The sequence below is a fragment of the Muntiacus reevesi genome, chromosome 1, assembly GCF_963930625.1.
Source record: "Muntiacus reevesi chromosome 1, mMunRee1.1, whole genome shotgun sequence".
Taxonomy (NCBI): domain Eukaryota; kingdom Metazoa; phylum Chordata; class Mammalia; order Artiodactyla; family Cervidae; genus Muntiacus; species Muntiacus reevesi.
In genome coordinates, this window is record NC_089249.1 from 95,090,171 (window position 1) to 95,162,259 (window position 72,089).

The 72,089-nt window shown below is 40.3% G+C and overlaps 2 protein-coding genes across 10 annotated transcripts; one reads left to right on the forward strand and one right to left on the reverse strand.

Annotated features, from left to right (window-relative positions):
* The first annotated feature begins 8,321 nt into the window (after positions 1-8,321).
* Positions 8,322-35,696, forward strand: SLC16A4 (solute carrier family 16 member 4). 9 transcript variants are annotated; one of them, XM_065907074.1, is made up of 12 exons: positions 8,479-8,490; positions 10,551-10,663; positions 11,750-11,851; positions 17,839-17,979; positions 18,894-19,026; positions 19,662-19,805; positions 19,972-20,133; positions 21,489-22,004; positions 22,203-22,250; positions 24,643-24,854; positions 25,923-26,016; positions 34,739-35,696. In XM_065907074.1, the coding sequence occupies exons 5-12, from the start codon at positions 18,909-18,911 to the stop codon at positions 34,897-34,899; spliced, it is 1,455 nt and encodes a 484-aa protein (XP_065763146.1). In that variant the 5' UTR covers positions 8,479-8,490; positions 10,551-10,663; positions 11,750-11,851; positions 17,839-17,979; positions 18,894-18,908; the 3' UTR covers positions 34,900-35,696. The 9 variants fall into 9 exon arrangements, with proteins under 9 accessions (XP_065763130.1, XP_065763139.1, XP_065763189.1 ...); XM_065907085.1 differs by lacking the exon at positions 17,839-17,979; XM_065907058.1 differs by lacking the exons at positions 11,750-11,851; positions 17,839-17,979 and having other exon boundaries at positions 8,322-8,490.
* A 12,953-nt stretch (positions 35,697-48,649) lies between these two features.
* Positions 48,650-56,091, reverse strand: RBM15 (RNA binding motif protein 15). Its single transcript, XM_065907140.1, has 2 exons — positions 53,035-56,091; positions 48,650-49,012 (listed from the first exon to the last, which is right to left on the reverse strand). Exons 1-2 carry the CDS (start codon positions 55,898-55,900, stop codon positions 48,990-48,992), a joined length of 2,889 nt encoding a protein of 962 aa, XP_065763212.1. The 5' UTR covers positions 55,901-56,091; the 3' UTR covers positions 48,650-48,989.
* Positions 56,092-72,089: the final 15,998 nt, after the last annotated feature.

A 72,089-nucleotide genomic window follows, 5' to 3' on the forward strand; every position in this document is an offset into this window, starting at 1 on the left:
GCTTCTGGTAGCACTTTAATCAAAAAGTATTATAGAATTAGTTTTAAAAGCCTGAGAAGCCCCTTACTTTTTAAAAACATGCATAAATATGTGCAAATTTTCCAGATAAAACAAGAAAAACACACATTGACCTAAAACACACTCTGGTTTAAAACCTGGAATGTTGGTGCTGGGGAGATGAAAGGCAATTTCCTATTTACATTTTTTTTTTTCTTTTTGATGTGGAGGGTGGAGTAGAAGAAGGAAATGGGATAAGAAAACTGAATTATCCCAGCTATTTTATAGGAGACTCAGCCTTAAGCCTTTCCAAAATGCAATGGGGAAAAAAAACAGTTGCATTAAAATTATAAGTATATACCTTTCATAGGAGGTGTTTGGAGTTAAGGTAATCAAGTATAGAAAAGTAATTAAAACAGGGCTTGGAACTTCAAAGTACTAACCAGAATCTTCAGTCATTACACAGAAGCACACATAAATAGGCTGCAGATTGCCATTTGTAGCCCAGAAACTATATCTCTCTGGAGAAAGAAATGTCAACAGACCAGTATTCTTGCCTGGGAAATTCCATGGACAGAGGACCTAGTGGGCTACAGTCTGTAGAGTCACAAAGAGTCAGACACAACTGAGCGACTGAGCATACATCACCACTGGACTTTACAGGTTCCTCAAACTCCGTAGGTCCAAAACAGAACTCAACTCTCCCCAAACCTGTTTCTTTGTTTTGTATCTGTCCCAGCTCGAGACCTTGGAATTATCCTAGACTTCTTTCTCATTCCCTGCATCCTGGCAGTCTTCAAAATCTGTTTCTCTTAAAGAACTCATGGGCCTGTAACATTCTTTATCTTTCTGGCTTACTTCACTCTGTATAATGGGCTCCAGTTTCATCCATCTCATTAGAACTGATTCAAATGAATTCTTTTTAACAGCTGAGTAATATTCCATGGTGTATCTGATTCATATCAATGTATGACAAAACCCACTGAAAAATTTAAAAAAAAAAAAAAAGAGTATTGGGAAAAAAAAAAAAACAAAACTCATGGGCCTTGTTTCATTCTCCTGCGTGATTTTCTTCAAAAATACCATGTTGTTGACTTAATTTCCAGGCTTAAATGTATTATTTGTAGAGGCAGTATTTTCTTTAGACATTCTTTAGGGATTTTTTAGGTATTCTTTAGACAATGCAAACATACAAGGAAGGTAGTCATTCATCCCACCAGCAAGTGATAGTTTATATTATTTTACTGTATTACTTGTATTTCAAAAAACAACAACTTACATGCTTGGGAACAAATGTATGCTTGCTATATCTTGTTTTGCTTTGTCACTTAAGTAGGAGCATGTTTCTTGTTGTTAACAATTCTCAGGAAGCATGGTCATACTCTTGAGAGTCCCTTGGACTGCAAGATCAAATCAGTCAATCCTACAGGAAATCAACCCTGAATCTTCATTAGAAGGACTGACGCTGAAGCTGAAGCTCCAATACTTTGGCTACCTGATGTGAAGAACCGACTCATTGGAAAAGATCCTGATGCTGGGAAAATTTGAAGGTAGGAGAAGGGGACGACAGAGGATGAGATGGTTGGATGGCATCACTGACTCAATGGACATGAGCTTGAGCAAACTCTAGGAGATGGTGATGGACAGGGAAGCCTGGCAGGCTGCATTTCATGGGGTCACAAAGAGTTGGACACAACTGAGCAACTGAACAATAACAAACTGTCATACTCTATATGTTGCTCTTAAGTTCTTGCCAAATAACTCTGATAATTATCTTTGTAAAAGAAAAAAAAGAAAGAAAGAAACTATTCCCAACTCTGGGGCCCCACCCCTGCCTTGAGCATAGAGTTAAAAAATAAATTGAAGCATATTTAAAATGATAAGAGTTTTTTTGAGCAAAAAAATATTTGAAGCGTTTGAAGCGGGCACTGACAAACCTGAAGAGGTGAGGAGTAGTCTGTCATCAGAAGTTTAGGGAGAGGCTTTTATAGAGAAAATGCAGAAGCAAAGCAAGGCAATTATTGATTGACTACAGCTTAAAGCCTAGTTCAGTTCAGTTCAGCTCAGTCACTTAGTTGTGTCCAGCTGTTTGTGACCCCATGGACTGCAGCACACCAGGCTTCCCTGTCCATTACCAACTCCCAGAGTTTGTTCAAATTCAAGTCCATTGAATCAGTGATGCCATTCAACATCTCATCCTCTGTTGTTCCCTTCTCCTCCTGCCCTCAATCTTTCCCAGCATCAGGGTCTTTTCTAATGAGTCAGGTCTTCTCATCAGGTGGCCAAAGTATCAGAGTTTCAGCTGTGTGTGGTTGCTTGTCTCTAGGCTTTAGTTTCAGAATCTTTAAGCATTTACAGGCTTAGGTTTTGGTTTGTTTATGTAGGCCGCCCAGCACTAGAGCCACCTTAGGTTTCTAGTGGCCTCCTTCTGCTTTAGCCAAGTGATTTATCAACTTCTTGTATTCGCTACAGTACCAGAGGTGTTGATCCAGGTACAGCAGGAGGTGTTTCCCATGGCACAGACTCTTCCTGGTTTAGCCAACAAGTAATTTAAAGCAATTCTACTGTCTCAAATCATCTTACCAAAAGCCGAGGGACTTTCGTTGTGTAGGTATTGCTTTAGTAAGATTCAGTGATAGTTGCCAGAGGAGCATTGTCTTCCCATGCATTAATAGAAAGAAAGAAAGTAGTGAAAAGGCAAAATGAATAATGGTTTCAAGTAGGAAATGAAGATCTTGATCCATGATCTTGGGAGAGCTGTCCACCTCAGGATGCTGTCTGCTTCTGGGGAGGAACTTCCGTAAGCCAATTTTAATTTTAGGTCTCCAGTTAGTGCACAGTTCTTGGAGTCTGGAGGAGCCCTTTTTAAGTGGGAGATATAGACCCAAGGTTTAAGACTCTGAAGTTTTACTGCTGACTTGGTGTGGTCCCTTCTAAGGAGGTCCAAGGGCAATCTTTGATCTTAGTGATTTCAAATCAGAAGGGTGGGAGAAAATTGGAAATCTTTGTTTGGAGAATAACCAGATATTTGAGAAAACTAAAACAATTCAGGATTCAACCTAGTTTACAGGTATTTAACGGAAGTTCAAAAACAATGAATAGGACTAGCATGTGATACCCACAAGATTCTATTATACTTTTCCATTGAAATTTAATTTTTTTTTACAATTAACCCCATCATAGTAAGACTAACTTGTTTGCAAAACAAGTCTAGTCTCATTAAACTTGGCCTATTTACAGAGGTGCAGTAAGACTAGTAATTGACCATACAGTTTCTTTTAAAAATCTCTTATGCTAGAACTTTTTTTTGCTAGAACTTTTAATAAGAAATCTTAGATTGAACTTTTAAAGGCTCTCCATATTAAGAAGGCAAATCAAGAATTTGTCATTTCAGACTGTATCTGGGATATCTATAGATTTGGGTGAAATCCTCTCTTTTGGAGGTTCCCAAGATATCCTGAGGTTCCTGGGCCTGCCAGGAAGTGACCATTCTTACTTACCTGGTAAAGTTTCTAGAAACCCTGTAAACAAGATGCCAGGTCAGTTTTCCTTTAAGAGCTTTATTGCATCCATAAAGTCAACCTTAGTTCCTTAAAACTGCCTGATCATATCTGATTTTATGTATATTCTCAAATATGACACTCTAATCAAAGCCTTGGTAATATACAATGCTTCCAACTGTGTCCTGTTACAAGGACATATTCTTATTGGGCTTATGTAAATCACAGTATTGCCATGAAAATAAGAATATGTAACAAATTTGCAAATACTGGAGGGATCAGGTAGGGAAAAAAAATGAATGTTTCACTTTTGTTTACCAAGGTACACTTTACCAAATTGTCTGAAGTCCTAAGTAGTTTAAGAGAGAACAAGGTTTTGTTAAATCTGGAAAACAAAACATTAAGGAATTAGCAGTGTTTCAAAAAAAAAAAGTTGTTAAAAAATTATCATCAGTTCATTTAATCATATGTTACTAATTCTTATTGGGCTTGAATCCTGTTTTTTTCCCTTAGCTTTGAAAATTCTTACCCAGTTCACTTTTATGATCTTAAACTTATCAGAAACCTGTATTCTAGATCTTCCCATGAATCTCTAAAGACGAAGAGGGACTTCTGTGAAAGCATCAGTAAACAAGTTTCTGTAAATGACAAAAAGACTTTTAAATAAAGTCCTTCCATACCTTTCCTTATTCTCCAGACACATTTTACCTTCCTTCTTACTTTACACACACAGTTGTTTCCTTTCACCCTTGTATTTCTAAGTGATTTTTAACTACATATAATGATTAGCATTTATAAGCCTTAGAATCCTTACTTTCTAGTAGAAACTAAAAAGAAGTAACCAATTGTTGACTGTCTATTACACTAGCATTCTGTGGATTGGCACATTTATAAATACATTTCATAATTTCAAGAAATATATTTTTCCTCATAGTAAAATTTTCAATGTGACATAAAACATGTTTACCAATAAACCCAAATATCTTTGAAATAAGGGTCTGGGGCTCAGCAGTAAAGAATCCACCTACCAATGCAAGAGACACCAGTGATCTTTAGTTCCTCTGTGACAAGAAACCAAAGTGGATAAAAACTCAAAAGTAAGTAAATCTGTGTTCAATAATTAAGGTTTCAGTATTTTATTTTATTTGGAAATGATCGAGATAGTCAACGAATATCCAAAATTTAACTTAGTATATAACTTTTTCCTAGTTTCCAAATTGCCCTACACACACTTGTTTTTGTCCTTCCAATATAAATCACCTCCCTGAGATCCACATTTCAAAGAAATGGCTCTTGAGATCTAGAATACTTACATCTCCAAGCTCTAAGGCACAGAAAAAAGATATTAAGTTTCACCAAGGAGGACCCTGATTCCCTAAATCCAGATGTTTTATAACATCTGCAAGTCTTTTGAACTGAATAGGGGAAGTTTCGAAATTGGTAAAAAGGAAAGGTGGGCTTTTCATTGTTTCTAGAGCTACATTTCTGTTCTTGTCAAGACTTGATTTGTAAGACAAGTAGTCGTTCTTAATTCCTCAAAGAACTGGGTTACAAGCTAAATGATATGAAGAGGCCCAAAGGACCCACCCATCCAACTATATTATCTTCAATTTGCTTCTTCATGTCAGGGAGACTCCCAGCTAAAATGGAAATTAAAAGATTCCTCTGTTCCAGGTTTAGGACTGTGCCTCTTTTGAATGTTTTAGTAAATCCTTCCAGAGTGGCTTCAGAATGTTTTTCTTTTCCTCTGGGTACACAGTTTCCCTTCAGCTTAGGGAAGAAGGCCTAAAAAATTTTCCTATCAGACTCTGAATATCAGCTTCCAAAGTGGCCAACTTCTAACCATGGAGCTCACTAAAAAATCCTTTGAAATATCTTACTAACACATTTTAGGTGGGGCAAACAGTAAATATTCCTGGCAATACTGAACAAAACTTTCTTTTACTTTTAAACCAAAGGTATCCATATCAAATGAATCAAAACCAAAACCATGGCTTAATCATGGATGCAAGAGGCATTCCCAAAGAAGATGAAAAAGATATTACTCCCCCATCCCCAAGATCCAGAGCCACTCCCAAAGATGACCAAAGAAAGACTTAGACAATACCCATGAGAGTGGGCGATAGTGGATACTAGCTATAAACAGGGTGCCACCCACATTTCCGTCCAGCCATATTTTGGGGTCCCTCAACATGACAGCTGAGATGCCTGCACAGATACAGAACTGCCAACCTGCATCTCTGATGGGTAGAAAGCCAAGCCAAGGTCTCGACACAAAACAAGATAAACGAGAAAGAAATAGCAGTCCCTGGGTGTAAGAAATAAAAACTTAAAAGTGGGCCATTTTCAAGAATAGCTAGCTTTGAGTGGCAGCTTGCTGATGTAATAGCCAAGAGCTGGGTTACAAAACTGAAAAGTCCAGGCAAAGGGAGGGCGGGATGCCTAGTATTTTCACACTTGTTTATTCTATTGGTGAATTCAAAACATCGTGCCACCCCACGGACTTCCCTGTCCATCACCAACTCCTGGAGCTTGCTCAAACTCATGTCCACTGAGTCGGTGATGCCATTCAACCATCTCATCCTCTGTTGTCCCCTTCTACTCCTGCCCTCAATCTTTCCCAGCATCACAGTCTTTTCCAATGAGTCAGCTTTTTGCATCAGGTGGCCAAACTATTGGAGCTCCAGCTTCAGCATCGGTCCTCCAATAAATATTCAGGACTGATTTCCTTTAGGATTGACTGGTTTGTTCTCCTTGCAGTTCAAGGGACTCTCAAGAGTCTTCTCCAACACCACAGTTCAAAAGTGTTGATTCTTTGGCGCTTGGCTTTCCTTATGGTCCAGCTGTCACATCCATATATGTGAGAAGGAATAGGTGCTCAAGAAAGGAGGAAACAAGATGTCAAGGAGGGGCCAGCCCATAAAGTGGAAGGAGATAAAGCTTGGTAATGTCCGGGAAGATTGTTTACTCCATAGTACTCAGCTAATGAGGAACTGGGGGAGAGACTTGTGTGCTAGGGATAAACTGCTCATTGTAACGACTCTGGATGTGCCTACCCACCAGACACCCAATCTTGCAAGACCATCATTAAAGCTTTGCTTCCCACTCACCTTCTGTACCCAAGTCCATTCTTTGAGTTTGGGCTGGTGAGTATGTTTCTCACACTGGGGAGGGGAAGAATCACTCATCAATGCGGATGTAAATGAAAATTCACAAGCCACCATTCAAAGATCTTTTTTTTTTTCCTCCTGCTATTCTGAATCTAGAATGGAAGGAATTCTGTAAAACTGCACCATAGGTGGCAGTCCAGAATTGACTTTGGTAAGAAATCTCACCCTTTTCGGTCTTCTGCCAGTTTTCCCACGATCTTATCTGCAGTTTCTCAAGCAAGTGGGGTGTCCCAGCAGGTCTCATCCTGACCGCTAGAAACGTGGGGAACCACTGACTGAAACCACCTGCCCTGTCCTGGCACCACAGCAACCACTTGCATGAGTTAGCTTAAATAGGAAATCCAGGTAAGGAATGCAGAACAAGCTACCAACAACCAGAAATATTTGAGAAAGGTCAAAAGGTGAAAGGAGACCCCAGTCCTTATGTCCTGCCAACCTCCCAGAATCCTTCTGGCTGGAATCCATCTTGGCTGAATGATGCTAGTGCCACCAGGAAGGATCTTGAGTCAGAGGTGTTAGCCAGAGACAACCCAGGAACTAACCCCATCACCACAAAACCTGAGACTGTAAGCCCTGTGGCAAAGCAGCTCTCCTGGGTCCCCTTATCCTGCAGCTCTCTGCCGGTGCCCCTTCCCAATAAACTCTCTTGCTCTGTCAGCATGCATGTCTCCTTAGACAATTAATTTCTAAGTGTTAGACAAGAGTCCACTCTTGGGCCCTAGCAGGAGTATGCTTCCAGCAACAAAACTGTAGGGGGGAAAAAATAATTTTCCCTCTACTCTTAAAGTGCTTGGCTGAGACCCCTTTTTCTCTAGAGCACCTCATAAATGGATAAACTTATCTAGGTTAAAAGTTTTCCACTGTGGCCACTGCAGTACAAGATTATCTTTGGTAAGTTTAGCCTACTTGTTCACCCTTAAAACAAAATTTTATCCACCTGAGGTCTCACACAGGACCAGCCCAGTTTCAGTCCAACCCGACCCTGGACCCAGGGCAACTCAAGCCGGTTTCTGAATGCAGACTGGAAAAAGAAATGCTCAAATAAGGTCTGATGGTTCATAATGCAAAAGCTGCAGAGCTGGGATGGGGGAAGGGCCAACCCACACCTCCAGAGGCAATGAGAAAGCAGTGAGCCCACTGGGCTCACTGGGTATCTACCTTGGGCTCCTTGGGGTCTCCTTCCTTTGCTCCCTCTTCTGACACCAGAATTATTTATTTGAACAAAAATGGGTTCATACTGGGCAGTAACAAACTAGAAGATGTTGGGAGTGCTCCACTGACTAGAGCTCAGGGAGAGGTTTTTACAGAGAGAAGGCAGAAGCAAAGTAAGGAAGTTATTGATAGGCCATAGCTTAATTCCTGGCTGATTGTGACTGGTCATCTTTAGGTTTCTATTTTGTAGCCCTGTTTCAATTTCTGGTTTGTTTTCATAGGCTGGCTTGGCATTAGAGCCATCTCAGTGTAGTGGCCTCCTAGTTTAATTTAACAATAGTTATCCAAAGGATTTTCTACTTGGTTTACTCTGGTGCTTGCTTTCGAGATCATGGTGAACAAGTCTATCTTCTGGGTCAGGGTGGGAGGAGGGGAGGGCCTAGTATGATGTCAAATCCCAGTCTCCCCTCCTCCGCTCAGGAAGTAAAGTCCATCAGCAGGAGTGCTTAAGTTGGCTCTAGCCCTGAGCTCTAACAATGCTTGCTTGTTTTCACACAGCAGCAGAATGAAATGCTTTAGAAAAAGAGCGACATTCTGGAAAACCGTATAACTTTTCTTCCCAGATTGCTTCAAGCCTGTGGAGGATTCCCTTGCTGAACGCCACATCAAAGGTAGGATGAAAATGGGCTTGTGTGTTGGGGTTGGTTCTTTATAATGTTTTGAGTGACCAGCATCTCTCCCCGCACAGCCTGCTCACCAGACAGACTGTCGTGCCCCACACCATGCCGGCAAATTCTCCTTTCCAGGAAGAAACAGACTGCCTGTCTGTCTGCCAGTGGCAAATAAAAACTGCTACCCTCTCTCTTAGAATATTTACATTTTCCTTTTGCTATTTCTCTCTTTTTATGTATTTATTTTACTGAACCACTTGTGTGAAGGTAGAAGACATGACATTTCACTCCTGAGCACTTTAGCACACATCTCCTAAGAACAAGCACATTCTCCAATAGAATCACGAGACCACAATCACCACCAAGAGATCTAACCTGGTCTACTATACAGTCCTCATTCAAATTTCCCCAACTCAGTTGCCAAAGTCCTTTCCAACTTTTTTCAGGCCTGGAATCCACTCGGGGAAGTCATTGCACTTTGTTGTCATGTCTATTTAGTCCCTAAGAATATTTTCATTTCAGCAACTGCTGTGAAAAGGAATTTCCAAACCTGAAGTTCCCCGTCCCTTTTAAAATTTCTCTAATTTTATGAGCTTATTACCCAGAGGACCAGAGGGTGGTACACAGCTCGCCCTAGGATTTGACTTCAGACCTAGGGGGAGGACAGTGTGAGGAGTGACCACCCAGAAATCAATGAGGTCAGGCTTTGCGGTCAATTCCTTTGCAATTCCTGCCTGAAGTCAACTGGTCATCTATTACAGGCCATTCACACTGGTTGGTAGAAGAGAGATTTCTGTGGTGGCTTTGATGTCCCTCATATCACAGCCTTTTGTTACCTTTTTCTATTTTCTCCCATGGTTCTGCCTGGATCATGATTATGGAATAAACAAGGATTAAGGGAGTCTAGTTGGGCAGACTTATGTTAAGTAAGGACATACTCCAAGAAAACTGTCAGTACTCTGTGGAATTCCAGGGGAAGTCAGGCAGCAGACCTCCATAAATATTCCCCAAATGGCACAAAGCCTTGCTTGTATTTTTGAGGTTGAGATCAGAGAGCCTATAAACAGCCTTAGACATGAGAAGTGTCGACTAAAAAGATGTACAACTTGAGAGTTGCAAGTTTTATCTGGGGCAAAATGAGGACAGCAGCCTGGGAGACAGTATCTCAGCTAGCTCTGAGAGACTGCTCCAAAGAGGCAGTCAGTGAAGGTCAATATATGGTTTTGGTGAAGGGGGGAGTTCAATGCAATCAATTGCTTACTTTACAAAAAGTTTTCTGCTAGTCACAAGGAGCTGAAGTCACCAAGATGGGATTTAGTGATTTTCTAGATCTGAAGAGATGTAAGGTATGGGTTCATGAAATCAGTTCCTAAAAATATCTATCCAAAGACCTGCTCCACCAGATTCCCTGGAGCACAGAGCCTCATTCCACCTTGAATTCCTTCACGGGGTGTTGAAGACCAACTGCTGCAGTAGCACAGGGTTCAAGCTCCAGAGGCAGATGGCAAATGCCATCTGTTGCTGTTCAATCGCTGGCAAAGGCTCTTGGCAAATGCCAATTTCTAGTTGACAGGCAAGTGCCAGTTTGCTGACATGAAATCATCTATTCTTAAAGAGGTGGGCTGAAAAAAATTACAAGTGGTTTATAAATTTTTAAATTTATTTTTGGTGTGCTGCATCTTCATTGCTGCATGCGGGCTTTCTCTAACTGCTCCAAGTAGGGGGTTACTCTCCAGTTGCCCACATAAGCGTCTCCTTGCAGTGGCTTCTCTTGTTGTGGAGCATGGGCTCTACGATGGACAGACTTCAGTAGCTACTGCTTCCAGCTCTAGAGCACCAGCTCAGTAGTTGTGGTGCACGGACTTAGTTGCTCCATGACATGCGGGATCCTCCCGGAGCAGGAATCGAACCCATGTATCCTGCATTGGCAGGCAGATTCTTCACCGCTGAGTCACTAGGGAAGCCCGGTACAAGTAGTTTTATACCACAGAAAAAAATAAAGTTTAAAGTTCAGATCAGTTTGTCAACTAAGCCAACGTCTTGTCTTGGATTTGTCACAGGAATCTTCTGCATTTAAAACAAACGAAGCATCATGCTGAAGAGGAAGTTTCAACCTTACAAGAAAACCCTGGATGGAGGTTGGGGATGGATGGTCATATTTCATTTCTTCCTGGTAATTTACTTTCTCCTTCCCCACTGCCTGAAAGAAAGCTTTCTGGGGAAAGGCTCAGAGCAGCCTAACAAGATTACGCATGAAACCCTTGACATTGACATTGAATGGAAAGGGGATCCAAGTAAGGCCAGGAACTGCCAATGAACCTGCAAGTTGAAAATGTTCTCCTTGAGTGAAACCAGATGCACTGCCATCCTGTCTCCTACTCCTCCTCAATATTCCTTAAACCTACAGAATGCTCCAGCTACCATTAGCAGCTCTGCCCTGGCTGCATAGCAGTTAGGATTTGGGGACAATCACATTTAGCCATCCTAGAAATAGCAGTAGAAACTGCTAAAATGTGCTTCTGAGGGTGGGCAGGGAGGGGATTCCCCAGCTCAGTCAAGCAAACATGTAACTGCTGTAAGCAACTTCCTTCTCTCCTAGGAGGCTGGGACCTTTTTTCTGTTCTGCCTGGTGTCCACTTCCCAACCCATCCCCACCAACCATAACTTATGCCAGAGTTAGGCCCAATGTATATTTCTGACATGTCTGGAAAGGAAGACAGAGTTGTGAATACTGAAACTGGAGCCTGATTTTTTCCCTTCATTCATAAGCAGATCCAACTCCATTTTCTAATTAACTTCTTTCCCTCATCCCCCCAGAAGCTCTTGGGGTTGTTACTTGAGACTGTGGTGACCTGAATTGGCATGGTCATCCTGATGGGATTGATGAATCCCATCACTGCTGTACCTTAAACCCTGAGTGTGGCACCAGTTCCACGATTCCTCTTAAGTGTTCTCAAGTAAGTCTACTTTAAGATGTCCTCAACAAAGATTATCCTTCCTTCCTGATCCTCCTCCTCAACCCAGTCCTACAGTAAGAAGCTTCCAAGGAGGGGAGTGCAGGTCCTGGTGACTTCTAACTAACCTACAGCCCACATTATAGAAGGACCACACCTCCTCCATCATGACAGAGAATGGGAAAGGAGGGAGGCAGAGGTCCTCGGCCAGGATTTACATAATACAAAACTCCTAACCTGAGGACTATTTGTTAAACATTAGCTTCACTATTAAAGAACACGGAATCTCTTTTCCTTCCTCCCAGAAGTGTTACTAAAAAGGAAACCAAGGACACACTAAATCTGAGAGCCTTCCTGTGGCTGGGCCACCTCCTCACATCACAGGCTTTGCAGAACCGGCATTATTGGTGAGGATCTTGAGTTCTCCCACTTTTTCCTGCATTATGCTCTGAGGATAGGAAGTTATCTAATTTAGTGGCTGCTAAGAACAGTTGTCTGCTAATGAGATTAGTAAACAATCTCTCACTTTTTATGGGCTTCTCAGGTGGCTCAGTGGGTAAAGAATCTGCCTGCAATGCAGGAGACACAGGAGACATGGATTTGATCGCTGGGTTGGGAAGATCCCCTGGAGGAGGGCATGGCAATCCATTCCAGTATTCTTGCCTGGAGAATCCCAGAGACAGAGGAGCGTGGTGGGCGACAGTCTGCAGGGTCACAAAGAGTTGGACATGACTGAAGCGACTGAGCATGCACACTTTTTGGGGTGTGATGCTACTCTTATGCACACACATACAATATTTTGGGTCCTCAAAATGTTAATAATTAACTCAGGCCAATCAGCCACAGTAGTAATGTGGGTACTTGGATGATGATGCTTTCGTGCCTGTATAAGTCTGCTTTTCTAGAATAGATAAGCTCTTGAAAAGGTGAGTGAAAAACCCAGGTAACAAGATATCCTTCAGGAGCTCCCTACCTTTTTTTAAAAAAAAGGTCTCATTCCAACTTACCATACTTTATAACTGCATAATCTGCATGACTGTTTTCTGTATTCAGCCTATCTCCCTGAACTGAATGTTCTACGAGCACAGGGCCATTTGCTAGGTCTGTTTGCTCACCACTATAAGCCAAGTCCCCTAGTCAGCAGCCAAAACACAGGATGCACTCAATAAATACCTGCTGGCAGATGGGAGGATGGATGGACTGATGGACATTTATGAATAAACAAGGTAATAAATATGAAGTTGGAGAGATGGGCAGGGAGTTCAGAGGACTTTAAAAATACAAAAAAAGCAGGGGAGTAATAGAATCAGACTTGTATTTGAGGACAGTAGCTCTGGCTGCAGAGCAGATAGTGGACGGGTAATGGATAGGCCTGGAAGCAGGGAGGTCCACTGGAGGGATGCTGCAGTAATCCAGGTGAGAAAACAATACGATAGTAGCAATGGGGGTGAAGAAGAAATACAGATCTGAGCAGTATTGAAGAGATACTGTTAAGACTGTAGAGTAACTGAATGTCAGGAAGAGAGGAATCATGGAGTCCTAGGACGCTGGCTTGGACAACAAGGAGAATAATGTATGCCCTTCACTGAGTTGGACGACATGAGAAGGGGACAAAACCTAAAGAAGGCTTGAAGGGCTTAACTGTGGGCACCGAGTCTGGGGGACTTGGGACATAACCAGTCATGTATGTGTTCAGTATAGTCTATGTGCATCTGGAGCCCAGGATCTAAATACTGAGATTTGTGAGTCAGCAGCACACACAGGGGTTTGAACTATAAGTCAGTGTATTCAAGTCACCAGGGAGAGAGAGACAGAAATGGGGAAAGAACCCTGGGTAAAGTGATGCCTAGGGGATGGGCTGACGGTGGGTCAGAGGAAACTGAGAAGCAGTTAGCGGTTAGCATCACAAAAGCTACGGCAGAAATGTGCAGAAGCAGATGGTGCAGAGAGGCCAGATATGGTAGAAATGGCACGAGCTATTGGTTTAGCAACAATGAAGTCTCTGATAACATTGATAAGAGGCATGCATTGGAGTGAGATGAGAGGAAGCAGAGATAACCCAACAGACTACTCTTCAATGAAAGAAGTTTGTGAAGGTCAAGAGCTAGGGTGATACTAGAGAGAAACCTGGAGTAGAATAACTGTTTTGTTCAGTTCGGTTGTGTCCAACTCTTTGTGACCCCATGGACTGCACTATGCAAGACTTTCCTGTCCATCACCAACTCCCGGAGCTTACTTAAACTCAGGTCCATCGAGTCGGTGATGCCATCCAATCATCTCATCCTCTGTCGTCCCCTTCCCCTGCCCTCAATCTTTCCCAGCATCAGGGATTTTTCAAATGAGTCAGTTCTTCGCATCAGGTGGCCAAAGTATTGAAGCTTCCGCTTCAGCATCAGTCCTTCCAATGAATATTCAGTACTAATTTCCTTTAGAATTGACAGGTTCGATCTTGCAGTCCAAGGGACTCTCAAGAGTCCCTTGTTGGAGAAGTCCAACACCACAGTTCAAAAGCATATCAATTCTTTGGTGCTCAGCTTTCTTTATAGTCCAACTGTCACATTCATACATTACCACTGGAAAAACCATAGCTTTGACTAGTCGGACCTTTGTTGGAAAAGTAATGTCTCTGCTTTTTAATATGCTGTCTAGGTTGGTCATAGTTTTTCTTCTAAGGAGAAGTCCAAGGAGTTTAATTTCATGGCTGCAGTCACCATCTGCAGTGATTTTGGAGACCCCCCAAAATAAAGTCTCTGTTTCCATTGTTTCCCCATCTGTTTGCCATGAAGTGATGGGACCAGATCTTAGTTTTCTAAATGTTGAGCTTTAAGCAAGCTTTTTCACTTTTACTTTCATCAAGAGGTTCTTTAGTTTTTCTTCACTTTCTGCCATAAGAATGGTGTCATCTGCATATCTGAGGTTATTGATATTTCTCCCAGCAATCTTGACTCCAGTTTGTGCTTCACCCAGACCAGCATTTCTCATGATGTACTCTGCATATAAGTTAAATAAGCACGGTGACAATATATGGCCTTGACGTACTCCTTTCCCAATTTGGAACCAGTCTGTTGTTCATGTCCATTTCTAACTGTTGCTTCTTGACCTGCATACAGATTTCTCAGGAAGCAGGTCAGGTGGTTAGGTATTCCCATCTCATGAAGAGTTTTCCAGTTTGTTGTGATCCACACAAAGGCTTTGGCGTAGTCAATAAAGCAGGAGTAGATGGTTTTCTGGAACTCTCTTGCTTTTTCGATGATCCAGCAGATGTTGGCAATTGGATCTCTGGTTCCTTTTCTAAATGCAGCTTGAACATCTGGAAGTTCATGGTTCACGTACTGTTGAAGACTGACTTGGAGAATTTTGAGCATTACTTTGCTAGCCTGTGAGATGAGTGCAATTGTGTGGTAGTTTGAACAGATCCTTTCCTTGGGATTGGAACGAAAACTGAAACTGACCTTTTTCAGTCCTGTGGCCACTGCTGAGTTTTCCAGATTTGCTGGCATATTGAGTGCAGCACTTTCACAGCATCATCTTTTAGGATTTGAAATAGTTCAACTGGAATTCCATCACCTCCACTAGCTTTGTTTATAGTGATGCTTCCTAAGGTCCACTTGACTTTGCATTCCAGGATGTCTGACTCTAGGTGAGTGATCACACCATTTGTGTTTATCTGGGTCATGAAGATCCTTTTTGTATAGTTCTTCTGTGTATTCTTGCCACCTCTTCTTAATTTCTTCTATTTCTGCTTGGTCCATACCATTTCTGTCCTTTATTGTGCCCATCTTTGCATGAAATGTTCCCTTGGTATCTCTAATTTTCTTGAAGAGATCTCTGGTCTTTCCCATTCTATTTGTTTTCCTCTATTTCTTTGCACTGATCATTGAGATGTTATCTCTCCTTTCTAGTCTTTGGAACTCTGCATTCAAATGGGTGTATCTTTCCTTTTCTCCTTTGCCTTTAGCTTCCCTTCTCAGCTATTTGTAAAGCCTCCTCAGACAGCCATTTTGCCTTTTTGTTTCTTTTTCTTTGGGATGGTCTTGATCACTCCCTCTTGTACTATGTCACAAACCTCTGTCCATAGTTCTTAAGGCACTCTATCAGATCTAATCCCTTGAATCTGTTACTTCCACTGTATAGTCATAAGGGATTTGATTTAGGTCATACCTGAATGGTCTAGTGGTTTTCTCTACTTTTTTCAATTTAAGTCTGGATTTGGCAATAAGGAGTTCATGATCTGAGCCACAGTCAGCTCCCAGTCTTGTTTTTGCTGACTGTACAGAGCTTCTCCATCTTCGGCTGCAGAGAATATATCAATCTGATTTCGGTACTGACCACCTGGTGATGTCCATGTGTAGAGTCTTCTCCTGTGTTGCTGGAAGAGGGTGTTTGCTATGACCAGTGCGTTCTCTGGGCAAAACTCTATTGTTATTAAATAATAATCTCTGACAAAGCCTGATGCTCTGCATTAAAAAAGAGCCACTGTGATCCAGCCTCCTTTCCCAAGACAATATTCTTAGAATGGTCTGGTGAGCGAGTTCTTACTATGGGAGTGGGGGTGGGAGGAAGGCATGCTCTTAAAGATAAAAAGGAAATGAGAGGACTGCAGAATTTCTAAGGGCTTATATTTTGGGGGAAGACCATTTATAATGTTTGATATGGACTCTGGAACAGGACTGAAACCCATCAACCTTAGTCCAAAACCTGAAATGAAATAGTAGACCGCAGACTTCAGTTAACTAAGGGAAAATCTAGACCTTGGGATAAAGATTTTTATTATCTCTGAGTCAAACAGGAACAAAGTTGGAAGGTTACAAGTTAAGGGAGAGAGGCAGAGTAGATACAAAGGCTGTGTCCTTGGTCTTCTTGATATACACAGTGGAAGGTACAGTCCCAGTTAGTAGAGACAAGTCACATCTACTTACTGCTGCTTGCCCAGACATCAAGGAAAGACCAGAGACAAAAGGTTTTGAACTTTGGGACCAGTAGTTAGCCACATTCAGGTGGTTAAGAACCTAGAAGCCAGCATCCTATAGATGCCAACACGGAATCCATGATCACAGAAGAAGAGGAAGGGTAATTTTATAGAATGAGGACTCATTGTATTGCTCCTTGCTCATTAGAGGATGCAATCACTGCTCTGTATTTTGAACCAGAAGAAACAAGTCTGTGTCATTTAAAGCTCATGCATATTCTCTAACCTCATTTTCTGATAGAGGCACCTTTGAGGAACATTATGATTACAAAGTGCTTGATAAAATGCTTTTTCATTTTTGAATATACAGCCCTGGTGTCCATAGCACTGTTCACTCTAAATAAGTAAAGTCTTATAGTTTCTATCAAATCAGAATGGGAAAAATACATTAAAGGACTTCCTCCTCAACATCCCATCTTTTGAAGCCTTTGAGCCACCACTGATTCCTAATCCCTCACTCCACACAATAAACAATACTAATCTGAAGAGTCTATTGGTGAGGATGGAGCAGAACATCTTGGTTACTTTATTTAGCAGGTAGAAGCTGAGGAAAGGAAGTTCCTAAATGGAGGCAGGTCTCTGATTTGGGTGATCAGTAGATGGTACCAATCAAGAGAAATGAAAAGGAAAAATAGGCATGGGGTAAGAGAAAGATGAATTTAGTTCTGGGTAAGTTAACCTGAGTTAGAAAGATATTGCAGACAGTAATATGAGTCTCAAGCTCTTGGGAAAGCAGAATGGTTATACAAAATGATAAAAACATAGTTAATAGGTTATTATTTACCAGAATTTTGTCTTCCCAGCTCTATAAACTAGGTGGAACTATGAACTATGTCCTTTATCTCCACTTTACAAAAGAGGAAATGTAACTTTTGTAGTTCACCCAAGGTCACACCCCTCGTACAAAGCAGAGCCAGGATTCCAGCAGAGGCAGGCTGACTGCAGGCAGAACACGGCATTCACAACTACACCATGAGGTCCCTCATAGCTTAGTCGGTGAAGGATCTGCATGCAGTGCAGGACACCAGGGTTTGATTCCTGGGTCTGGAAGATCCCCTGGAGAAGGAAATAGCAACCCACTCCAGTACTCTTGCCTGGAAAATCCCATGGACAGTTAATCATAGTGAATAATTGTCTATGTCTAGTGAATGATTGTCTATGTCTATCTCACTATAAAGTGGGATGAGTGCAGAAACAGAGAGAAAGAATCAGTGATAAGGAACCCAGGACCTGTTGTCCTTCCACAAAGCATAGAAAGAAAGTGAAGTCGCTCAGTCATGTCTCTTTGCAACCCCATGGACTGCAGCCTACCAGGTTCCTCCATCCATGTGATTTTCCAGGCAAGAGCACTGGAGCAGGTTGCCATTTCCTTCTCCAGATCATCTTCCCAACCCAGGGACTAAATCCGGGTCTCCCACATTGTAGGCAGTCACTTTACTGTCTGAGCTACCAGGGAAGCTCTCCACAAAGCATTGCCAACTTCAAAGCAAAGGAAGTAGCCTTCAAACAACAAGGCCACTGAACAAAGGAAAAGAAAGGGGCCACTAGGAAGCCGCTGGAGACAGAGTGAGTATGTGTGGTTTCTGGGCTTTTTGACTACAGAGCCTGGCTAAGCCTCCCTTCCAGTTCCCCTCAGAACCTTGCTACTCACTGCCCCCCTTCTAATCAGAATTCCAAGAAACAAATGCAAGTACTGCACTGAAAGAAAACCTGACCTCAAAGAGGGTGCTCCCCCTAGTGGAGAGAAGGATGGTGTGGGCAAGGAGGGTAAGGTGGGACCAAAGAGTGGGGCACCTGACCCAAACCTAAGGTGACCATACATCCTCATTACCCTTGCCGTCCAGGCATATTCAGCTCAAAAGGAGAGTTAAAGCAAACTCTTAGGTTAGTTTAGCTAACTTAAAGTCTCACCGAACAATTCTTTTGGACCAACACATCTCTCTCACAGAGGTAACTAGAATTAGCTGTTTTTAACAGATGCTATTGTTAACAGAATGGTACAGTGGTTGGTCAATATATGACCTTTAAGTTCTCCTAAACCTTAATTTCCTGTATTTCTTCCTATCTATCTGGCTGTGCTGGATCTTTGTTTCGACACACAGGATCTTCATTGTAGCACAGAGGATCTTTAGTTGTGGCATGCTCTTAATTGTGGCATGTGGAATCTAGTTTTCTGACCAGGGATCAAATCTGGACCCCCTGCATTGGGAGCATGGAAGGAAGTTCCCTGAATTTCTAATACAATATTGACGCACCTATTCCATACTACATAATGAGGATTAAATGAGATGTTTTCATGTAAAGTGATTAGACACTCTAATGGGACAACTGCCCCATAAAATATAATGTTACAAAAAGGAACTGGCAAACAAGCTGGTAAAATACAGGTGAGCCAGAGAAGCACAGCTGCCAGCAGTTCTAACCTCCCCTGTAAAGGCTTACTCACCACCTGACTTGGACTCTGCTATGCTTTCATTTAGGTAAATGTATTTGTGATGGGGATGACCAAGACTTTTGCAATTTTCTTTGTGGTTTTTCAAGAAGAGTTTGAAGCCACCTCAGAGCAAACTGGTTGGATTGGATCCATCATGTCATCACTTCGTTTTTTTGCAGGTATAAAGCCAACAATAAGCTTGCTGTCCAAGGAGAAGGAACACAAAGGGCAATTTCAAGAAGATTCATCTGTCAGTCATTCCAGACAGAAGCATTACTAACTCAGGCTCATTTATCAATATGTAAAGCTGAGAAGACTAAGGACTTACAGTGTTTACCTTCACTTGACTTGGAAAAACTGGAAAAATTAGGGTTCAAACAAACGAAGTTGAAGAATCTATTTAATGTCATAGGTTCAGCAAGTCAGTCTCAACTGGGAAGTCAGACCATAAAGCTCTGACCTGATCATCTAAGCATACTCATCACAGTGTAGATAAATAACTGAACTTTGTTCTAGTCATAGGTCACTAAACACAACCTTTTCTTGCAGAGGTCTTATAATGCTTTTTCAGCAAGCTTCCATTCCAAACCTGCTTATTTACATCACCTTTTCTTCAAAACAAACAAAAATTCTTCTTCTAAAAAAGCAAAATAGTGTGGAACTAGGAATATTAAGTAAAAACCCAATACAGACACCGTTTTTAAGGATACACAAAAGTAAAGTCCTTTTATTTTCCTTCAGTTGCCGATTTAAACTACACCAGAAGAGAAGGGATGCTGGGCATATTTAACTGGTATTTGTTTCTTTTCCCAAGGTCCCCTAGTTGCTGTTATTTGTGACTTAACTGGAGAGAAAACTGCCTCCAGTCTTGGGGCTTTCCTTGTTGCTGGTGGATATCTGATCAGCAGCTGGGCTACAAGCATTCCCTTTCTTTGTGTGACTATGGGATTTTTACCTGGTGAGTCCACTGTTTAAAAAAAAAAAAAAAAAAAAATGGAACCAGAAAACTTTCCTTTTACTGTGAGTTCAAAAGGTCTACTTATCTCAGGTTCAGGAGACTATCTCATCCAGTACCAAGCCACTTAATGTGAAAGTGACTCCTAGCTATTCTGTTTTTCTTTTAGGTTTGGGCTCTGCTTTTTTGTACCAAGTCGCTGCTGTGGTCACTACCAAATACTTCAAAAAAAGATTAGCTCTTTCTACAGCTATTGCCCGTTCAGGGATGGGACTGACATTTCTGTTAGCACCCTTTACGAAAGTCCTGATAGATCTGTATGACTGGACAGGTGAGTCCTGAACCATCAATTCTGCAAGATTTAAAGTTGAGCCCTCTCCCTTTGATGACTAGAGAGGAGGTGAGCATGATTCTTCCCTGGAGAATAGACAGCAAAAGAGACTCTGAAATTATTTCTAGGCCTTGCTAGCCTACGCAGGTAACTCAGAGTTCAAGTCTGAGAGGATGGAAGGCAATTTGTGTGGCTGGGGGCTTCCCTGGCGGCTCAGATGGTAAAAGTGTCTGCCTGCAATGCAGGAGACCTGGGTTCGATCCCTGGGTCAGGAAGATCCCCTGGAGAAGGAAATGGCAACCCACTCCAGTATTCTTGCCTGGAAAAATTCATGGATGGAGGAGCCTGATGGGCTACAGTCCATGGGGTCGCAAAGAGTCAAGACACGACTGAGCAACTTTACTTTCACTTTTCACTTTGTGTGGCTGGGGGAGCACACCTTTGCAGGGATAGCAGTACTCCTGGGAAGCAAGAATCCCCTCCTCAAAGCATTCTCTTTTTAAGAAAAACATCTGCATTAAAAAAAGAAAAATAAAAGACTCCTCCATCAGATTCACTAAAAAGGATGAAATTGGGCAAAAAGAGGATTATGTTCCTTAATAATACTTATATATTGTCAACTATAAATTTTCATGAATGAATAAAAATTATTCACTCTATAATTTTTCTCATACCTGAGATAAAACAATTGGTTTAAAATAACCTCAAGTTATTGGGGGGAAAAATCTATGTATATGTAAATATACATGAATATATATATGACTATTCCTACCTACAGAGCAATTTTGTTGAACTTTCCCTTTTCCATTCCTGATTTTAAAAAGCACTAATACAGTGAACAGGACCAGCTGACAAATCCCTAAGACAAGGTAGCAAGACAGAAGAACCTACAGCCAATTCCATCTCTAGAAGCAACACACACAAGTCACAGCTTTGGTCAGGACATGCTGAAGTCAAGCAACCACTCAGTTTCAGCCTCAAATCAGGATTTAAAACACATTGTAATTTTCTAACATTTGAAATATGACTCCCCCTCCCCCACCCCTACCCCAACCAACACACCAAAGCATTTTTTTTCTTTAGTACAAATAACTCCTCCCATGCCACCTTTGGTATGGCTTTCTATCTTCAAAGGGATCCCTGTTTTCACAAGGATACAGCAGTGTGTACGGCTAACAGTTAAGTCAATGGATTTAAATACTTTCAGCTAAATTCAAAGACAAAGCAGTGCTTTCAGGAATTACTGTACTTACTGAATATTTAGTGGTGGGGCCTCTTCTCAGTCTAAGGATACAGAGTATTGTGAAATCAGAGATAATTTTAGCTTAACTTCTCAATTTTTCTCTCCTGTTTAGGTGCCCTTATATTACTTGGAGCTATCACATTGCATCTGGTTCCTTCTAGTATGCTCTTGCGACCCATTCATATCAAAAGCAAGAGCAGTTCTGATATTAAAGATGAAAGTAGTTTGTCTCCAAGTGGTCCAGAGGCAGCATGTAGAACAGAAACATCATGCTGCAATGATACACAAGAGTTGGCCATCAGGGACAGTATTACACAGAAGGAAGGACAACCAGGTATAAGTTTAACTGTCTCACAAAATCAAAGCAAAGAGTTCAACAATGAATGTAACAGAAATGAACTCTTCCGAAAATTTAAGGAAGAAACTTATCGGAAAAAGACTACTTCGCGGAGCTGTAAACAAAAACTCTTTGACTTTTCTCTCTTTAAGAATCCTTTTTTCTACATATTTACGTGGTCATTTCTTCTCAGTCAGCTGGCATATTTCATCCCTACCTTTCACCTGGTAGCCAGAGCCAAAACACTGGGGATAAACATCATGGATGCCTCCTATCTTGTTTCTGTAGCTGGTAAGAAAGCTTACTTCTACCTCACCCTCAAAAGGAAAAATATATTCTAAAAAAATTGGTTACATTTTATTTAAAAGTTGAAGAAAAATAATATTTTTAAAAAGGAGTTTTGGGAGGGCCAGGAAAGCAAGTTTTTTGAAGCTGATGGGAGCAGCAAGCTTTCCCTTCCATTGATCTGTCACTGCATCTTGCACACAGGCTCTCCCTACAAGACAGTGGACCCCAAAACAAGTCTTATTTTCACAGGTCAGTAGGTATTTGCTAAATACTGAACATACAAAGCTGGATCGTGGTGGAAACAGTCATTTTAGGAAGCAAAAAAATCTGATGTATACAGCACAGTGCAGTGGTTGAAAGAACTGGTTCTAGACCTAGACTTTCCAGGTGCAAGTTTTTGCAGTGTATGACCATGACCTTGGGTAAGTTACTTGCCACCTCTGTCCCTTGATTTCCTTATCTGTAATATATGAATAATAGTATCTACTCTCATAAGACTTCCCTGATGGCTCAGAGGGTAAAGCGTCGTCTGTCTACAATGCAGGAGACCCGGGTTCGATCCCTGGGTGGGAAGATCTCCTGGAGAAGGAAATGGCAACCCACTCCAGTATTCTTGCCTGGAAAATCCCATAGACGGAGGAGCCTGGGGTCGCAGAGAGTTGGACATGACTGAGTGACAGGTTATTATGATTAAACAGGTAATGCATGTAGAGTTTAAAACAGTACTTGAACTATCATTAGCATTCAATAATGTTTTAGTAATATTTGTAGCTAACAATTTTTCCCCTTTAACTCATTGTAAAAGGATAAAATAAATATGTGTACTTAGGCTAGTCATTAATGGATTGGCTAACATTTAAATTGAACAAGAATGAAAAATAAAACCAATAATTTTAGTTGAGTATTTATAAAAATAAATGGAAACAGAATGCTTGATCCAGAAAATATGGATTCTTTCAGCTGACAAAACAGGCAATCTAAAAAAGTGAAAATGAAGGAAACAGAACTGCTTTGCGCTACCTGAAAATTCTCAGTATCACAACATTAACTTCTCTCTTGCCAATTTCTGGAAAAGACTTTTACCAAGTCCTTGCAAAACTGACAGCACCCCAATTCCAACTGCTTTGGTCAAATAAAATTTGTGTGCACAAGAAAAAGATACATAGCTAAACTGATGTTTTCCACTGCAATGTCTTGCAGTATCAATTTAAATCAGATTAGGGTTTACAGGGCTTCCCAGGTAGTGCTAATGGTAGTAAAGAACCTGTCTGCCAATACAGGAGACATAGGAGACTCGGGTTTGATCCCTGGGTTGGGAGGATCCCCTGGAGGAAGGCATGGCAACTCAGTCCAGTATTCTTGCCTAGAGAAACCCATGGACAGCTGAGTGTGGCAGGCTATGATGCATAGGGTCACAAAGAGTTGGACATGACTGAAGCAACTTACACACACACACAGGGTTTTACAACAAGGCCAAAGAATACAATAGCTTCAATATGCATTCTAGGAAAAAACTGTAAAAACAGACATGGAGATGGTAGTATGCATTTTAAATACCTTTTTGTGGAGCAATTTACATTTGAACCACAGGAAGAATTTTAAGTAAAAAACAACTGCAGCTCAAGCTCCTCTTGGTGAAAATCTCTTTCGGTATTTAATTGGTACATTACATATAATAGGATAAAGGATAAGAAGGTTCTATTACCATGAAACTCAGTAAAAAAATGTTATTCTTAAATTTTATTCAAATTAAACCACAGTGTCAACATTCAAGACATGATTCCCCATTTCCAGACTTCCTACATATTTTCAAGTTAAGCATAATAACCTTTGGAGGACTTAACTACCAAAACCTCACATGCAATTTTAAGAAAGTGTCTCAACATCTATTTTTTTCCCCAATGTTAAGACTTTATTATTTATACTCCAGTCATCCACCATTTGACTTCCCCAAGACACTAACCTGTGGGTCTACTAATCCTCAAGAAATCTCACTTCCTCACCTGTAGGACCTCTTCAAGGGAGGCCTACTGAGCCCAGGGTCTTCTATAACCTGGTATTCCCAGTTTGGTGGTATAAGGCTTCCAAACACAATCAGAATAAACACTTGATGACTCCTCCACCCAAATCTGAAGGAGTTTTTTCAGTATTTTATTAAATGTTTAGAATAGGTACAAAAATGATAGCATCTACTGATACAAAGGAAATCAGTCCTGAAGATTCATTGGAAGGACTGAGGCTGAAGCTGAAACTCCAATACTTTGACCACCTGATGCGTAGAACTGACTCACTGGAAAAGACCCTGATACTGGGAAAAGCTGAAGGCAGGAGAAGGGAACAGAGGGTGAGATGGTTGGATGGCATCACCGACTCAATGGACATGAGTTTTGAGTAAACTCTAAGAGTTGGTGATGGACAGGGAGGCCTGACCTGCTGCAGTCCATGGGGTCACAAGAGTCAGACATGACTGAGCTGAGCGACTAAACTGATACAAATCAAACCATTTTTTTCTCATATATCCTAGCCACAGGGTGAATGAAGTCTTATGACATAAGAAAAGATGCCTTATGCATTTACACTTTTCAAAGGGGCTAGGAAAATGCAATTAGGATTTCATAAGACCTTTTCAATACTGTTCCAGGTATCATTGAGACAGTCAGTCAGATTATCTCCGGATGGGTTGCTGATCAAAACTGGATCAAGAAGTATCATTACCACAAATCTTACCTCATCCTCTGTGGCATCACTAACCTGCTTGCTCCTTTAGCCACCACATTTCCACTACTCATGACCTACACCATCTTCTTTGCTGTCTTCTCCGGTGGTTACCTGGCACTGATACTTCCTGTGCTGGTGAGTAGACACACTCGTTCATGTTCTTACAACCATTTAGTGAAAGTATGAAGAATCATCTCCCCCAAAGAGAAAACATACTTTGTATTACTTTTATAATTAAAAACAAAAACAAAACATTCCCAAGGCCTCAGAACCTTGTAGCTACACCCTATCCAGCTATTCATCTTATCTTGTAAGGCGGGATGATGAGAGGACTAGCCATGTGGAACAGGAAAGAAAAGCAAAATAGGGAACAGAAGGATTCTACTTTATCAGTCTCCCAGGTTAGGCTGCTATTCTTTACTTCAGCTCCAGAAATTTCTTTGGTTCTAAGATACATCTGGGAAGAGTTCCTTTAAAGAAAAAGGGGCTTCCTGACAGGTGATGACTTCTCTCTTGTGGAGAGAAGTTCTGTATACTTTAACAGGGATATTGTGCTTTTAACTCCTCTCCATCTTTACCCTAAACTGACATAAAATCCTAGAGCTAAATGGCATGGAGTTGTACAAATACTTCTGAGTTTTTCTTGGAACCCCACTGGTCCTTAGAACGAGGTCCCCAGTGTGCTGGAACATAATCCCCAGGAATCTTCAGGCCTGGTATCAATATTAGCATAAGTGGTGAAGAGTATTAAGAGGCTTAAGCAAAAATTAAAACTTTCTAACACTTAAGTCAACTTCCTGTGATATCTTATTTTTTTTTTTTTAATCTGATTTCTTATAAACCAGTGGTTGGTACTGAAGAATACTACCGTCAACTCCAACTGTAAATACCATTTCCTAACAGAAAAGAGCAGTGAGACTCAGGGGGAAAAATATCCCCGAACCAACTAACTAAAAGATTTTTAAAAAGAAATAAAACCCAATGGTTCTTACTAATAAAATGAAACACTATCTGCCTACTCAAATTACTATTCCCTATCTACCTCAGCTCTTTCATATCAGGGTAGAATGCCATCCAAACCACCTCAGAAGCCAACTGTTCATAGCTTGAGACAACATACATAATATTTTATCCCTCTGTAGGCAAAAGTCTCTGCAGAAAATCACCCTCAATATGGTTAACACTGGATTCTAATCCCTACAGGTTGATCTGTCTGGGAATTCTACAGTACACAGCTTTTTGGGACTTGCAAGTTTCTTTGCTGGGATGGCTGTCCTTTCTGGACCACCTTTAGCAGGTAACAGCTTAGCCTTAGTAAACTTCAATTACAATGAACCAAAATGTTGATACATGATTAATGGTAAAATGGAATGACAATATTAGATAGTTAGAAGAAACTGATGATTATCTCTGGTGTTCCTGTACCAACTCACACAACTCCATTACGAAACCAGGAGAATCTGAGGGTTAATTCACCAGATGTGCACAAAGCAGATTTGAGTTTTGTAGCAGGACTGTGTATATATCTATTTCTCTGGGGAGACAATACAGAGTTTTATCAGATGCCCAAAGATATATGATACTTAAAAACAAACAAACAAACAAAAAAAAGCTACTAGCACCTTTTATCTAAACAGCAGTCATTACAGAGCTTGAAAACTGCAGGCCTGATCCCTTAGCTCTTCTGACATGCCGTAAGACTAAGTGCCAGAATCTGTGCAGAGGACATGTGGAGCCACTAGAGACACATTAAGTATAGTAAAACTTTGGGGAGTTCTGTTTTTAACTTTAAGACCGAAGCACTGTTTTACTTCACTTTTTACCTACTGGAATGTAAGACTATTAAAAGACTAACCACTCACACACAAATATTTTTAGGAAACAGACTTAAGCTTTGGTATCTTATGCTATAGGTTCTCAACTATTGAGAGCCTGTAAGAAGTACAGTATATAGAATATACCATGTAAGATATTAGTAAAAAAATTATAGTATGCAGAATTACAAATTACTACAGCATTTCTAATCATCCACAATAAGGAATCCAATCTAAAAATTACTTTTGCTTCTCTCAGTCCTGAAGTAAGACACAAAAAGGGTCTGATCTTGACCCACATTTTTTAAACTAAGTTTTATAATGACATAAGATTTGCACCTCTATAAACTTGAGACTGAGAAAGGCAAATATCAAAAGAAAAAATATAAAAACTTAAGAAATTATTACTGAAGGTAAAAAAAAAAATGTACCACTCATCTGAGGTTCAGTTTCAGTATATCTATCTAAAGGAAAAATGTACATAAATACACAACTAAGTCCTGATTTGAATTTATGAACACACCTCTTTCCATGAGGTCTAACTTGGCCAATACTTCATAACTGGAAAACAGGCGAGAATTTTATAACCCAGAATTATTATATAACAGGGAATGGTTAAAAAAAAAAAGACCAAATAGAGGCTCCTAGCAAAGTTACTCTATATCTAGTATCCAGGTCAGTGAAATAGAGGAAAAGAGTTCAAATACAGTTTGCTGATGAATTTTTTCAATCTTGACCCTTCTTCACTGACTATGCCAAAGACACTTTGGAACTTTTTAAGCCTGTTAAGCCAAAAACATTGGACATAACAAATACCAGGGCACAGAACATATTATTCAAATGATAAAGGCAAGTAATAAAACTACATGTTTAGAGATACACGTTTTTGTATACATTTAAAAATGTTTAAACAGTTCAATGTATGAGAAGACAAGGCAAGCTTTGTGAGAAGTATTACTTAAAAGGAAAAAGCTATAGATGCATGTGTTGGTTTCAAAACTAATTTGTTGGTCTTTAAAAAAAAAAATTTTTTTTTAATAAAAAAGGACCACAGAGCAGATCAGAAAACAGAGTGCATCACTTTATTGTGAAATTTATTTCACACGCACACACACCTATGTAATAGAAAATATATATGATATAAATACATTTCTTATTGTGAGTCAAAAGAAAAGTTACAAGCATTTTGCTACAATATCCACGATATCCTAGCACCATATGTAAGGATAAAGACAGAGCTCATGGTAGATTGTTTACCTGCTAACTCTCAGACTACTATGTAGGCAATCATAATTTTATAAGTTCTATCAAAAAAACTAAAGGAAGTGATAAGGCTGTTGCTAAAAGCTTAAGTATAGATTTTTAGTCTGGGAGTTGCTCAGAGTATCTTAAACAAGATTATGATAATTGATATATAATTCAGTTAAGTTTCCTTCTCTGTATCATGATCTCTCATTGACTACAATGGTGTGCTAGGCATCCTGTTGAAGGGAGATTTCAGGATAGTCCTTGCTCCTTTAAGTCACTGTTCTGTGAAATGACAAAGAGGATTTTACAAAGGCTGTTAGATTTGTCCCTAACTTCCAGCAGCAACTACTTAAGAACATCAGAAATAGTGATTTGCAGATCCACTCATCTCTCAACTGGTATGGACAGTTAGATTATTGTCTTTAACTAAACTGAAAGGTTTACTGGTTACAAAACATTTTTCTAAACCAAACTCAGATCTTCTGAACTGTATGAGATCCTCATTTTATACTTACCTAGATTTGTTATTATCAAATTAGAAAAGTTGAAATTCCTATAAAAATTACAGGTATTACAAATGAGCAATCGAGCAAAGAGTAAAATGTTTCACAATAATCCTCAGTCAAAAGACTAGTTAAACATGGTATATGAACAATGATTTTCTCATCCTGTATGGAAATGAAAGAGAAAAACAAGTTAGTCCTACACAGCATATTGTAATAAACTCAAGGAAAGGGGGGGGAAGCATAGGAAACCCAAGGAACCTATTTTCTTTAAAAGAATGTTTAAAGAAATAAGAAAATTATATATACACTTTTTGTAACAGGTAATTGTTAAGAACTACAGTAGCAACAGAATTCTTTATCAGATCTTGGCTAAAACTAGCAGGGATTGAAATAAATTAGTAGTTCAAAAATTAATCCGTCTGCTCCCCCCAACACACACATTCCCCACAAGGGACCACTCTGCCCACTCCACCTCACAGCCCTCCCTATTCTTGTCACTACTCAGCAACAAATTCAATTTTAGTTAACAACATGACCTGCTTCAGACTGGGTCAGCTGACCCAAGTGTAGGTCAAACGTCACTGTTCATCCAAACCCAAATTCTGTTTTTTTGCTGGTAGATGGCATTCAGAACTATACACTAACATCAAGACGGAAGCTTGAAAGGTTGTGAAAAAATAAAAAATATTAATATTTTTAAAACATGATATACATTTCTAATAGACCCCTGTTAGCGATATAAGTACAAAAATAGTGCTTTGAGCAAAAAGCAAGTAAATAATCATATTCTCCAATGTATCAATACAAGACAGATATACATTACTTATGTGAAATTCCTAATCTTGTACCCTAGGCATTTGGCATGTAAGCTCAAAATGCTATGGGCTGTTCAGTTTCATTTAAAATAAAAACACCAATGGCCCATATTAGCTGCCTATAAGACAAACTGAGTATAGTTCCTTTCTTCCACATACCCCTCCATTTCCCAACTGATAAAATGCATATATTAAGCTAAAATATATTTTAATATATATTTGAATCAATAATAAATGTCTGAAAACTCACTTAAAATGTCATAGATAACTGTTTTTTGTTTTCACCACCAAAAATTTATTTTCCATCCATACAGTTGATCTCTGTTATCCATTTAGCCCTCCCTCTTGCCCTTCCCCTATGATAACCACCACTCTGATCTCTGTATCTACATGTTTTGTTTGGTTTGTTCATTTATTTTTGTTTGTTTCATAAATAATCGCCAGGACTTAACGCTAGGACTTAGTCTAGAACGTCTCTCTCTCTCTCGCTATCATTTTTCAACCTCACAATTCATCAGAAATACCATGGAGCAAAACTGGCTAATTTTGCATTAACATTTTATCTGTGTTTTATAAGAAAAGACAATGACTAAAATGGAAATTCTTCCATATAAGCCTATCTCTCTCCTATTAATGCAAAAAATGCATCTCTTCATGAAATGAGAGATCATTTCCTAACCTCTATTCCATCCTTATTTCAGAGACAATGTTAAACAAATATTCCATCCAGTTCTCACTCAAACTTTTATCAACCATGCCCTCTACAGTTTTACGAGTCATCTTAGACTATCACTTGAGAATTTCTCCATGGCCTAAAATGTTATTTGGACAACAAACACACAACCTTTTGGTCTGCTATAAATCCCTTTTGGATATTAGGGGTATGGGAGACATGTAAGAAGGCAGAACAAAGCTCCTTGTCCCTTAAATTCTGAGGAATATACTATACTCTGAAGAGGCAAAAGAAAACAACATAAATCATTTATTTATCCAGTGGTTATTTTCCCCATAAACAACAAACCTCATAGAATTTTACTTTGATTCAGTATGCCTAAGACCAATGAATCCCTATAAAAACATCAAAAACAAACTCCAAACAGCTTTCTACTGTGGTTTAAAAAAAGAGGGGGAGAGGCAGTCCTTCCCTTGCAAGGCCAAGAAATCAAGTTTCAACATCCTAACAGACCAAAATCCTCTTAATAAAATTTACAACACAGAGCCAATAATTAAAAGCACTACCAGTAAATCTTCCAGCAAATTTCTATCACAGGGTCTTTAGAGAGTTCCTGTCTTAGAAGACATTGAGGTTTGTATCTGCTAAACCATGTTTCCCAAGGCTTTCTCCCCTCACGGCACATACAGGAAGTATTTGTACAGCACACCCAAAGTAAAACGACAAGGCTGCTAATAGCCAGGACCCTAGGAATGTGAACAGATCATTATCTCTGCACCTCAGAAGTCTGCCACTATGCTACAGCCCAAGAGATAGCTAGGAGTTCTAGTTCAACAGCAGCAAATCACTTACAGAATTCTCAACTAGTGTGAACTACTATCAAGGAACTTTGGAATTAAGAGTCTTTTAGGAGTATTTTATTTATTTATTTATTTATTTTTTTAGGAGTATTTTAAATCTTAACAAAATGACCAATAATAAACTTACAGTAGTAATCCTACTGTAAAGGATTTATAAACCCAGCTAAAAATCACCTTCTGAGCTATCACAGGTATGAATACTTTTTAGGCAAGATGTCAGAGTCATTTTTAAACGTGTATGGTTTAACCCATAAAATGATACAGAGTAGTTTTAAAAATGATGACATTTTAAAAAATGAATTTAGAATACTATACTTAACACCAAACTTGAAAGATTCTAATTCTTTTTGCCTATAAGAAAACTGGTTTTCAAAACTTTAAGGAAGCTGTCCTAGCTCCCCAGCTGTTTTAAATTATCACAGGAAACATTTGACATTTCTGTCCAGAACAAAGGTTACACAGCTAATAGATGTAAGGAAGTAATTTGGACCCCAACTTCATTGTACATAAGAATCAATTGGGTGCTGCCTAGAAGGAAGATGCTTAGAAGCCAATGAATTTGCACAATTAACATGCATCTTAAGTGAATCTGACGCAGGTAGTCTGGAGACATTAAGGAAATGCTTAGAGGGGACTTGAGCTTAGAAAGTCTGCACCAGTAGCCAGTGAACTCCTCAGAATGTTGACTACATACAGTATTCCCTAGTGTGGAGTGAGGCTCAGTCCATGCATGCTTTCCTAGCGGGTATTCTCTGCCATTCACAATGCTTTTGCTATGACCATAGAGGAACCTAGTCTTAAATGTCAATTTATGTGTGTATTTCCTTCTAAAAATGATTAGAATGCAGTGGTTTCCGAACTATCAACAGTAATCCTGAAACTCATTAGGGTTGAAAGTACATTCGTATACAGCTATTTCATGCTATTATTAAAAAAGTACAAAGATCTAATAAAATCAAACCAAATATACCATCTTTTTGTTTATTTTTAGCTGTGCCTGGCAGCATGCAAGATCTTATTTCCCTTGCACTCTGTAGGGGAAGCATGGAGTCCAACCACTGAACCACCAGGGAATTCCCTATAGTCTTCTTTTACTTTCAGTGGTGGGGAAAAGTTAATTATTCCAACAAAAGAGAGATGTTTGGTTAGAACAATGAAGCTATAAATTTAACTTAGCTAGTTGTTGTGTAGTCGCTAACTCGCGTCTGACTCTTTGCAAACCCATGGATGATAGCCCACCAGGCCCTCCTGTCCATGCAATTACCCAGGCAAGAATACTGAAGTGGGTTGCCATTTCCTTCTCCAGGGGATCGAACCCACATCTCTTGCATTGGCAGGCAGATTCTTTACCCCTGAGTCACCAGGGAAGCCCCACATTTAGCTTGATTATGAAGCTAATACTTTCACAGGACAACTAATTAATAATAATACAATTTAATCGTTCATCTCACTTTTCACCTATTTGCTATTATAAACACCATCATAAAACTAACTATTCAACTACACATTAATATCCTACTGAATGGCAATTAGAGAAAGAATTTTAAAATAGGCAAATCTCTCAATTCTCAAGCATGAACGGGAAAAACAGATTTAAAACAAACTGTTTCATTAAACTTTGCACTGGGAATTCCCAGGCTGTCCAGTGGTTAGGACTTGATGCTCTCACTGCCAGGGACCTGGGATCAATCCTTGGTTGGGGAATTAAGATCCTGTAAGCCACATAATACAGCAAAAAAATAGTAATAATAATAATAAAAAATCTTTGCATGGAAATACAACTTTTGCATGGAAGCAGTTCTACAGGATGCTAAATAATTCCCTGCCGTGCTAAGAAAATATACTAAATATATCTTAATCTTTAATGTTTCAGAAACAAGATTCTGACTTTAAATGCGTGTGAAATGAATGACTTTATAAGCAGTTTTCTCTCAAACTGTTTAAGTCCCGCTAGGATTTATAAAACAACTCATTTTCACTATTTTTAGTTTTATCCTCCTGACCCTTCAGCAGCACTAGCTACCTCCTTGTCCAAGAACTTCTAGTCTTTTCCCAGAGTATAGCTTCTAATACGCCGTCTTGTAATTTACTGGTTATGTATATACACAGTAAATTGCTCTACTAAAGGACTAAGGGAGGCATGACAAAGGATAAAAGGGGGTGCTGCTGATCTCCAGTTTCTCCTTTATAGGCATTTCTAGAAAAGTTAATAGAATGGTCACCTGTTTCTGAGATATCTAAAGGTCAATCAACATAATCCAAAAACTTGTGAGTAGGTTTCACTATTATGCTTATCTCCAAGAAACATTTAATTGAGGTCACTGATCAAGCAAGGAGTTAGGAAGTAAAAGCAACTTAAAGTTAGCTGAATTTAAATAAAATATTCCATTTATTCATTACATTAAGAAAAGAAAACAAAAAGCTAATAAAGCAAAGAAACAAAAACTTAAAGTATTTTTCAGAGCCAACTAAGAGAATGGAGGACAGGATAGGAGATAAACACATACATAATCAGACAAAAATTTTATTTTAATCAGACCCATCCAGTAAGAAATCATGTTCCAAGATAAAAGTGAAAATCAAAAGACATGACACCAGCTCCATGCAGGCAGATATTTTCATCCATTTTTATCCACAGATATAGTCTTAGTACCCAGAACTGTGCTTGCATACAGTACCAAAATTTTTTGAATAAATGATCAGAATAATAGCCTTGTCTTAAGGTTTTTTTTATTTTAAATATACTTATTATAAAACTCATATTATTGTAAGCTTACACCTACAAACATAATATGCATACAGTAATCTAGAAAAGACTGTGAACCCCTAGAGGTCCTGAGCCCTTTTTAGGGAGTCTAAGGTCAAAATTATTTTCCTAACAATGTGTTAAGTCACTTCAGTCATGTCCAACTCTTTGCAACCCTATGGGTTGTAGCCCGCCAGGCTCCTCTGTCCATGGGATTTTCCAGGCAAGAATACTGGAATGGGCTGCCATTTCCTTCTCCAGGGGATCTTCCTGATCCTCAGGGACTGAACCTGTGTCTCTTACATGTCTAGCACTGGCAGGCAGGTACTTTACCACTAGTGCCACCTGGGAAACCCTTTCATAATAATTTTGAGACTTTTGCCTTTTTCATAGGAATGACTTTTGCAATAATGTATAAATGTTGGTGCCTTGTACAAATATTCCTTGCCACCACAAACTCACTTTAAAAAAAAAGCATTTCACTTAAGAAGTTCTAGTATGTGAAAGTCTTTTTCGCTGAGTCGTTTCTGACTCTTTGTGATCCAATGGACTGTAGCCTGCCAGGCCTCTCTGTCCATGGAATTCTCCTGGCAAGAATACTGGGGTGGATTGCCATGCCCTTCTCCAGGAGATCTTCCTAACCCAAGGGTCAAACCTGGGTCTCCTGCATTGCAGGTGGATTTTTATCACCTGAGCCCCCAGGGTGATTAGAGTATGTGCCATCAAACAAATGATTCTGAGAACCCTTCAATTCTTGTTTTAAAATAACACTTTGATTTCAGGGAGAAATACCGTCATTGTTTAACCCACTTGACCAATTCAGTTCCTTTTCACTTGTTCTCACCTGAACCACCCCTGCATAGCCCTTATTACAGGTGTAATACCTAAAGCCCCACTACACTATGAGTGCAGGGGCCATGTCTAGTTTGGCTCATTATGGTATCAACACTTACCTACATCACTGGGAACATAGTAAGAACTCAAATGTTTGTTCAGTGAAGGAAAAAAGATAATAATCAGCTCTCACTTTTTTCCTTGGAAAATAGTTCAGTTTTTTTCTTTATAAGAATAATTGTAAAATGAACTGGTATGTGTTCCCAATTTTCTCCAACTCTCCTTATAATACTGGAGATGGGCTCTGGGTCCACAATTACTTTTTCGCCAAGGTTTAAACCCCTAACTCATATGGAATTGATTTAGCTTCAACAGAAAGTAAGACAGGTAAGCAGCTTGACTAACTTTCTAATGGGTCACAGTACAGACTAATTACAGGAGGCTCCTTCCTTCAATGGTTCATGGCTAAGAACTACTAATGGCACGATTTGCATCATTAATAGAAATTCTTCCTTCCTTATAGGCTGGTTATATGATTATACCCAGACATACACCGGCTCCTTCTACTTCTCGGGCGCATGCTATCTCCTCTCTTCAGCTTCCCTTTTCTTCGTACCATTGGCTGAAAGACGGAAAAACAGTCTGACGACAAAAAGAGAAGACTGCAGTCAAGTGAGGGCCTAAAAGAAAATCTAAACTAAAAGTCACAGGAAGAAAAAGCATGGAAGAGAAGTATCCTCATTTATAAAATGAGAAGGTGAATCACATAGTTTTTTAAGGTTCCTTTTTGCTTTAGCATTCTGAGGAAGGTCTAACTGGTGGTAAGAAGAGTAATACCAACTTAACAGTCTGCTTAACTAGAGATAATCTTTGTTTTCTTTTTATTATTTTGTTTCTTAAATTTTCTATAATAAACATGTTTTGCTGTGCAATAAAACATAAATAAGAACTGCTAAAAACCCAAACAAGAAACCTTTATTTCAGTATCGTTTCTGAATACTATTCCTATCCATCCAACATTACTTTTTCACTACATTCAATTATCTGAAATGGTCAAGCTCACTATCTAGACATAACCTTAGAACAAGTTTTACATGAAAGTTGAATAGATGGCTCTTAATGGGAGATAAACTAACATGTTTTCTTAAAAACCATCCTAGTGTTCTCCGAAATACCAGCCTCTCTAGAATCTCCTTCAGCTTGTTATGACTATTATTATCCCATCTTTCCATTCTTCTCTGCTTTAAAGTATCTATTAATTCCCCACAGAGAAAAAAATCCCAAACGAAAGCCTGGTTTTAGCTCCAAAATGTGGAGCGCTCTCACTCTCCACAGGTACCTCTGTGCCACCAGTTACAACCCCAGTGGCTTGCCATTGTCCACCAGACAGTCTTGCTTATCCTTCACAATCTGACTCACCAAAGGCTTCTGGAAAACCTCTCACAGCATGAAGTCATTCTCTCCTCTGGAATCTCATATGACTTTTAACAGAGCACTATATGAGCTGATATGTCAATCTCTGGCATCAGTCTGCAAGATCAACAGGCCCAGCACCAATTTTGGAACCAAATTTATCTGAGTTCAAGTCTAGGTTATCTTAAAAACTGTAGTTGGTCATGTTTAAAATGTATAGGTTTTACACATAGATGTTAATGTCTAATATTCTTCTTACATTTTAGATGTAAGACAATATGAATAGTCAGAAACAGTACCCCCTCACACAAACAGCAATAATAATACGTTCCCTGATGGACTAGTGGTTAGGATTCTGGGTTTTCATCACCATGGCCTGGGTTTAATCCCAGGTTGGGGAACTGAGACCCTGCACACTGTGTGGCCAAAAACAAAAAACATAACAAAACAGTACAAGTAGAACCAACTAACCAACTCCACGCTGAATTCTGATTTACACAAGCTTCATGACTCATACACAACTGAGTAGTTCTTCATCCTACTCAATGGTAATAGGCCCCTCTAAATCTGGGTGGTGTGGATCAAGAAAGGGTGAATCCCCAGACCACAGGAAGCTAAAGACTTCATAACTAATGTACTCATTGTACTAACAATTAACTTAAAATGTTCCTATTTACTTCTGCCCTTGAACACAACAATAAGATGTCAACACATTTTTAAGTAACCATTATCTAGAAATATTATCTTAGACACATACAGGGTTTCAAGAAAAGCAAAAGAGTACACCTTTCTCAAGATATCTCAAGTCGGGGGGTGGGGGGGTGGGGGGAGGGGTCCCTAGTGGTCCAGGGGTTACAACTCTGCCTTCCAATGCAGGAGGCAGAGATTTGATCTCTGATCTGGGAACTGAGATCCCACATGCTATGGAGTGCAGCAGAAAAAAAAAGAAAGAGATATCCCATGGGACAAAGAGGAAACAAACAGTAGACTTAGCATGTGTTTGCAGAAGTAGGCTAGTGAATAACCTTATATCAACATCTAACACATACCAGTCATTGAGGCAGACACATCTTATATTTAAACTTAATCTTCAGAACCCTTAGAAGAAAATACCATCATGACTATTTTACAAATAAATAAAACTAAGGTCAAAGAAATTAAACACCCAGTATGTAGAGGAGTCCTAACTCAAACACAAACTAACAGAAAACCCTACACTTTCCCCTTTAGACAATCTTGGCTTCTTGGCAGTACACAAGATTATGGAGCTAATTTAATTACAAGCAGTTATCTCACAGTAAGTTTGTTCTAACTCAAACTGGCATCAAGTTTTGGCATCTAGGTTGAAATGAAAAAGGGGATGCAAAATATCTAAGAATCAAAACAAACAAAGCCACAAAACATCTGTTACAATATAGTAAGAATGTAGTTATTAAAAAATAATGAACATTTTAAAGTCTTCCAATATTCACCAACCCTGACCAAAGAAGGTAATGCTTAAGTATAGGCCACTTATAATTCCTTAATACAAAATATTAGTTGAAATGTTTATAAAGTATAAGAATTACCTATATATACATATATATTTCAGAGAAGGCAATGGCAACTCACTCCAGTACTCTTGCCTGGAAAATCCCATGGACAGAGGAGCCTAGTAGGCTGCAGTCCATGGGGTCACGGAGAGTCGGACACGACTGAGCGACTTCACTTTCACTTTTCACTTTCAAGAACTGGAGAAGGAAATGGCAACCCACTCCAGTGTTCTCACCTGGAGAATCCCAGGGACGGCGGGGCCTGGTGGGCTGCCGTCGATGGAGTCGCACAGAGTCAGACACAACTGAAGTGACTTAGCAGCAGCAGCAGCAGCACATATATATTTAATAGAGCCATGATAATTTGAACATAAAAGTTCAGTTGGAACTTCTGAACACAAAAGTTCAATACTTTCTTCACACTGAGTTATTTAAAACTATTAACATAACCATTTCCAGTGGTTCTAACTCTAAGAAATGCCATACCATTAATGTAAAAGGAATTTTCTATATACACTGTTCATGAAATACTGCTTCTGGTACTAAAACTCTACCTTATAGTACTCTTAAGTTTTAAACATTCTTTCCCACCTATTACTTCATCAGCATCATGTCAATCCTGTGAGGAAGATGGATAATTATTAATATTCCTATCTTATACCTAAGGAACAAAAAAGCAAATTAAGACCAAGTTATTTGTCTAAAGTTACAAAGCTAATCCTAAGGGAGCCAATTTTGAATACTAATTAACAGTGCTGATTAGATCATAGCCCCTGGCTTTTCTTCTTTGATGATGAGTTTAAAATTTAATAAAAGCAACAATTATACTTAAATGGACTGAAATAATCTGTGGTATTTTTCAAATAATCTAGGGACATTAACATATATGATGCTATCTGTTTATCTGCAAAAAATCAGCTCCTTAGTACATAAACTTGCCTAATTGTAAAATTAGCTTTTTCCATGAGAGGAAAAAAAAAAGCACAGTGTATTAATATTTGAATTTAGATGTAATTTTTAAAAGAAACAGAATCCATGGAGAAGGAAATGGCAACCCACTCCAGTATTCTTGCCTGGAAAAGTCCATGGACAGAAGAGCCTGGCGGGCTGCAGTCCATGGGGTTACATGACTGAGCATGTGAGCACGAGGATGGAGGGAGATGGGTTGGTAGCAATAAAGTGGTAGAACTTAAAAAAGAAAAAAAGAAAAGAAAAAGAATCCAAACCTGAGGACCTAAATTTAAAACCAAGGCCCAAGACTTTTTAAAAACCTTGAGTGGTTTGCTTAAGACAGAAAAAGCTTGTATGAGTCTTTATGTCCATGTATTTGCCTCATTTGGCTACTCATGCACCACAAGCATCTACCTAAATGTCTCACATTTATTACCCATGGTCTTCACATATACAAACAAATGAAAAACAACAAAAGGCCTTGGAATCATCTTTTAAATAAATCAGTTTTAAATTCATGTTTTATTTCTAAGAGAGGGAAGCTAGGATTACCTAGGATTTTCCTAAAGTTCATTTCCTAAAATGAACTTACTCTCCTGTACATTCTAATACATCATAAAAATCTACTTTCATCCAAAACGATGATCAATAACAACCTAGTGAGGCTGTTTCAGAGATGCAGAGGATAGGGGCAACCAACTGTCTGACTTGCCTGGAAATCAGGGAGTTCCTGGGACCTAGGACTCTCAGTTTTAAAACTAGGACAAGTTGGCCTCTCTTACCAAGGAGTAAACACATGTGGATGTCTGGATACTTGATAGCATACAGCTAACAGCTAAAGTTTTTTTTCTGGCCACATTTATCAAGAATCACAAATTCAATTTATTTTACATCATTCAAGGGCTAGTAAGCAAAGAGAAACAAACAGGATACACAGCAATACTTAAGGAGTGGAGGCATACACTTTTAAATGAAAATCCACTTTCAGGCATTAACTGATCAATGACTTGTGAAGTGAAATTTCAAAAACTGAATTAACTTTCCTGGTGGCTCAGATGGTAAAGTGTCTGCCTGCAATGCAGGAGACCTGGGTTCAATCCCTGGGTCAGGAAGATTTCCTGAAGAAGTGAATGGCAACCCACCCCAGTATTCTTGCTTGGAGAATCCCATGGACAGAGAAGTCAGGCAGGCTATAGTTCGTGGGGTCGCAAGAGTCAGACATGACTCAGCAACAAACACACACACCCCGAAAAATTCCAATTTTCACTTTTACACTATTTTTACAAAACTGACAAACTGGGCCAAAATAAAGCCAAGATGTCCCAATCTTTGGTTGGTGTGAACACATCAACATTCTTTTAGCAAGGAAAAGAGAAATCTATCCTTTAAGAGTATCATTTCAGGACCAAGGAAATGACAGGCAAGTTTTAAACAGTAAGAGCCAACATAACCTTCCTTCAGTATCTCAAAGCTAGTCACAGTTTAGTATAAATTATTTATATACACCAGCCTCTAGAACAGAGGACTTTACCACGCTTGATGAGGCCATTTCAAGCCTAAATGCCCCAGCTATGCCGCACAGTCCTCTGAAGCCATAGTAATAAGATGACTCACCAAGTGGCAGGTGTCTTAGGTTCTACGATTAATGGGTGTCTGCCTGGATGAGAACTTAATGTATGTGCCCAACAGACGATCTCATCCTGTTTGGCTAAGAGAAGAGAGAGGCTAAAAAAACTGGTCAGTAGTACAGCACCTGCTTTATAATGGAAAGAATCAGACTTTGTCCCAGAGACTTGTAAATCATGCAGACTTTTAAAATGTCCTCTGTATGCATTATACCCCAATTTTCACTTACCAGAAAAGTACAACAGAGTGATCTAAGAGGATAAAAACCAACATTATCATCCCGAAATTAGATACAGCTGAAAAGTGAGAATTATCATATTGAGTTCACTGAAGATATGTGAAGTCAGAGTCATGAGAATATTAAATCCATATTTAAACCCTCCTATTACATTTAATGACTTGATGTCAGTTTCCACTCAAGTAAAAGTCAGTAGTTCATATTTGAGTTCTAGTTCACAAACGTATATATCCTTATGTGAAAACTGATACCATGTCACAGTTAATAAGATATGGGTTTATAAATATGGAGTTTAAAAGAAACTTACCCTTTCCCTTTGTGCAGCTCTGACTTCCAACCCAGTTTCTATAGAAACAGAAGTACAAGTGCCAATGCCAGAAGTCTGCCAATTAGAACTCATCTTTTAGTTGTTGAATAATAAAGCCATATCCCAAAGTCGGCTATAGGTTTTTGATTGTCAGTAGTTCCTAAAAAGAAACCCAGGAGGAAAAAAAGACATTTAACCAATTACTATACTTAGAAATGCTCCCTCCTTTAAACTTGGCTATTAAAAGAAAATAGAGGAGGGTAGATCTAATACCATGTGTTAAATTTTTTTTTTTAAATTAGGGTTTCAGACATCTCTACACTTAAAAAGCAGCAAAGAGAAGAAAAGTTGTCTTTGAAGGTTCAAAATACCCTTAAACCAATGTATTAAAGAACACTCATGTATCACAGACATAAAGTATTTTCAACCACCAAACCTTAAAGTTCAGATGAATTCATCCTTTTTGTGGAACGAATTTTCAGTAAGATTTTTAACACCGCAGAGGGTAAACTTCATAAGCAAAATTTGTTGGGAGAAATAAATGATACATGTAAATTTTCACTGAAAAATAAAAAAACACTTCTCATGTCTCAGGAGGAATCTATAAATCATAAATGAACCCTAAAGAAGTTTTCTAAAGACGCTGACATTGTTGTGCTGGATGAAAAAAATCCCTCTAAAACATACATGCCAATTGAAAAACTGAGACATGAGAATAATCTGGCTGAAATTTCTCATTTGGTTTCAATATGGCTGCTTGGTTAATGTACTTTAGAATCTTTTACCTTAAAAACTTGGGCATTAAAACAGAGCATTTCTGTATCTAAATCGGTACCATGCAATTCACAGTATTTTCTGAACATTCACATTGGTCCATTCTCTTCAACATATATGAATCTTTATTATTTGTCACTGTGAACTTTAACATAATTAGATTCTTGTTGCTATGTGAGGAAAATCAGTTTCTTAATGAAGTTACTTTTGTACTATGATTAAACAACAAAATCAATCAGGAACCACTCCTCAATCCTATCCATATCTATGCTCTCCATAGAAAGCTCTGAATCCATCTCTACCAAATTTTCTAAATTATGGTGCACCTATCAGTACAGTCTCAAATATCCTCACCTGTATCTATAAAAAAAGAACATGTTCTATCTTACAATGAAAAGAGTGGACAAGAACAGAATAGGAGGGAGAGAAAAAATACTTAAATGTAACAAAATAAGCAAGACCCAACTAAGTAGGATGGGCTTCCCAGGTGGCGCTACTGGTAAAGAACCCCACCTAGCAATGCAAGAGACATGGGTTCGATCCCCGGGTCAGGAAGATCTCCTGGAGGAGGGCAGGGCAACCGACTCCAGTATTCCTGCCTGGAGAATCCCACGGACAGAGGAGTCTGGCAGGCGGCAGTCCATAGGGTCGCACAGTCAGACACAATTGAAGCAACTCAGCAAGCAAACGAACTAGGATAGACAACAGAAAACCCTTCCCTGTCTTGGTGGCAGAGACCTCTGGTAATTTTTTGGTTACAAGAGTTCACTACCTATGAACTCTTGTACCTACTTTTCTTAATGAAGATATGTATTTTTTTACTCTTTAAATGTCCTTGACTAATGCACAAATTTGAGAATCTTATGCATGAGGGATAAGATGCTAATCACCAACTTTTACTACCCTAAACATTTATATATCTACATCTTAGTAAGTACTTATCAAACTTTCCAGTAGAGGAATCACTTGGGAATCTGAGTTCATTCAATAGGTTTGTGTGAGGCCTTCAAGTTATGCATTTCTTAACAAGCTTCTATGTGATGCTATTACTGCTGGTCTGAGGATCGCACTTTCAACAGCAGAAATTCTACAAGGCTAAACAATATACACATTGCACTGAATCCAAATTCACTCTGAAAGTTTTTGGTTTTGATGTTTGAACAATTTTTAAGAGGCTGATTGTGCATGTGTTGGTCAGTGTATTTACGATTTGACTCTCAAGCAGATTCTCAACCTTGGCTACACACTAAAATCAGGTGAGCACTTAACACTAGCACCCTGGCAGAACCCCACTGGACCTAGAGGAATTTAAATGAATCTATGAGAGTCTCCCGGCTACTGGTATTAAAATTTCTCACGTGATTTTAATGTATAGCCAGGTTTGAGACCTGTGCTACAAAAGAATTCTAAAGAATGCAGTTTATTGAAGTGTTTCTCTATAAAACAGTATATGTAAACTATACACTTATCTTGGGAGCAAGGCAAAACTGACAGTCAGTTTCTATATGCTAAAATAAAAATTTTATGAAACAATTTTCCCCAAATTCCTTAAAAACATGTAATAAAAATATATATGTGTATGTGCCTCAAAGTGTTCATTTTACCTGTAATAATAGTTCTACTCTGAATATTAATGCAATAAAAGGTTATGCATGGAAGTTTTTCATTCAGCCTTTTTTGGGTAGAAGGAAAACCTGCTGGTCACTTAAGAAAGATGATACTAACTCAGTATTTTAAAACAGTATACATTGCATGTATCTGGTTTGAACAGGTCATTCCATAAAAACCTCTAAACTGACTTTTAGTATGGAAGTTTGGTTTGATATCACTAGAAAAATGACAAATTATGAAATATAGAAAATATGGTCAAGGAGTTACAGCAGAAACTATATGTGACTACAGTGTAAACTGTCACAACAACTTGCTGAAAGCAGAAAGAAAACAGACATGCTGAGAAAATGAGGATATATTCGGAAGACCTCAGGATGGCCAACAATTGTGAGACTGAAGAAGAAATAAAATCTGTGATAATACTTAAATAAAAGAACACTGCTTATCTCTAAGCAAGAACATATTCACAGTCTTGCAGGGAATTTGAAATGTTAATCTACCTTTGAAGGAAATATTATCTTTGATGTGTCAATGGTTGAAAGATTTCCCATTTTGAATTACTTATACTGCCTTTGTCTTCAATTTGTATAGCTAATTAACTAATTCTTCAAATATTTTGGTATCTACTATATACGAGGCACTATTCTAGATCTTGAGGATAACTGAAAGAAATCTGAAAGACATTTGTTCCTTTCCTGAGATATGTAGCCAAATCTTGATCAAATCACCTCACCCCCTTGCTTAAAACCTCCGCATTCAGTTTCAGAACACAATCTAAACCCTTGGTCCTTGGCAACAAGGCTCCAACTTAGTTTATGACCTCCCTTCCCTGATAGCTCAGATGGTAAAGAATCTGCCTGCAATGCAGCTGACGCTGGTTGTATTCCTGGGTCAGGAAGATCAGCTGGAGAAGGGATAGAGTACCCACTCCTGTATTCTTGGGCTTCCCTTGTGGCTCAGCTGGTAAAGAATCTGCCTGTAATGTGGGAGACCTGGGTTGGATCCCTGGGTTGGGAAGATCCCTTGGAAAAGGGGAAGGCTACCCACTCTGGTCTGAGAATTCCATGAACTGTACAGTCCATGCAGTTACAAAGAGTCTAACAAGACTGAGTGACTTTCACTTCACTTCACTTTCTTTGATTATAAGCTCCATGAGATGTTAGGAACTTGTCTGTTTTCCTCACCAATATAATCCCAAGACCTAGAATACTGCTTGATACATAATAGGTACCTGAATATTTGAAGAATTAATTAGCTACACCAATCAAAGATAAACCTACTAACAATAATCCAAAATGGGAAATCTTTCAACAATTTACAAGCGAAAGATACACTCAATTTTACCTATAATTCCATTGTACCTCACTCAAGCCTATTAGTAACCTAGTTAGAAGGTAGTAGACAGAAGTAATGGTTCACTCACAGAAAATACTTACATGTATACATACACACTCAATCCCAAAAATCACTTTCAATTTTAAGACAGACTACAATCACATTATTTTTTAGATTAACTGAAAACTCAAGGATATCTCAATCAATTCCTAACAATATACCCCTTAGCCAAGACACAAAACTTTCCTGGTATCCCTATAACATTTCATAAACTAAACAGCAGCCCTTCTTCACAGGTAGTTATAAGGTAAAATTAAACACTAAGTTAGACTGAATTTCTGGGAGAAATAATTACATGACTATACAACTACTATTTGTGACAATGTTAAGTGCTAAATTCCATGGCATTTGCCATTTCGTTCTTCTTGTCCTTTCAATAGCTCTGAATTTACCTTCTGGAAGCTCCTCTCAGCTTCACAATCTGAATACTATTCTGGTTCTCCTACCTGAGACTCTTTTCTGGCATCATCTTCTCTTCCCATGCCTTAATATGACACTACCCCAAGTTTACACTTCAACACTCTTACTCTCTGACCAATGCTGCTCAACCCATGACCACTGAACACAGACTACTACATCAGAATTATCTGGAGAGCTTATAAAAGAACAAAGACTCCTGGGCCACGCATGCTGGTCCTAACAAATCCCACAATTTCTGGGGTTGGAGCCAAGGACCTGTATGTTTCCCAAGAACGTCAAATGCTGACACACTATACTTTAAAATCCACCACCCAGACATTTTCTCAGGTTTGCAGCTTTAATCCCATCCCAGCGTCCTGAGAACAGTGAGATATGACAGTACAGTGACCAAAAGCCCTAGCTAGAACAAAAGCCTGGCTAGAACCCTGGCTGTATCAATTACTGTCAAGAGTATGGTCTGTGGTGAAAAGTAGATGAGATAATGTTTGTCGAGGATTTGGCAGAATGCTTGGCCTCAAGTATCTAATAAAAATGACTGCTATTAGTACTGTTGTTTTACATCCATATCCCTCAACTAATTATCCATTCTCACTTCCCATCTGCCTAAAACTAGCCTTTCAGTACTCCCTATTGTTGCTGACCCAACCATATTACTAGTTTTCTAGACTTAGCCTGCATCTTTCCCATGTATCAACAAGCTGCTTTATTATTATTAATCATGCTTGATGGACTGACATCTCAATTCCAACCTCTCTCCAACATTCAATGTTCTTCTTCATCTAACAAATTATTTTTTAAACCCTTTCATGATCAGCCCAGCTTAAAGTTCACATACTCAATCATATACCTATATTGCCAGTAAGAAGTCAATTAATCAAATATTGGCCTGTGACATTTCTCCCATAGTTGTCTTGAACAATGAAACTGCCCCAATATTTAACTATTTCCCTGTTTCTATATAGTTTCTCCAATCAGAGTCCAAGTTGCTGACAGGAGTAGAGACTATTTGATACGTTCTTCTCTATGCTCAATATCTTACTTCTTAACGTACAGCAGAATTTAATTTATACAGGAATCCTACATGAATGTTTAATAACACAGCATTTGGGAACAGAAGCATGTTAAATAATTTTACCTCAAGATTAAAATCTTGGTTGCTTCTCAGCAACAAGCTTGTCTTGAGGTTTGGAGAAATTTTGTTACTCTGCTTAAATTTATAAAATTAATCAATTTTGCTAAAAACTTGTAACTACACTATAATTCAAGTTTTTAAGTAAAAGCTCTTTTACCCAGGAAAGCTTAAAAATAGCAAAGTGGAATGGGAAATAGAGGTGATGGTCGGATAAGCCATAATCATATATCCTAATAAATAAATAAATGCTGTACAATAATAATAAATAAATGCTGTACAAATAATAAATAAATGCTGTACAAATCATAGGTATTAAATTTAGTGCCTCAGATAAACAACTTGTAAACAATAATATGACTTAAGCTACTGAAGTGGCAAGTTATAAAATCTAGGTTGTTTCACTAGTCAGGGTAATCTCCATTTTCAATTTTAATACAATTAGATCTTTTTAAATGAACTCAGAGATGTTCTTGGAACTATTTCCTTTATAGCAAAACCCTAAATTTAGATCCTACAAAAGACACTGGGAAACCACACACATAATTCAAAGGGGCAGTTTCTAATTTATAAAACCAGGACTCTAGATCTAACATTCAACCCAATTAATATTTTTTTCTTCATGGTGTAAGTAGAAATAAAATGATTTCATTGAGTAGTTTCAAAAAACAGTGTACCTTTCCATTTTGCATGACATATACAATAAACAAATGCCCTGTCTGCAATAATTTTTCTTCTTGAGCTAAAGCCTGAGATCTTAAGAGATACCAAACATGAAGAAATATGTTGAGTATAATAAAAATTTCCTCAAATTGCCACAGTGATTTTCATTTTTTTAAAACTAATTAGGAAAAACTACTTAATAAGCTTTCAGTATGGACTAGTCAGAGAAAGAAAATACACTGGAAATTAACATTTCCAACAGGAATAAACAGCTTAAAGAAATGTACATGACAGATCATTTAGCAAAGCTTTAAATGGCAGCCAATTCATAAGCAGATGTTTTACAAATTCTTGAAAACAACATACTGAGAACCTGAAAACTGCTGTACTTCACTTTCCCCATTTGGAAAGAGATGAAAAACAAAAATCTAATGAAAAAGAAAAGTACTCTCCAAAATTTTTGATCCCATTTAAAATACAGCAAAGAAAACCTAAATTGTATTATACATTTAAAAAGCTATGCTTGTGTACAGCTGCCAAAGCCTCACACTTGATTAATAACAAAGGGGCTGGAAGGGCTCACAAGGCTAGTAGCACTAAATGGACAATGAAAATGGTTAAGAGATTTTACTCAGCACTGCCCATTCACTTCCCTAGGTTTACTGCAGCTACCTAATGTAATAATTAAATCTCCCTGTGGAAAAACAAAAAAGTTAACCATTTTGGCTAAATTATCTATCACTCACAGTCCAGTAATACACTTTTTTGCTATATATACTAAAAGATTCTTAACTTGGAGGTTAGAGATCAGTGTTTGTAACAAGCAACATTTTTACACCAGTTGAGTTCTTCCAGCACCATTGAATCACCAATAACAGTGAAGGCTACAGTTAAGAGAAAACGTCAAATTTTTACAGGTCCAAATTCATAACCAGAAATTTTAACACTTTGGCTCCCACATTTAAAAGCTTTCAAATGTTAAGATAAACTTTAAAACTTAAAAATATAAAAACACCAAGAATAAACGTTCTGGTCTGCAACTTTGTTAATGCAACACTTTGGCGAGGGGAGGAAGCTAGTAACAGCAGCAGAGTGCCTAAATCAGAGAAACATATCCCCAAACATTAAAAGCCCTCACCCTGTTAATCATAATGCTTTTGACCTCTAAAAACCCTCTTACCTGTTTATAAGAGTTTATACAGCTGTTTGCCACTGGAACACCACCTTGCAGAGTATAAGCGTGGCATCCTTTGTTGACAATCACCTGTTGCCTAAGTAATCATCATCCCGCATGGAGACCGACAGCACTAGGGCTCTTCCATCCGAGGTTAAAATTCAAAACAAGCCCAACAAGCCTGCATTTCAAGGTGGTCTTCGTCTGCAACTATTAAGTTTAAAACTGGCAAACAACAATGGTGTCTGAAGCCAATGGTGCAGCACTGCTGGCTTCCTCTTGAACTCCAGCGTTGTCACTGTGCACCGAAGTCTCCTGCGGCAAACAGGGGAGTTGTTCTCCTGTACTGGAAACAGCTTCCAAAGATCAGGAGCCCCTGTACAGGATAATGCAGGAACTAAAGGCAAACACTTTTTCCTCCTTAAGGATGCCTCCATTTTTCCTCACAATCTGTACTACCAACCGAAGTGACTGGGCCTGAGTGTGCGTTCGTACCTATGAAACCGTCACGGTGCATGCACATCCAAGGCATGTGGAACCACAGGTCAAATAAGGCACAGATACCAAGTAATGGTTCTAATTACAAACGCTAGCTCTCAGGAACTCTTCATCCATTCAGAACTAAACCCATCACTGCATAACTCTGGTAAGAAGCCCCCGAAGATGGAGGAGCTCCTCAAGTGTGTCAGGAAAGGCTTTATTAACATCATCATTAACATTTAAAAAGCAAGCGGAGCATTTCTCCTTCTTTTGGCAATTTGGTGCAAATGTTAAGTGCAAGATAAAGCAATTTCAAACTTTTCTTCAAATTAAAAATGAAACTAAGGCCAAACGTGATGGGTGGACAAAATAAATCAAAACTTAAAATTCAGCAACTCCGGCTCTTCAAACCAGCAAAGCCCCCGACTTGTGCACTGTGGTGAGGCTTACGGTGCTTGCCCCGGCTTCTTGCGTGCCAGCAAACAGCACCATTTCCTCATCAAGTTGAGGACTCAGAAGCAAATGATCCCCTTCACTGCAAACAAAGGGGGTCACAGTAACACTAGTGATCCTTCAGAATTGACACACTGTGATAGTCAAAATGATGGTCTCCCTGCTTCTTGCTCAAGACATACAAGATCTGAGCAGCAGCAAGTACCCCCTCAGCTGCAAACAAAGGAGTCAAAGGTTTGCCGTCAATTCACTTCCAGGCAGAAAAACATTTTCCTCAAAAGAAACAATTTATTTAGAATAAAACAAAAGCAGCTCAACTGTGAGCGCACGTTTGAGTGACAGCTACTTTTAAGCTGTGTGAGCCATAAAAAGGGTTTTTCTTTTCCAGAAATCTTGTGTACACAGCACAAAGCAAGGTCATTTTTTTTTCCACTTAAAACACCGGCATTGGCATCACAATAGCAGATACACAACTTTAAGCTGCCATTTTAGTAAAATGCACAAATACTAAACAGATTAGCTTTCTTCCATCAAGAGGCCCATGTAAACTTCACATAAGCCACAACTTCTCTTCAAAAAGGTCCATTAGAGCTTTGAATTCCATGTCTTCATCCGTTGTTCACCAGTTTTGCTTGCGGGGGGGAAAAAAAGGTTATTCAGTACAAATGTTTACAATATTAAAAATATATATATTTCCCCTATGCCATTATAGATGAACATAACATTAACAAGACCTTAATCCACCTTGACTTCAAAAAGCACCAATAATACCCACTGGCACAAACCTTGAAATGAACTTACTGTGAACAGACAAGTAGAACAATAGGGTGAATTTTTTTTAAAAGACTGCAATTAAGGATTATAGGACTGAAAATATCCTTTGTACTCATGTAACTGAGTAAAACATGTCAAGAAAATTCAGAAAAAAGCAAGTTTATAATTAATATATTCTACATAACTTAAAAAAATGAAAACTATAAAAAGGTGGAGTTTAGTCAAACTTATACCCCATCTATTTTCATTCTGTAATTTATATGGAGCAATACAGACCTACTCCATTATTGTAGAAAGGGGTCAAGATACAAAACCTTTTAAAAATCCACCTTCATTTGTGTTACCAAAGACAGCAGCTATTATTTTCTTTAAAACACTCATACAATCGCTAAACGGCCAAAGAACACTGTGGGACTTTTAACTTTCCAACTGTTTAAATCATACATATAAAACTCTTCATTAAGCAAAGACAGTTCACTGTGGTCACCTGAAATCATTTTCTCCCTTTAGGCACATCACTGTAACCAGAATGTTAACAGGGTCAGCTCCACTTCTCTTCCTGTTCTCATACCTAACTCCTATCTCCAAACCAAACTCTGTGGCAGAGACAGAAAAAAAAGGCCCAGAAATTCTCTCCAAAAACTTTTTCACAAAAAGGTCATTAAGGCCCTCTTCTCAAGAGGATTTCCTAGTTCTGTTACCACAGAGTTTTTGGTGAATGGTTCCTATATGGACCCAAACTGCAGTTTAAGCTGTACCTGCATAATGAGCAATTTCACTGTCTGAAGAAAGTATTAAAAGAAATTAAAAAGACAAGAACAACAAAAACTGTCAGTGAAAATCTGCTCATAAAATAGTTTTTAAATAAACTAAACAAGTGTTAGACTCTGAAAGCAACACACCCCTTACTTTTACTGTTGTACCTCAAGTGGTCTAACTGAGCTAAGGGCCAGAACATATTACCTTCAAAATGTGACAAAAGCTTGTATCAGCCAGAAGACGGACGTTTTAAGACGTAATCCTTAAAGGGAAAACTCTACTTACTCTCGGGTGAGAGTCAAAACAGACATCTGAAAGCAGGAATTTAAATTTTTTTGTGGAAAATTCTTTATAGGAATCCCAGTAACAAACAACAAAATAATAGTAAAAAAAAAAAATTGGCTAGGAGCTGAATGATTAGTTTTTCATAAACTCTGAAATTGTGATTAAAAATCTAAATTAGCTTGATGGTTTTTTTTTCACCAGTAATACTTCATGAGTCATTTAATGATACACTTAAGAAATTCCATTCATTTGAACTTGAATTCCAGAAAAATCAATTAAACAAATACATTTTTTAAAAAAATAAAAGCAAAAGAAACTGGCTGTCACAAAGAACATCCAATGTTGAGATTACAAATTCTGGCTAGTGAGAATTAGAACCAGACTGTTTTAGACAAATGCTTTCATTTCACTCTTAAGTTTAGGTAGACAGTTTACCAATATTATAAACCTGAACAGAATGGGCAACACAAGTAAGAGATTCATCTGAATGATGGCACTCTGTAGGTAAGCACCAAACTAAACATAATTTTGTTATAATACATACATTTAGAAATGGTATCAAGCCATTGTTTCAAAAACACTGAAGCGCAAATTGCCCAGATCTAACAAAAGCCACGATGTCAGATAAAGATTCAAACATGGAGCAAAACCCACAGTACTCTACTCTTCGATAAGCTGGCATATCAACTTAAAAAAAAGAAAGCCACACACACTTTGGGTTAGAGTAAAATCAGATATCAAGGACTTCACTCTTTAGAAGAGTAAAATCATTTGTCCAGCCATCTTATCAAAAGGTATTCAAAAGTTAATGGTTAGTGAGACTATTTAAACTGGAAAAAATGTATCTAGCCACAAATTGTACTTTGACCCCATTTATTTATGCAAAGACTGCACACTGACATAAGTTTCTGAACACTGACATAAGCTTCTGAACAGGTGTCTATTCCATATTAGCGTGTCAAGCAGTTTTTTAAAAGCAAGAGGACCAAAAGTGTTAATTGTAGGACTTCAGGTATTTTCCCTACAGGCACACCAAAGACCTCTGTGCTCATAGCCTATTACCTTCCTTCTCTCAAAATGGCTAGTTTTTCCAGTTTAAAAACAAAAAAAACACAAAAGTCTCCAAACTTACAAAGAAAACTTATAAATGCATAGTAAAAACTAAAAAGGATGACAGCAGTGATGAGGCTTTCATGCTAACATGCATTAGACACCTGTCATAATGGACAATTAAAAATTACATGACGTTTCCTTGGGTTATTATTGGTGCTATTTCAAAACTATCAGCTTTGATAACAGAAAGAAAACAGTTGAGTTCTGCCAGGCTTTCAGTAAGTCACTTACATAGCACAGAAACATGACCATGATCCAAAGGTCCTCAAGTTTCTAATCATAATTAAATATCAAGGGCTTTAGCTAAAGTCCTCAACATTTAAATCACAAGGGAAAATACACTTACAAATGACCTGAGAAACTAGGGGTTGGGGGTGGAGGAGGAAAATAAAAAAGACAAGGAGACCATGAATTATTGTTAAGCAGCAAAAGCTCTTATTAAGAACCAGAAATTGATAATCTTCAGTTTTGGAAAAAACTGTGGAGGTGGGCTAAATTATTTATACTAATTCCAGGTGTCTGAGAAAATAAACCACTAAAAAACAGTTTTCCTAAACTGGTATTTCAATTCTCTGTGGCTGGACACCAGTGAAAATATAAACACAAAATTTCAAAGATACTCAAAATACTTTCAATAATGGAAAGTCATTGCTGTTTAAATATGAAAATAAAAATCCAGCAAAATTTTTAGAGTATGTCAAAAGTATTTCACAATGACTTAAAAAAATTCTGCAATCCAGATATGGGTAATTAATGCCCACTGAAACAAAAGGATGACTTCTGAGCCTGCAGACAACTCTTCTTTCTATTACTGAAGTCAGAAATTTGGGTGAATACAAAAATAAAAACTCACCTCTGATGAAAAACACAAGTTTTGCAATTTGCACAATTAGAACTGTACCTGCTATACCCCTCTGAAAGTCAGTGAAAACACCACCACACACCAATAACTGACCAAAGAATTCTGATTTTAAAAGCACCTACTCACTTCCTGCATACTAGTGTAAGCAAAAGACAACGTGGTTTGTAACACACTCCTCTATTTTTACTGAACAGTTTCAGCTACAAACCGAAAGTGCATATATGGGATACAGAACTAAAAACTAATGGTAAAAACATGTATGTTAAAGCAAGCTCTTGGGAACACACCACGTATTTTAAGAAAAATACTCAAACACCTGATTAAAGTAGTTGCAATGTTTTATGTATGCTTTACCAGCTTATACTCCTGAGATCCCTGCTCAAATTTCAGCCACACAAATAACATTTCTGGTACAGGAATTATTTACCTACATACCAATCAAAGTCATTTTTAGGTGTGTATTATCTTTTTACAGCTAGTGGGCTCTTTGTTTTTCAAATTCTAACTTTTCAAATTTCTGGTTTTGTAACTTTGAGGATTTCTTTAAGTTCAAGATTAAAAAAGAAAAAAAAATCCGCAGAAAAAGAGGAAAACTGTTACACGTAAGAGTGGAAACTCGTAATTAAAGTAAATCCACTTGCCTACTACCTTTAGGGGAGTCCTTTCCCTTAAAATAATAGCTAAACTCTCCTGATTTCTATTTTAAAGAGGTTTATAAAAATATAAAAAAGAAAAAAACCTAAAACTAAACAACTAATGAAAAAGAAAATTTCATCCAATGCTGTATCCCATTACACATCACAAAACAGGAACCATGTCAAAGTACTAAATACAAGTTACACATGGACTTTAAGACGCACCACGGACAATGATCATGACCAGGTAATCTTCTTCAGATTTGGCCAGTGCCTTGGCAGGGGAATCCAGGAACTGCTGGGAGAACTCACAGGGTGGAAAGGCATGAAGGACTCCGGTGTTTTCCTTGTCTTTGTTGCCCCCCACAGGGAGGCTGATCACCCCAGCGGCCTGCTTTTGCTTTAAGTAGGACACGAGGTTCCTAAGTGGCCTCTGAGTAGAGGTGGCAGTGTCTGATGTGGCTGAGGAAGAAGAGGACCTGCTATCAGAACTTCCAGGCACAGCCAGAAGAATAGCATAACCATTGGGCCCTGCCACTTTGATGCGTCGCGTTACTTCATCCAACTTGGGCTGGTCCAAACGAAGACGCTGAGTGATCTTGAGCTGGGCCACTTTGCCTCCAGTTGAGCCCTCCACAAGAAGACTACTAGCCACCTGAAGGTCACCCTGCAACAGATGCATGTTGGAAGGAAAGTTGCTGTTCTTCAACAGAAGCATGCCCTGCCAGGCCAAACAGAGCTTGGGAGATGCTGCTGCTGCAGGGGCGGTCCCCCCATCCTGTTTCTGGGAAGGGGACTTCAGCTTCGATGAAGCAGTGCTGGTGCTGGATGCACTCCCATCAGGTCGATCTTCTTTTTTCAGAGGGCTTTTACCCTCCGTGGAAGCAGTTGTCCGGTGCTTCTTATCCCGTTCAGCTGATGCAGAGTTTTTACGGTCTCGCTTGTCACCCTGGCTCTTCTCCAAACTACCTCGTCGGTCTCTAATTGGAGAGGGCCTTTCCAACAGAAGACGAGAAGATCGATCGTTGTCGCTGTTGTAGCGATCCCGGCTACTGCCCAATTCTGGACTGCGGTCAGGAGAAGGCGCGCAATGACGTTTCCGTGGACGGTCACTCTCTGGGGACCTATCCAGATGCCGACTCCCACTCTCCTCAGGCAGCCTTCGCTTCCTAGGTTGGTCTCTGCTGCTGGGCAGATCTCGATCACCTCTGTCGCGGTCCAAGGACCAGCCATCCCGCCTGCGATCCAGGCTATCCAGTGGCTCATAAGCAGGCACAGCAGTAGCTGCAGTCCGAGTGCTGCGTTCACGGACTGGGGGTGGGGGCGGAACCCAATCAGAGTCAGGATAAAGGTCCCTATCACGATCTCTGTACAGTAAGGGTGGTGTCCTATCCCGAGCACCCCTCAAAGGGTCGGGTGCCCGGTGTCCAAAAGTATCTGTCACCAGTTCATAATGAGTTAACGGCAGAGGCTGCAGATATTGCTGCTGGTAACGATGTTCTGTGTCTGCAAAGTCTACTCTAAGGCGCCGATCTGGGCCACCAAGTGGGAAGCCCCTCATATGGGTCCAAGCAGCATGAGCTGCATCCAGGCTTTCGTACTGGATATATGCCCAACTATCACCTTTGCGGTAGTCAATGGTGCGTATGGTGCCAAATCGGTCAAACTCCCGTGCCAGCGCAGCAAGAGGCACCCAAGGACCCAAGCCACCTACCCAAAGGCGGGTGGTGGGTGTAGCTTTGCCATAACCAATTTTGATAGGATTCCGAATTATAATTTTGCCAGACATCGCTAGTTTGGCCCGGTGAGACATATCTAGGTTTTCAAATTTGAGAAAGCCATAGGTACTGGTCTGGCCCCGAGAAGGCCTCTTGATGTCTACCTCTGTGATGACTCCGAAACGGTCAAAGGCCCTTCTTAGATCACTCTCTGTCACAGTAATGTCTAGGTTGCCCAAGAAAAGCGTCCGGTTAGCTCGCTGATCATCCTCGGGTGAGATCTCATCTACTTCTCTGAAAGGAGCAGCACCTGCTCCAGTTCCCACCCTTGGCTCAAGACTGTAGGCTGGGCGCACTCTCTCATAGAACGAGTAGTCTCGCTCTCTCTCCAGGTCTCGGGGCAGTGGTGGCGGAGGTGGAGGGGGCAGGCGGCCAAGGGCCAACTGCTGCAACCGGTAGTCTCTGTATCCCAAGGCTGCGCCACCAGGGGAAAGTGATCTCTGGCCTCCACCACCTCCTCCAGGGGGGTGCCGGTGACCACCTACAGAGGACCCGACCACACTCGCTGAAGGAGGATAGGAATCTTTGTCTAAAGGGGAGCGGCTGCGGCGCCGGCTCACATACACAGCTTCTATCTTCAGAGGCCGGTCATAGAGCACTAGGCGGCCTCTGGCATGCTTGGCCGCCCGCGCGTCCTCTGGCCGCCGGAAGTTCACAAAGGCTACTCGCTCATCCCCGCTGCCAGAACCCGAGAGATGACTGATTTTGACACTTACATCACCGAAGCGTTTAAACTCGTGAAACAATCCGTCCTCCACTGCTTCGTCACTCAGCTGGGACCCCAACTCGCTTATCTTCAGTGTCTTGTATTCCCCGCCATCTCCGCCGCCAGGAGCTGAAGAGGCGGCCCCAGAGGAACGTGACTCCCCGCCTCCACCCCGGGAGCTGCTGCGCGACTCGCCCCCGCCCGAGGAATTTTTGGTGCTTGGGGAGCTGTAACTATGCAAGCGGCTACTGGAGCTGCCCCCTCCGGTGTCGTACTCGCGGCTACCACCTCGGCTGCTAGACTTGTCCAGATGAAGGCTGCGCCGCGACCCGCCACCGCCGTCGGTCTTTCCGCTGCTGCTCCCATTGCTGCCACCAGATCCCCCTAACTTCTTGCTCCGCTCCCCGCGGGAAGTCGAATCCTCACCACCACGGGAGCGTTTCGGCTTGACCGGAGAGCGCTCTTTTCCCTTCATGGTAGCGGGTCGTCGGAGATCTTCTCCGCGGAACTGACTAACCCGCCGCCCCGCGCTCGTTTCACACAGCGGAACCGCACGCCGCCATCTTGGACTCTGCCGCGGCAGAGGGTCCCGCCCCGCAGTCTTCATTGGTCAATTAGCTCCACACTTCTACAGTCTCATTGGGAAAACTATTTGTCTGTCTTTACATCTCCCCGCGCTCCGGGAAGGCGCCCGCCCGACCACTGTTATTGGGTTCCCAACGCCTTAGTCAGAGTACCTCATTGGTTATATTCGTTGTCCATCTTAACGGTTCCTCGCGCCAGACTGTAGCTCCGCCCCTCGTACTCGACGGTCACCTGACCCAAAGTCTTGAGGCGTTGATTGGACAAAAAGTCTGCCCTCTAACGGTACTTCTTGCGGGGCGAAAGCAGTGATCCCGCCTCCTCATAACTTTCATTGGCTTATGACCCCGTCCTTTAACCTACTATTTGGGAAGTCAGGCCATATGTTCTAGCTTTTTTTTTTTTTTTTGAGATGCCGGCTCACAGCGATCTCGCGAGAGAAAGAAAGCTCCCTCTTTCGACGCCTTTCTTCCAACTCCTCCGGCGGCTGAAAGAAGTTTAAATCTGATTGGATGTTGACGATGAAGTTGATAGGCCGAAATAACTGTCCATCACTCGCTTAAAGACGTAGGCTCTTACAATGAGGAGGCTGCTTGAAGGTGAAAGAGTAGAATACGTGCTTGCTGTGCGACGTCACCTAGACGTCGCGAAATGGTGACCATGAAACAGTTCCGCCTCCCCGCGCTTTCGGCGTTTTCATTTCCAACATTTGTTCGCTCCCACGGCGGACTTGGTTGGGGTTTGGCCCTCGGACCTCAGAACGGCTAGAAAGGCTCCCTGCTTCCTACCTGTGTGGGACAAGAGACTGGGCTTCTGTCTCTTCCCTCCCACTGTTGGGCCCACGAATCCCTCAGGAAACCGTCCCGACGCGCCCAGCGGACACCATCTTAGCCCCGTTGGCCTTTGCGTGAACGGCCTTTAAAAGCCCCACCCACCGTACGCTAAAAAGCCCTCTAGGACCCGTGGCGCAGGCGGGGCCAGGTTCACAGTTGGCGAAGCACGGGGTCACACTAACGCCGGGGGGCGGGGCGGGGCGTAAGCCGAGCGCAGGCGCTTGGGGGTCCCGCCGCGGTGGAGCCGGCGCTGCTCGGTGCGTTTCATTCCCTCCCGAGTGTCCCTGGGTAACCTGGGAGACACTGAAGCTTCCAGTTTCGACTCCTAAAGGTGGGGTGGGGACTCTCGGGCCACGGCGGACGAGTCTAGGCTTCCTGATTTATGTTGCAAATTCACGTGGATTTGGGGGTTTGTCGTCCGATAACATAGCTGCATTTGCTTTTTATATGTTAATAACCTTCCGTGGTAAATAATCGAGTGAAATGAATGTACTTTGCTCCCTGCTGATGTGTCGCGTTTTTTCCTGTGGCTTCTTATATGTCCCCCCACCTTCACTTAGTTTATGCTAGAACCGGGTAGAACAGCCACCTTGCTATCTAAGTCCATCTCTTTTGACTCTTAAAATCATTGCTGCTGCTGCTAAGTCGCTTCAGTCGTGTCCGACTCTGTGCGACCCCATAGACGGCAGCCCACCAGGGTCCCCCCTCCCTGGGATTCTCCCGGCAGGAACACTGGAGTGGGTTGCCATTTCCTTCTCCAATTAAAATCATTAGACGCTTTAATACCCAACTTGCTTTCTATAGACCTTCATTGTGTCAGACAGTAAAGCACTTGTGCGGGGTGCCAGTGATACCGAGTTGAGAACAGGTACAGTTTCTATCCGGTAAAGGGAGGTACTGCTGAGTTGGTTACAGGGCTTATGCATTCTTCACCATGTCCTCTGGGCGGAAGAAAGGGGATTTTTGTATTGATCCTCTGTTCAACTGCATCTCTCAAGATTATATCTGTAGGAGACAATGTGAGATGTTTTTAAACATGACATCTTTTGAGGTAACTAGGTCCCCAAAACTGAAACCTAAACTTTGAAACTTTTAGAGACTGAAAACTGTTTAGCCCTGCCTTTTTAAGTAATTTTGAAGAAGTTGAAGATGTGAGCCTTTTATCTGGAGTAGACCATAAAAGCTTGAATGAAGCCAAATATGCAAAAGCATTTCTATGATATTATAATGTGTGGACATAGTCATTGTTTTAAAACTGTTAAATAACTTCATAAGGCATAGCTTGGTGTGTGTAATATGCTACCATTTGTAGCCTTAAAAAATGATATGCCTGTTTATGTGTTTGTACATTTTATGTATATATATATATATATATATATTCATAGAAACAAGACTACTTAGAAGGTTACTGAGATCATGCTGAGAAGAGGGGAGTTGAGGGTCTGGGTGTGAGGACTCAAATTTTCATTTTATAGCTTTCAGTTCAGTTAAGTCACTCAGTCGTGTCCGACTCTTTGCGACCCCATGAACTGCAGCACGCCAGGCCTCCCTGTCCATCACCAACTCCCAGAGTCCACCCAAACCCATGTCCATCGAGTCGGTGATGCCATCCAACCATCTCATCCTCTGTCGTCCCCTTCTCCTCCTGCCCTCGATCTTTCCCAGCATCAGGGTCTTTTCAAATGTCAGCTCTTCGCATCAGGTGGCCAAAGTGTATATATATATATAGTTTTATGTGTTAATACTTGTTTTACCATGTGCATGATATTGCTATTTGTGTTTTTCAAAATAGCAATTATTTTTAGTTTTTCATAAACTTTTTATGGAAAAACTAAAAAATGTACAAAAGTACAATGCTTTAAAGAACTGCCTTGTACCCAACATTTCAGCCATTTTCAGATCATGTCAATCTTGTTTCATCTACATTGTCCTCTTATTCTTCCCCCTCTTCATTATTTTGTTCCAAGCTTATTGGCCCCGGAAATGGAATCAACCATTTCTCCAAGTAATTCTGGTTCCTTTAGTGGGAAATGATACCTAAAAAATCTCGATACTAGGGAATTTTTTTAAAAAAAAAACATTATTCAAAAGAAAAAAGACTTTACATAGGGGATTTTCATCTGTCTCAAGGTTATATTAATAGAACACAGCATAAAATTGAAGTTAAGCCATTATCTGATTAAGCATTATCTGTTATAGCTAACCTAGAAAAGATTGAAGGCAGGAGGGGAAGGGGACCACAGGATGAGATAGTTGGAGGGCATCATTGACTCAATGGACATGAGTTTGAGCAAAATCCCGGAGTTGGTGAAGGACAGGGAAACCTGGTGTGCTGCAGTCCATGGGGTCGCATGTGGGACACGACTGAGCAACTGAGTGAACAAAAACAGCAATAGCTAACCTAAATAAATCAGTCCCCAGGGTGACTGTTTTTGGCCTAAATTGACCTGCTTAGGTGACTCACTGATTTAAAAAAAAAAAAGTAAAAATAATGACCAAATAAGTATAGTGTCTCAAATCTCCTCATAGGGACTGAAGAAGCACAAGAATTGAGGGAGAGAATTCAGAGAATGATACTGCTGAGTATGACAGTGCCTGAGGCTCTTCGAGGCTTAGTGGCTTGCTATTTGAAACACCGAGGAACTTATGTGGCTGTGGTAGGAAGGCTTATCTGGGGGTGGGGGAAGGGGGGCGCCAGAGGGTAGGTGATAGCCTGTCTGATAGCAAGAGGACTGGTACATTTATTGGATAGGTATGAAAAGGCCTATCCTTGGAGAAGGAAATGGCAACCCACTCCAATATTCTTCCCTGGAGAATCCCAAGGACAGAGGAGCCTGGTGGGCTATAGTCCACAGGGTCGCAGAGTCGGACACGACTGAGTGAATTGAATATATATATATATGAAAAGGTCTGCATTCCATTATCAATAACAGGGCCAAAACACTGCCTCTGTGTGTGTGTGTGTGTGTGTGTGTGTGTGTGTGTGTGTGTGTGTGTGTGTGTGTGTATGACAGAACTGAATAATGACATGATATGTTGATCCAAGCTGTAGTTAAAATAAGTGATTTATTTTGTTTTCATTTCCTTTGTGTTCTTTAAAGTATGAAGTGGCTTAGTGAGTTTATATCAGCCTGTGTTCACACATGTGCTTTTGAAAGGGCTGAGAGAGGATAAAAGTGACCCACGGTTTAGAGGGGTAAGACTTTGAACACTTTTTCTATTGTTGGTGATGGAGTTGTTGAGGTCCAGTCCAGGCTTTCATCTGGTCTCCTTGTGGTCTATGGCCAGATTTGTGAGGATAACTGACCTGGGTGAGGAGGATCTTTCAGCGGTCATGAAAACGGTGTTAAGCTACCAACAGATTCCCTGAGCGTCATAGCAGCAGGATGATCTCTCCTTTTAGCGCTTTGTCAAAAACCAAAAAACAGTGTTGAAGAAATGCTGCCATTGCCCATTGTGGCTTCAGTGTTGACCCCTTGGAGCTGTACCACTCAAAGCCCCTAAGGATGCACCCAGCAGGAGAGTGGTTGCAACTAGCTGTCTAAATAAAGTGCTTTCTTCATCTCCTTTAGAATCAGTTTTAGATTAAAAAGGAAAAGCAAAAATTAAAGTTACATTCATGGGAGAAAGCTGTGCAATTAAAATGTATCAGTATGTTTTCTATCAAATGTGTTTTTTCCACCCTCTTCCTTCCTAGGTTTTATTGTTTGTGTATCTTTAATACACACAGAGACAATTATGACTGCAATATGAAATTTATCTTGGGAGCTGAGAGCCCTTTGATTTCCTGGCAGATGCAAAGAGGCCTGAAGCTAGAAATTTCTTAAAAAATTTCCCACTCACAGTCGTGAATTAAATTTTTCTGTTTCATTTTCTTTCATAAAATGAGTGGCCTGACAGTAAAATTTGTTCTGTCTACTCTGCAGAAAAAGTGTGTGTTTTACCCATAGACATATATGAAATCCCTAAAATAGCAAATAATCATTTAGGACACAGTTTGCACTATAAAGTCACTTGTTTGTGGTTTGTATGGTTTTTTAAAAACAGCTTTATTAAGATATAATTTACATACCATAAAGTTCACCCATTTAAAGCATACAATTCAATGGGTTTTAGTATACTTAAGCTATGCATGTGGTTCACCCTTTAACACTGTTACAGAAAGACTCTGCTATAATTTCTTCTACATGACTAAGCCCTAATATAATTATCTCTTTCATTTATTTAGACATTTTATAGGGCAGTGGCTAAGAGTATGAACTTTGGAACCAGCCAGCCTGGATTAAATGCCAGCTCTGCTGTAGGTCTCAAAAGAATTACTATTAATTTCTCTGGGCCTATATTTTCTCATCTATAAGATAAGAATAATCATAAAACCTTTTTACCAGGAGGAGTAAATGGGTTAAAACAAACAGTTTGACCCTCAGTATCCACGAGTTCTGTGTCCTTGGATTCAACCAACTCATCTGCCTGTATAAAGAGCTTAGAAGAGTGCCTGGCACACAGTAAGCATGCATTGCTGTTAACAAGCCTATTTTCTCTTTGAACTTTAGTATATAGAATTGGATTTATCATAATCCTCAGTTCCTGAGACATAATCATTAATGGTCCACTCATGGTCTTTAAACTTTTAAGTTCCTTATCAAAACATAGTACATACCCATGAACCTATCACTCAATCCAAGAAATAGAAAGTTACCAGTATTTTATGTCTACCTAAATGTTCCTCCCTTATCCATTGCCTACCCTCATAGATAGCTACTATCCTGAATCTGGTATTTAGCTATCCCTTGTTTTGAGAACTTAAAAAAAATTTTTTAAGGAATTTTAAAGTCCCTGTCATGAAGTTTGGGGAAAATATATATATAAGTGGATTTTTTAAAATTCCTTAATATATGTGTATGTGTGTGCAGTCATGCACATGCACACATATCACCTTAAAAATATATTATTTTAGTTTCTCTTGTTTGTAACTTTATACCAATTTGTTATCTGTAATCTTCCTGAGGCTTGCATTTTTCATTCATAATGTTACTATGACTCTTCCATGTTATTAGGAAACTTTCAAGGAATGATTATTTTCTTCTGTTTTGATGCCCTGCAATCCTTATGCTACCACAGGATGTATCATATTAATAATATGACTTTCCAAATTCCAGCCATCAAATAAGCATTGCAGGCACCCAGCAGGGCAGATGATGGGGGGAACAACTGCATGTCCTCCTAAGACACCACCTGGAAGTAACTCACTAAAATTCTGCTTCTATCTCATTTGCCAAAACATAGACCTCTGGCCACACTTAGAAAAGAAGGCTGGGAAGTATACTCTGTATATACTTTAGCCCAGATAAGAATCAGGGGTCTTATTTCTAAGGAGAAATAGGGAGAACAGGCACTGGGGCCACCAACAGTCTCCTCCACAACCATGTAATGGGTGAGTTATATGACACAATGCATGGAAAGCTCAAGGTACTTAGCAAACTTCAATGAAAGCTGTCATTTCATGATTTCACTTATATTATCCAATTTGATCCTCATAGTAATCATATGAGCTAGGGCAAATGTGATTATCTTAATTGCAGGCTGGGAGACTAAGGTTCAAGAGGCTAATTGCAGTTGCTGGTAGTGGTGGTAGTTTTTGTTTATTTCATTTTAAAGAAAGAGTCCAAGGGAAAGGAACCATAGGCCAATTCTGGAGTCCTGGCTTCTCTGGACAAAATCTACCTTTCATAAAAATCTTGTAATTCTATGTTCTCTGATTTTCTGAACCTGGCATGTAAATCTTCAAGGTGTGGGATGGGCCTTAAGTCCACTAACTAAGTGCCCCCTGTGGGACACTTTGCACTGAATCCAATATGAACCAGGTTGTTGGAAGTGAAATGGCTCTCCAGCAGATTGAAGCCTGAACAAACAAATCAGATTACATAATTCACAAGTAGATAATAAAAATCAAAGCCAGACTTTACTGAGCACATGCTACATACCAGGTATTCTGCTAAAACTTTTCTCCCATTGGCTTGCTTCACCCTCACAATAACCCAAGGAGATAAGCAGGCTTATAATTCTCCCTTTTATTTTAATGCCTTTTTTAAACAAATTTTGGTAGCAAGTGGACTTATTGCAATGGCTCCTCTTGCTGTGGAGCACGGGCTCTAAAGCCCAGGCTCAGTAGCTGTGGCCACGAGTTTAGTTTAGTTTAGACCCCACAGCATGTGGGATCTTCCTGCACCAGGGATTAAGCCCTTGTCCTCTGCGTTGGCAGGTGGCTTTTCAACCACTGGGCCACCAGGGAAGTGCCCCCCACCCCCACCCCCAGCTTCTTTATCAGGTAAAGAAAACTGAGGCTTAGACATCCCATTTACTTTACAAATATTTAAGAAGAATAATATGTGTAGGTTTGGTTTTTTTCCCCAAGTCTGTGAAAGCATTTGAAGTCATTCTTACATATTGGGGTGACACTACAGATTGCCCCCCATATCTGTTCTCCCTTTGTGTGTTATGAACAGATACAATACTCTTGACAGGGAACGTTTTATAACAAGAAAATTATAACAAATGATATAAACAATTCTTTAAGTCACTAACATAGAATATATATAGTAACTGTGTTAGTATCTGCCTACTTGAAGAATGGTACTTTAATCTCAGTAGTTTATAACAACTGGAAGAAAGTATTTAATTGTAGGCAGTTTGGAGGTGAAAATTAGCTGTCTTGCAATGGAGATGGGAATTCACAGATTCTCAGTTATTGGACAAAACTTCTAAAGTCAGAGGAAATAAAAGCTTTATTAGCTGCTCCTTATTGAGTATTAGGCAAAATCCTCTTGCTGCTCATATGTCAGGTGGAGATTCCAATTTAAAGAGCTCTGGATGGTGTATCCTGTGTGTCTTCCTATATATTTCATGTCAAATTCCATCCACCTCTAAACACTGGTGAGGTTATAAAGTTGATAGAGTGTGAGTGCTTCTGTCACCAACTGTGTTTCAATTGGACAAAAAGCTGTAGATTCTACATTTCCTGGTGTGTTTAGTACATAAATTTTCTCACAGAAATGCAATAAAGTTCTGAGATCTCATGAGGCATCTCTTTGAGCCCACTATTAGCAAGAAACCAGCTTTGGGGAAACCCAGCCCCTCGACACAGCTGTAAATAACCTAGTGGAAACAAAAGAATTCTACAAGTGTTTGCATATGTTTGTCCATGACCATGGACAGTATTTCCATGACATTTTAAAAATTATGAGCTCTTTTAACTAATCAATCTTTTTCAAAGTATGGTCTATGTACCCAGCATAGGGAAAGTACAGAGAGAAATTGTATGACATGAACCCTACCAAGAATTTGCTTGGATGAGAACAAAAATCAGGTACATTTAAAATTTGTCACTGAATTATTAAAATGAAAAAAAAATTTAAGTCAAGCATAGAAGTTTAGTGATAAGAGAATTCAGTGTGGGCTGGGATAGTCAGGGGAGTTGTGTATGTAGAATTCCAGACCATAAAGAATGCACAGGGTAGAATTCTAAGTCGAAGCAATGTTTCATAAGGGTTCTGACCCTAAATTTCCTTACTGTGTAACCCTAAACAATCTTTCCAGAATAAATACGATAGTTTCCATTGTTCCGCAGATAAAGATAAGAATTCTTAATATGCCCTCCAAGGCCCTGAATGGTTTGGCCCTTTCTACCATTCTTGCCTCATCTTGCTCTCCATTTCCCGCTGGCCTCCCTCCTGTCCCACACACCCACTGAGCACGCCCCCTTCCCGGGGGGGTAAGCTCTTCTCCACCCTCATCACCAAGTGAACTCCTGCTCATACTTCAGGGAGCACTTCCCGGTTACCTCCTCAGGGCAGCCTTACCTGATCAAACTGAAGTCCCCTGTTATAGGCTCTCATTTGCCTTGTGATGTGCCTCTCCTTCACTGCACCTGTCACAATTGCAATTTTACATTTGTTGTAATTACTTGATTTACAGTTTAGTGCATTTGATTTATGTCTTTTTCTCCCCCCAAGTTTTCATAAGGACCATACTGTGTGTGTCTGGTTACTTAACATTTTATCCACAGTTGTTAGCACACCGTCAGGCACATAATTGACACAAGTTTTTGTTTGATGAATGAATGAATGAACATAATCTGTATCAGTATTTCCCAATATCCCATAAAATGGTCCCGAGATAAAAAGTCAAATGAGTTTAGAAAACACTTTATGCTGTATAGTCCAAGCCTCCACCCCTGCCCCCATGTATCTTTGCATATAAAACACTCTGGCAAGAAAGGAAAAAAATAAAAAGACTATAGCAAATTCTACAGTAAAGAAGGCTTCATCTTCATTTGACCACAGAATGTAAAGCAGAGTTCCCTAGGACGAACTCCGGGCAGTGTTTCCACTCAAGGGAGATAACCTAGCTGCCCGTGCTGACGTGTTTGGTTCAGCAGATGGTAAGAAGTGTTCCGTTTCCTGAGGAATTTCCCAGTAGTTAAACTGCTCTGGGAATCCAGGCATATGTAGGATTTAGAATTTGAAAAATGAAGCTACAAGTACAAATGAGCTCTATGGATACAATCTGCTCCATTAGCTGAAGGATGGACTCTCCTCAGCTCAGTTTGTAGCAGAATAAATATGTGATCAAAGAATGAATGGAGAGAGAAAATAACTGTGGTGATAACCCTTCAGCTAGTGAGTGGCCCCATCTTAGGAAAGATAACTATCGTTAAACAAGTTCAAGTGTGAGTGGAAGCTTTTTAAGCTATGATAGTTAATGTAGGGGCATTTTAACTAGGTAGTTAGTGAAGACAGTGGCATAGTAAACTTCAGGCTTCACAGGAACTTACCCAGTCACAGGATTTAAAGAGGCAACACTAACACTCTGAAGGCAAGTAAATACTGATCTTTGCTTGCTGGTTTTGTGATAAACATTTTGTCAATTGTTATTTTTTTCCTAGGATTTAACATTAACTTCCTTTTTTGTCAAATCCAATGTTTTTATTTTTCCCCTCAGTGTTCATCCTCCTTGATCTTTTGATATGTTTTGGACTGTGTTCAAGAAACCCTTCCTGAAATTCTTCCTGCCCTTGTTTCTGTGACCTGCACTTACAATTCAGTAACATTTCAACCAATATTTATTGATCACCTGTGAAGTGCCAGACACTGGACTATCGTCATTCATTTATGAACTCATTCATCAACATTCATTGAGTTCCTACTGAATATCAGGCACTGTGCCAGTGACTGAGATCCAAAGATGAACAAGATACAATCCTGGATCTGAGAAGCTTCACAGCCTAGGAAAGTAGACAACTAACACATCATGGCAGGAGACTATGATACAAGTACAGACTCAGGGGCTGTGGCCCTCAGAGAAAGAATCAATTGCTTTTCTCTCAGAGGGAGGGATACGTTGAATAGCACAGTGCCTGGCACAGGCTGAATCGTCAATAAATATACATTAAAAGAACAAAAAGCCTTCCAGGCAGAGAGACTAGCATGATTAGGGTATCTTCAGGGAACCCAGCCTGGGACAGAGGACCAACTTCTCTGGAAGCATGGAAGGAGATGGGGATGTTGATCTGAAAGAAACGTTTTTTCCTACTGTTGCTATTTAATTTATAAATTTTATGCACATGCATATTTAAAAGCACATAAATTATTAATTTACAGATTTTTAATATATTTTATATCAAGAAGAATACAATTATTGTTTTCACAATACAAATGACAGAAATTAAAGCTAAACTATAAAAACTAGTATATAAATAAAGAATACAGAGGTTCTACAGCAAAGCCATTGTCTTCTTGAGGGCAGTGGTGAGATATTTAACAAAAGTGGGAGCAGAATATTGGGCTGAAAGGACTGTATCCTGTAGGTGAGGGTTTGTCAAATGGTGTCAGAATCAAAATCACCTGGGAGATCTCCTTTTATAAAGCAAATTTCCAGGTTCCACCTGTATTAGTCAGGGTTCTCCAGAGAAACAGATCCAGGAGGATGTAAAGATAGATATAAATACAGATAGATACAGCTATGTCCCATGACCTGCAGGTGGCAAGCTGGGGACCCAGAAGAGTTGACAGTATAAATTTCAGTTTGGATCCAAATGTCTGAGAACTGGGAGAGTCAATGGTGTAAGTTCTAGTCCAAAAGCCAACAGGCTTTCAAGACCCAAGAAGAGAATTTTTCAGTTTTGAGTCCAAAGGCAGGAAAAGACCTGAAAGTTGCTCAGTTGTATCCGATTCTTTGCAACCCCATGGGCTGTAGCCCATCAGACTCCTCTGTCCATGGAATTCTCCAGGCAAGAATACTGGAGTGGGTTGCCATGCCCTTCTCCAGGGATCTTCCCAACCCAGGGATCGAACCTAGTTCTCCCTCATTACAGGCAGATTCTTTACCATCTGAGCTACCAGGGAATCCCATAGTCCCAGTTCAATCAAGCAGCAGGAACTGCTTTTTACACAGTATTTTTATTCTGTTCAGATCTTGGATTGGATGAGGCTGACCCCCATTGAGGGGCCAATAAAGTTGATTGACTTTGTTCGGTCTGCCAATTCAAATGTGAATCTCATCCAGAAACATCCAGAATACATTTGACCAAATGTCTGTCACCCCCATGGTCATTACCGTTGATCACCCTACCACTTTATAGTGCATGCTGAAATTTGAGGACCTTTGCAGGCCATTCGGAACAGTGGAAAGTTTTCAAGAAGAGAGGCAATTTGATCAGATTATCTGGGAACCACTTAAGAAGGAACCCTGGCAGTTCCATGGAAGGTGAGTGATTGTGGGATAGGGAAGGTGAGGCAGGATGCAGTGTCATGGAACAGATAGGGAGCTTATTATACAGGACACAATGATGAGGTCCTGCTCTTCCCTATGCTAACGACCCCTGTTCCATTGCTATGTAACAAATTAACCCACAGCTTGGGCTTCTCTTGTGGCTTAGCTGGTAATGAATCCACTTACAATTCAGGAGACCTGGGTTTGATCCCTGGGTTGGGAGGATCCCCTGGAGAAGGGAACAGCTCTATCCACTCCAGTATTCTGGCCTGGAGAACTCCATGGACTGTATAGTCCACGGGGTTGTAAAGTGTCAGACATGCCTGAGTGACTTTCACTTCACTTAGCAGCTAAAAAGAGTCTTGGATCAAGAATTTGAGAAGGGCTCCACTGGACAGTTCAAGCTTGAGATGTCCCATGTTGTTGCAGTCAGATATTGAATGGGGCTTTAGTCATCTCATCTGGGCTGGATGTCCAAGATGAGTCATTCACTCGGTTGACGGTTGACGTTGGCCGTCATCTGCTACACACGGTCTCCTTGGCAGAGTAGTCTCGGGTAGTCAGACTTTTCACAAGGCATCTGGCTTCATTTCAAGACAACCAGGCAGAAGCTGTATGGCCTTTTCTGACCAGCAGAACTTCCACTCTATGAATCAAAGCTTCCACTAGCCTGCTCAGGTTCAAGATCAAGGGAATTAGACTCCACTTCTCAATGGGGCCAGTAGCCAGGTCACAAAGTAGAACAGCCTGTGCAATGGGAGATATTGTTCTGACATCTTTGAAAGATATATACTTATATAGCTCCCAAATCAAGATTTCCAATCCTGACCTCTTATTTACTCTCTTGTTTTAGATACACAATTGCCCACAAGACATCTCACTGGGAAGTCTTGTTGTCAACTCAAACTCAAAACAGAATTTATGACAACAATCCTTCACCCCATAATCTTATTATTTCGGTAATGCTTAAAACTTTTTAAAAAAAAAAAAAAAAAGACTAACTCTTTTGTCTCTGACTTTTCTTTCTCTTTTTAAAACAAATCAATTATTTATTTATTTATGGCTGTGCTGGGTCTTCATTGCTGCGTGTGGACTTTCTCTAGCTGTGGTGAGCAGGGGCTGCTGTCTAGGAGCTACTCTCTAAGCCCACAGTACATGGGCTTCTCATTGTGGTGGCGTCTCTTGCTGCAAAGCACAGGCTCTAGGGTACATGGGCTTCAGTGGTTGTGGTGCTTAGTTGTCCCACAGCATATGGGATCTTCCTGGACCAGGAATGGAACCTGTGTTCCCTGCATTGGCAGGCAGTTCTTAACCACTGGACCACCATGGAGGTCCCAACTTTTCTTTCTCTGAAAAATAATCTGCTACCAAATCCTGAATTTTCTTCTTCTTCTTCATTACTGATTCTTGGATTCTCCTCATTGCCTGCCATCCTTTGGTCCAACCACCTCCTCTTCACCCCTTGGTCCCCTAGCTGACCTTTATGCCTCCACCCTCTCCCTTGCTGTCACCCATTTTACATGCTGTAACCTGGCTAGTCTTCCCCAAAGCACACTTCCCATTTTCCTGATCAACATTCTGGAGTGGGCTCCTAATGGAAGTCCATTTACCAAACTTTCTGATAGCGGGTTCCTGCCGTCTCCCTTGCTGTCACCCATTTTACATGCTGTAGCCTGGCTAGTCTTCCCCAAAGCACATTTCCCATTTTCCTGATCAACATTCTGGAGTGGGCTCCTAATGGAAGTCCATTTACCAAACTTTCTGATAGTGGGTTCCTGGAAAAGAGTTTAGCATGCAGGGTGTTTCTTAAGTAGTGACTTTGAGATCGATGCCCACGGAAGGAAAGGGAAAGAACTTGGATTGGGAGGAAGAAAACGTGGACTTGCAATCAGACCCAACCACAGCTCCAGCTGACCCCACGGGGAGTGCTGGAGCTAGAAAGTTCCACTAATTTGTGGCCTTCAGAGTTGTCCCACAATGAACTGAGCTGGCAGGGTCTTTTATATTTCTGCATTGTTCAGTCACGGACACTGTGGAAAGGATCGTGACCTTGGGTGAGGCAGCTCTCTGCAGGTGAAGAAAACCTGAAGTGGCTGACAGCTCCAGGTGTCCATTCCCAGGGGCTGGGGCAGCAGAGTCCCCCACATTCTCCACATTCACTGGTGCCCTTGTCCCTTCAATCGCACAACTCACCAGCTCACTTTTTCCTTGGTGCTCCCCGACTCAATTTGAAGTCCCTCTTTCATTCAGTCTTCAGCAAGCTCCATTCCATATCACTCTCTCCACTTTGGCTTTCATGCTGATTATTTCCTGTAGGTTATTTTGCCTCATTCCACCCGCATTGGGCATCCCTGGTGGCTCAGCAGTAAAGAATCTGCCTGCAATGCAAGAGACGCAGGTTAGATTCCTGGATCAGAAAGATCCCCTGGAGGAGGGCATGGCAACCAACTCCAGTATTCTTTCCTGAAAAATCCCATGAACAGAGGCGCCTGGCCAGCTACAGTCCATAGGGTCACAAAGAGGCGAACATGACTGAAGCAGTCAAGCACGCACAGATGTCCCCAAGTTAGGGTATGCACACTTCGAGGGAGGAAAGGAGGTGTGCCTTTTCCCCAGGACATCAGCCCAGAGTAAATACAGCACAGAGATAAGTACTCCACATACTTACAGCTGGAGCTCAAGAGATGCTTGAAGATAGATTAACCAGAGCCTCTGGTTACTGCTGAGATTGCTCAGAGGGTACTGTTTCTAGTATCCAATACCATAGCAGAATGAATGGTATAGGAAACCACCACCGCCTGGTCCTTCTGGGGAATAAGAAAACTAAATAAGAAATTTATGTAGAATAAGAAAAACTTACTGGTTGTGCAGAGTTGCTGAGCTGGGTCTGGTGTGGGAGCAGGCACTGGGCAGGAGCTCACTCCAACTTGAGCCACAGTCGGAAGTTACTCCCCATCCCTTTCTTCCCACCCACAAAGCAGAGCCAGAGATCCTTTGGTCTCATGGGGTGTTGTGTACATTTAACTAATGAGTGGCCATCAAGTGTTGCCCAAATGCCAAGTGTAATTATAGTGAGCAATTATTTTTGCCTGAAGAGGCAGCATTCTAGCCACTGTCAAGGGAGGGAGATAAATGTCTGTGTTCTCTGAGAGCCTGTGGGAACATGAGCTGTTTTCCTGCCCTCAGAGGATCAGAAACCCAGATATAGCTTTCTTATACGCAGGGCACACCTGGGCGGGAATCCCCCAGAGGAGCATCTTTCCATTTGTAAATTCATTACTGCTTTGGGCAGTGGGAAGGGCATTCTCCTCCCCACTCCACTCCTCCACTCCTGGCAAGTGCACCACCAGAAGCCCCACTCAAGCAGGTTTCAATGGGCTTGGGCTCTGAAGGCCACACACAGCAACCCCTCCTCCCTTGGACCCAGAAAGGCCGTAGGCAAAATTCACTTGGGAATTTCCCATCACCCCACAGTGTCTGAAATCTAACAATAGCCTCCACAATCATAACAATAAATTAAAAATAAAGCACTTTGGAGCTCCCGAAATGGAAGTTTTTCACATGGTTTTTATATTTAGAGTTCTGTTTCTCCTTCTGGGTAGATTTTATAAATAACCAGGGAATGCTGGAGAGAATTTCCATATCTCCTTCTCTTTTCACATAAGAAACTCCAAGCAAGTTTGTATCTTGTGACCTTTCTCTCTGAAAGTCTATAAAATTAGATAATGCACATAAAAAAGGTAAATAGGAAAGGAAGAAAAGAAGAAAAGACTATATGGAGACAACTTAAGGAAAGTGTTTATTTAAAGAAATTCAAGTCGGGTGGAGAGGGAGGTGGGAGGGGGGATCGGGATGGGGAATACGTGTAACTCTATGGCTGATTCATGTCAGTGTATGACAAAACCCACTGAAATGTTGTGAAGTAATTAGCCTCCAACTAACAAAATAAAATTAAAAAAAAAAAAAAAAAGAAATTCAAGGAACTTCCCTGGAAGTCCAGTGGTTAAGACTCCATGATCCCAAAGAAGGGGCCTGGGTTTGATCCCTGGTCAGAGAACTAAGATCCCACCTGCCATACAGCGTGGCCAGAAAAAGAAAAGAAATTCAATTACATCATGTCTTGAGATAAAAACAGGTTCATCCCAAAATCCTAACCTTGCTAGTTGAAGTCTTAGGCAAATACTAGTTCACACTGGTTGAACCTTTGCCATGTATCCAGCATGATTCTAAGGTGTTTCTTAGGCGTTAACTCATTTACTCCTCATATTAACCCTGTGAGTAGATGCTATTATTGACCCACTTTATAGAGTGGAGGGGCTTCCCTGGTGGCTCAGATGGTAAAGCGTCTGCCTGCAATGCGGGAGACCTGAGTTCGATCCCTGGGTTGGGAAGATCTCCTGGAGAAGGAAATGGCAACCCACTGCCGTACTGTTGCCTGGAAAATTCCATGGATGGAGGAGCCTGGTGGGCTACAGTCCATGGGGTCACAAAGAGTCAGACACGACTGAGAGACTTCACTTTCTTTTCTTTCACTTTCAAAGAGTGGAAACTAAGGCCTACAGGAAAGAAGTAACTTATCCCATGTCAGTCTGACACCAAAGCCAGGGCTCC

Bases quoted from the DNA above. Each gene is read 5' to 3' on its own strand.
- SLC16A4 (XM_065907058.1), top strand. From the start codon at position 10,583: ATGCTGAAGAGGAAGTTTCAACCTTACAAGAAAACCCTGGATGGAGGT. The intron at 20,134-21,488 runs GTGAGTCCTGAA...TCTCCTGTTTAG, and splicing joins AGATCTGTATGACTGGACAG to GTGCCCTTATATTACTTGGA. The intron at 26,017-34,738 runs GTAACAGCTTAG...CCTTCCTTATAG, and splicing joins TTCTGGACCACCTTTAGCAG to GCTGGTTATATGATTATACC.
- RBM15 (XM_065907140.1), bottom strand. From the start codon at position 55,900: ATGAAGACTGCGGGGCGGGACCCTCTGCCGCGGCAGAGTCCAAGATGG. The intron at 49,013-53,034 runs GTGCGTCTTAAA...CCCCCCCGCAAG, and splicing joins GGTCATGATCATTGTCCGTG to CAAAACTGGTGAACAACGGA.